The following is a 72,089-nucleotide window of genomic DNA, read 5'->3' on the forward strand; positions in this document are numbered from 1 at the left end:
AATACAAGGGGAACACCTGTTGAAGTGTTCTGTTATATCAATAAGGAGGCCAGAGGAATCGCTAGAGTGTTATATTGATGAGGTTGTCTATTGTGGTATGACATATCATTTGGGAAACCAGAGGTCACCTAACGTAATTTATTACCAAATCATATTACTAATTATCTAAAAGCCAAGAGCCGGGGGGATGCATGAACTTAACCCCCCCCTTTCCCGGTAGATCTGCGCATGCAGAGACAAAAGTTCACCTACTCTGATATATTAATAAGGAGACCAGAGGTTTGCTAGTGTGTTACTTTGATACGGTGGCGTGACGTGGTTGATCATAAAGGAGACCACGGGTCACCTTACGTAATTCATTACCATATAACTTATAAATCTTAAAATAATTATATATCAGCCGATGTTGCTTGCTTTAGCCCCTATTGTATCTTTCCTAACATCAGATGATTATTCTTTAAAGAAATGCATTTTCTGTTAGTTGTACTCGTACATTACAATTTTAAAGGCTTCCCAGGAGAACAATTTACTCTACTTTCACTTTGCGGTTGCAATGCACTATATTTTGTAGCGGAGTAAACAGGTTTCATAGTTGTGAATGAGAGGGTGACCTTAGGTCCTAGTTGAGCGTACGTTTTATCCTTCTGCAGTATTATCGATGAAACAGGTGCAAGTTTAGTCTGGATGCTCAATTTCAAATCGTTCACCATTTATTTATTTTTTAAAATGACAAAACTAAATGACAAAGTGCATATGATAAACAACACGTGAAATATTTTTGATTTCCTGAAGAACGTATTAAAGGAGCTTAACTGTTTATATGCGTTTTTATTCAAACATGTTTGTCTTGCCCTGATTGTAATTCTGATTGCAGTATGTTTTGCTCTTACGTTAACAAAATAATGGAACCCTTGCAGGGCTGCGGTGAATAAAATACAATATATGTAGCTACATAGAAGAAATAATGAAGACGGCAGATATTGTATAGTGTTGAGACTGGCGTATTTCAGGCGTATGTTATAATTTATAATTTCCTACTCTTTAATTATCGTCTAAAATGAAATATTATTGTACATTAGATAGTACAGTAGATATAGTGCTGCAAATGTTTTATCAAAGTAGGGATGGAAATTTGTAAACGGTTAACCGGTTACCCGGTCGGAATGAAGGTAATCGGTTAGAAAATCTGTAACTAGGAAGTCGGAAAAAATTGAAATATGCGTAAAATTGGTCACAAATATACCAGAAAGTTTTTTTTTAAATCGTCCTTTTACTATATTTAAAAAGTAAAACCCTCTATATTCCGTGCATCAAAGAGTTCTAATTCTTTCGTGATTTTATGCAAGGTTATTTGCAGTAAGACTTGTAATAATACAAATTGCAAAATACAGTGTATAACTCCTTTTCAAATCAATTCAAATATTCCTTTTATTTTTAGACCAAGATAACATTATCGAACACTTTAATTGTATTTATTTTCCGATTACAGTAAGCAACAGTGGTTTCTATAAGTGATCATCAATAATTTGTTTTCTTGAACATTTTCTTGTATGATTACAAATGGCTGGTACCATATGTTGAAAAAAAAAACTCAGTTTGTACACCTTTACACAAATTCAATTTTCAAGGGTTGGAAAAACATTTTCGAAAAGTATCTAGAGAGTTCATAGCAAACAATTAGAATGAAGTTACACCTTCATCCTACAACAATGTAAAAAAAGATTTATGACATGCTCCCTGAGCTAATATACATTTCAAAATCTGATTTGTTTTTATATTTTTAATAGTTGAAATGCATCCTGTTGTTTATTGTTATTTATTTCTTTTACAAGGAGTGACTATTTACGAACTTCCTGGTCCACTTCTAACTTTATCGTACTTTAAAGACAACCAGCATTCTTGTAATATCGGTCGTCCATAAATATACGAATCCAAGATGACAAATTGTTATTTATCATTAAAATCGAATTTAAAAAAAAAAAAAACTTTAAACGATAAAAAGTAGTTCGTGAATTAATGATTTTGTAAAAGATACATTGACATTTTACAATTATCATTTTTTCTTATTATATTCAACATTTGAAGCATTAAATAAATTGAGATTAAACATATTTGAGTATGTTTTTCACATATAGAGTAATTTCATAATAACACACATATACTGTATGATATTTCCTACTTTCCCGGTGCACAAAAAGTCAAAGATAACGAACAGTAATCGATCTTAAAAAAACCCAAAAACATTACAAATATGAAAAGAGGGCATAAAACATGGACCCCTGGAAATTCCAGAAATAGGATCTGGTGCCTAGGAGGAGTTAGCATCCCCTGCTGACCGGTTACACCCGTCGTGAGCCCTATGTATTGATCAGGTAGACGGAACTTTTCGTAGCCAATGATAGGTCATATTTGCTAGCAAAGTCATTATAACGACTATAAAATTTACGAAATGATGACTTTAAACCAGACTGCTGAAATTCCAGTAACATCAACTAATCAGTCTGCCTCGCTTAAAATTTGGGCTCAGAGCAAAGTCTTGCGCAGCGAATAAGTTGGTGATAGTGCAAAATCAATACATAAATAAGAAAAGGTGACGATGAAAAATCTAAAGTCATTTCTTCTGTCATACAATTAAGTTGCAAATTGGCCTTTATTGTCTATAGTCAGTAATATATTTAAATATGAAAAAGATGTGTCTGACTCTGTGGTGTCTTTTATATCAATTCACTTGGATATATCGAGTCGATATACGAATGAAAATAACTATTGTTAATTGATAAAGCATCGTCGATATATCTGAATTTCGAATTGAAGGTCACAGCTAGCGTTTTGCTCTTCTCGTGTAGAAGTTTTTAAATAAATTCTGCTTTAGAGGAATATATAAAAAGACCTGCTAATAAAGGAGCACAATTAGTGCCCATCGATATTCTAACAGTTTGTTGGAAAACTTGGTCTCCGAAGACTACATAAATGTTGTCAATGAGGAACTCCAGCATCCTTTTAATATCAACTTCAGAGTACTTGTGTATACAATCAGAATGGTTCTTAACAAAGTAATTTTGCTGATGACCAATAACAAGATGTGAAAATTTCCTAGTTTCGTTTTTATTTAAGAAGCAGTTGTCTATGATATCAAAAAAGTCTAGATTTTAATTTGTCGTGAGGAATTGTTGTATAAGGTGTAGAAAAGTCCTAAGTTGTGATGTGAAAGACTTTTGAAAAATTTGGTAATTTGTTCTTAAAGTTTTTTCGAGCTTTTGGGGATCCACATCTGATTTACACCACTTCCAGAATAAGCTGTAGCACAGTACGTCTGAAGTTTCTCCTTTACCCCAGGTAATATTTTGTTAAGAGTTAAGACAAGGGCTTGGTAGAGCATTGTCTTGACCCAGCAATGTCCCTTTATTTGTAAGGATTTTTATGAAGCTTAGGAATCCTGGAAAGGTAGGATAGATCGAACTCACATTGGTTGACTTGTATATTAAAAGTATTAAACACTGAAATATGATTTTGAAGAGTTTCTTCTTTGGAAACTGAACTGTGAGTATATGTAGGATTTACCTTTTCTTGAACTGGCAATTGAACAAGAACAAAAATGCGATGTGCACAACATGGAATTATGTTAAAAATAGCTGCTGAGTCAGCAGCATTTTATTTTTCATGTGAGGCGTGTCTCTGATATCTAGCAAAGTTTTTAATTTGTTAAAGACAGTCTTTATTATAAAACATATTTTGAAATATTCTCGTCACTACCTGTATTTCTTAATATCTTCAAAACCTTCTTTCAACATTTGACAAACTGCACTTCAAAGGGTATCCTGCTTTGGAATTTAGACACGATAACATTTTTGCAACATCAATATATTAGGATCAAGAGCAACAAGAGCATGCGCAATAAATGAAATTATATGATTTAGCAGACATAATTCATAAATTAAAATGCACATGGGAAATATGATTATCATCCACACTGACATTACAAGAACTAAGTTAAAAAAGTTTCTACGTTTCAATATCAATCCGGTATGTATTGGTTATCTTTCAACGCTGAATTTGAGTGATTGTGTATTTTTCGCACTGAAAAACATTATATGAAGTGCCATTAAAACAACAACGCCCCAAGCATGTTTTTTTAAAATCAGAAAGCACGTTTTATAGACAGCATACCATAATATTTTTCCAGAACAGAAATCCCCATCAAATTTTACAACGTTCATTTTTTTAAGGGCGAAAAACCCCCAGCGAAATCCTTTCCATTGCCAGAATGTGTTCATAGTTATGATAGTAATATTTTCTTTTGTATCACATACGAAGGGTATGTTTTATCTTTATGAAATAAATATACCAGTAAAATGACAACAACAAAAATTCTCTCACAGAGTTTTAATGTATTTAACTTAAATGTGAATAATCATGCTACAAGTAATTTGCATTTATATATTCTAAAGCATAGAAATCTTAAGCTATAGGAATGAACTTTTATCTAGAAGAACCATAATAGTACGACATGCGCGGATCTAGATGGGGATCGGGGGCGGGGGTTGGACCCCCCACCCTGGAATTTACAGAGTTATTAAAAGTATATACTGAAGCAAATAAAAAATGACTTTGGAGCCCCCCCCCCCAAAAAAAAAAACGTTAACCCCACCATCACCAGCACGAAAAAGGTGTTTTTCACGTTTGGGAAATGGATTTTCCCTTTTCTTTTGCTTGTTAAGAAATTTTTGGGTTAGAACTTTTTTCGACTGGGATGGACCCCCCCTCCCCTGGAAAAAATTCCTAGATCCGCGCCTGTATGAAGAACTATAAATCACAAAAAAGGTTTTATTTACAATATATAACATATATATGTTTGTAAATTAGCAGCTACGAATATATATAAGGAATACATGTGTTTACTTTGGACAGCTAGGGTATAAACAGTAGTTGGCTATCAAAGCTTAATCAGACAATCAAAATAAAATTTCTGATAAAAACAAAAAAAATAGTAGTTTTAAATGTACTCACAAAGGTATATCAACAGAGTCAATTGTATGTAACAGCTCTCTCCTTCTTTTTCGAAATATAATTATGTGTTATATATTAGATTGATAAATAAGTAGATTTTGGTTTTTAATGGAAAAAGTGTCTTATAGAATTTTTAATCACATTTTCAGTTATTTGATGTACATGTACAACTCCATTTTCTTGGTTTTGTATTAAGTATTTCGTTTGGGGAAGTAAATTCTTGCATTACACAATTACAAAACCTTAAATGTGTATTTCTCTTCCGTTTTACACGACTGATCTTTATTAGAGAATAGACTAGATCCTATCTGAGTCAACAAAAATGAAATTCGATTCTTCAAAGGGTATTCAATGCATGTTTTTTCCCGCCATGCTGACGGATACGAAGTTGTCATCAAATTATCTATATCTTTAAGCGTCTTCATGGTTTTGGTTTACCTGGCCCTCTATACATCTCTTTTTGTTCAGTATCAGATTATATGTCTGTCCAGATATGACACTCTCTTTTTTAATAATATAAATGATTCTTTATCTTGTGTCACCTTTTGCTCAAACTATTGTAGGAGCCCAAGTTGTTTTAGAATCAATACTACCCCTTGACATAAGGCCAAGGCTTCATTAGAAGACAAGCTGCTAATCGTTTGTCTTCCAGCCCATTAAACCAGATTCCCTTGATGCCTTAGGCCTAAATGTACTGCATAAAGTAGAAAAAGGCATTGAATAACGAAAATAAATGCTGCTTTTGGTAATGAAAACATTTGTTCATCAACTATTGACATTGTCTTGACCTTATATATTTGAGATCTTTCCCTGGTAATTATGACTAAATTTAGTTTTACCTTAGTTTAGTAGCACTCCTATTCATAATGTCACTTCCCATAAAATTTGCTAAATTGACGCAGTTTGAATGTAAACAACAATTAATCCGTTTGGATCAGTGTGAGATGACATATGTAATTGCCTGCAATAATAAGGTCTCTAATTTTGAATGAAATTATAAAACTTTAGTATTACAGCTTTTTCTGGTAATGATTGATAAGAACTTGAACTTAAATTGAGAATCAAACCACTCATTTTTATTAAATAAATTCTATACCCAATGATGTCACTTAATTAGTAAATGTATAAAAGCAAAGTAATATCACAGTATGCAGAACTGACTATCATGGTTCTTATGATACGATCTATACTATACAGAGGCAAGTACACGGAAGCAGCTAAGTTTGGCAAGCTAAAGGGAGTGGATCTACATTGTTCATTGGACTGTGACTTGTGAGGACAACTTGACCCCAAGTCTTTCTCCGCTAATCTCAGTCTCCTCTTTTTTTTATGATGGTTCAACGCATTGTTCAACGATTGTGCCAACGTTAGTCCATAATTCCATATTGTGTCTTCTCCCTTTTATAGATTGCATTTCCGATTTCAATATAGTATGAAACACAATAACGATGATCACGATATTACATGTGCGTTAAGTCTGCTACATCTTAATTCATAATATAATATCCGACTTGATTTTGAGATATAAAAAGAAGTAACCGCTTTAGAATTGTTGAAAACTGCCTATAAATAAAAAAAAATCAATTAAAAAAAAACTTTTTCAATACCTTTTCCAACTCACACCATTTGAATGAAGAGACTATGTGTCTTGAATTTAAATCATTACGAATAAAAGGGAACCTGGGACCCGTTTCATCAAAAGTCGTAAATTTAAGACCTAACTTGGGTGTACTTCCGGGGCTTACGCCAAAATTTAGTCGGGTGTAATTTGCGTTTCACGAAGCAGCGTAAGACAAGTCGTAAACAATACGATTACAGTAGTCTTAGGACTACGTCCTTGACAACGCTGCACTACACATGCGCAAAAAACATAAACATACGTATTGTGTACAATGCAACATACAGTGTTGTTCTACGTACATTGTACACAATACGGTCACATATACATTAACTTAAATGAAAAATTACATGATATTTTAGGGATTTTGTTGAAAACATGCATCTCAAATCTACTTATTATATTAACTACTTACTACATACCATCTGATTAAACTCCAAAATTAGAGGTCTAAGAAAAGAAATCAATGTTTTTGTAAATGTATTTATTTTGGAATATTTACATATTTACCCCCCGCCTCACCCGGCCCCCTCGATTTTGAGAGAGAGAGAGAGAGAGAGAATCCATTACAATTGTATTTACTTGTAAATATATGTAACTGGGCATATGATGGACTAGTCTACTAAATTATTAAGGATCGATAAGATAATACAAAATATGTATCATCATAAAAAAATAAAGACTTTTTTTCCTTTTTCTTCTATGACATTACCTTGTACGCCAATCCGTTTGTTCCTGAAAAATGTAGTATTTATTTTTTAAAATGCGGATTCTTTTTATTTTTCCCGATAAAGAAAAGCAAGTACCATCGATATTCATTTTGAGATTTTCATAAATTTATCATTCATTGTTTAAACATTAATATGTTGTCATGCATGGGCGTAATAATTGTAAAATTACAGTCATTTCCGAGTCATGTTTCTCTGACAGCTGATTCTCAGAATCTACCGAGTGACTTTGTTGCCCCTTGTCCCTAAGGTAAAATTCTCTCTATTTTTTATTCCATATCAGGAAAAATTGACGTTCAAGTATATTTACATAATCAACTGGAATCTTTTCGTCTTTTGAACGTTAACAACTTTCTTCTGGTCGCAGGTGCGGGTCCGTGATCTTTTTCAAAGGAGAAAGGAGAGAGGGACATAGTCATCAGTAAACAAAAATTCCAACTGAGAAACTTGTTGGCAAGCTAAAAATCGTAATTTTCTTTCCAGACCTGAAAGATTTGTACAAGGGCTGTTCGGAAATTATTGAGACATTGTGTATATTCTTCTTTCTAATGAACGTCTTTCGGTGAAAATTTGCTTATACGTATCACAAACACTAAGAATGAATAAAAGCAAAGCAAAAAAAAAAAACAAAAAAAAAAAAAAAAAAACAAAAAAAAAAAAAAAAAAAAAAAATTACAAATGTTTTATTTCTTCTTTTCAATGGTATATTAATGTGTCATTGGTAGGGGTACCCGGCGAAGTCACGAAATCAGATATTGAAAATATGTAACACCAATGTTCAACCTCCTGGTGGACCCTAGTAAGACCGATTATAATTCAAATTATGTATATAAATGTACTTTTGCAATAAAATTTTGACTTCAATTTTGTGCAAGTTTGTTAGAATTTCGATCAAAAATACGGAAATCATAAAATCAAAAATCATAAACACGGCATAGAAACGACGACAAAATGGATTTTGACGTCAAGGCGGCGCATCGAGCATACATTAAATTTTGTGTAGCGCTATGGAGAACTCTTTTCCAGACAAAACGACCTGCTAAAACAATAACAATGAGAAAAAAACATGTCTATGGGTTTGATTTTTTCATTGGTATATATTTTCCTTGCAAATAATTCAACCAGAGTAAAAGCAAAAGCTTCGGACCACCATCAACTATTACGGACCAAATAACGTTGACCCTTTTCCATAAATCAGTACTGCATGTTGCTAAGTCAACCTGTCTAATTATCCTATAAATTAGAAATTTTGCACTTTTGTTTTATTCGTTCTTTTTAAAAATGTTGACGGATTTTCATGAATTTATCTCTGTCCTTTACGGAATAAAAATAAATGTCTCAATGAGATGCGAACAGCCCTCGAACATAAATAACTCTGTAAATAAGATATGGAGTTTTCGAGAACGATAATTTTCTTAAAAAGCCTACCTGGTTTTACGATGAGTTAAATTTTTTTTTTTTTAAATTTAGATATTAACCATGCAAAGCTAAAGAAAATAACTGTGCTTTTGTGGAAAAATTACTTTTTCCACAAAAAAAAATATGTTGAGAAAAATAGTTTTTTTTCATAATAGACATTTTTAATAGGTTTCTTTTCAGTTAATGACACAAAATGTTCATCATGTAGAGGATTTGCAATACCTCCTCATACTCAAAATACAACAATGAAATGCGTATAAATGCAGAATTGTCAAAACTTAAGAGATGGTGTTAAAATGAATCCCTAATAAGGCAATCTTTTATGAAGAAATTTATTAAGGTAAGTTTGTATATACTGCATGTCATCTACCTACCCGAGTGGGTGTACTCCCCCCCTCCCCTCCCTTCCCCAATTTCCGCTCTCCCAAATCTCCATAGTCTCTGAATTTAAATTATGCATTATTTGTATTAAAAAGACTTCTTAGAACCGTAATTCTTCTTAAAGAATGCCTAAATCGTTTTCAAATCAGTAAAGTCACTTTATTTTATGTTTACGCCCAAACTTACGCCTGCCCATGAGTAGACGTAAAATTTTGGCCTAACTTTAGTCCGGTGTAAAGATATGCTATTTAATGAAACGCAAATCTTTCTGCTAATCCCGACTTTACGCCGCCGTAAAGACCTTTGATGAAAGGGATCCCTGGTCATTTGTTTTTTTTTTTAAAGACTTCCTCATCCATTTGCAAATTCTGTTAAAATTATTTCACTGATTTTGAAGAAAAGAAATATGGGATAACAAATAGTATTCAAGCTCATAGTCCGTTTAAACAATACAAATCGGGAGCAGAGCAAACACAGAAATCCAAAAACATCAGAGGCGGGATCAGGTGCCATGGAGGAGTAAGTATTCCCTGTCGACCGGTCACACCCGCTTGGTGCTCCTTGTCATGATAGGGTAAATGGAAGAGTCCGCAGAAATTCAAGTGTGTAAATAATGGACTAACAATTAGTATGAAAAACGTCAGTCAGCATTTGAACTAATGATAGATTGTATTTGCTGACAAGGTCATTGTATCGACCATAAAACATGCGAAATGATGACTTCAAACGAGACTGTTGATATTCTTGTTTCATCAATTTGTTGATTAATAGCTTGCCTCGTTTTAAAAATTGATCGTAAGTAGAGTATGCGCTTGCGAATCGAATCAAATGGGATACATAAACCCCATATGCAGGTGATAAGGGTATATTGCTACATAATTAAGGGAAATTGACGATAGAAAAGTTGAAGTCATCAAGTTTATCATAAAGCTTTGTTGTTAGATTACCATCAGCGTCTTTTTCTAATAAAATATCCAAATATGAAACAGATGTGTCAGACTGTGGTGTCTTTTATTTCAAGTTCACTGGGATAAACCGAGTCGACATATGAATGGGAGTAACTATTGTTAATTGATAATGCATTCTCGATATATCTAAATGTCATGTTGTTTGTTGTTTAAAGTCCCTCTCGAGAATTTTCACTCATATGGAGACGCCATCATTTGCCGGTGGAGGGCTACAAATTTATACCTATACTCGTCACTTAGGACCATTGAGCAGTGAGGGATCTTTTTTGTGCCAACACCTACTGCGACACGAGACCTCGGTTTATACGGTTTCATCCGAAGGACCGGTCTCCACGTCCCGCAGTGGATTCGAACCCGCGACGTGAGGATCAGCTCCTTTCTCCGCGAATCCAGAGCAGACGCTCTAACCACTGCGCCACGCGGGCGATAAATGTCGAGTTGAAGACCACAGAAAGTGTTTTCTTCTTCTTCTCTTGTAGAAGTTTTTGAATGAAATGCAAAGTTCTATTTTCCCCCATAAATTTTTATACTGCTCTTTTATCTATTATCTGAACTTCAAAAGGTTTTTTGATAAAGATTTTAAGCATTTAGTTGCACTTCACCTCCAGGCAATGGCAAACTTGGGACTGGCACACACAAGCTTGAAATGGGACAGCTATGATGTTATCACTGCATTCACTATATAGAGAAAAGATGAGCTGTCACCAACAAACATCCATATATAGATCATAATCATCTATGCATTGAATATGAAAAACAATTATAAATCACACGGATCTTTTAAGATATTTAACTATATTTTTTTAGCATTGATGACTGACAATTTATTTGTATAACTTAAAAAGTTGGCTTAAGATTATACTCTCCCGGACATTATTTACTAGTATCTAGATAACAGACACTTGTCCTTACCTGCCTGATGACGAAATGATAGAACTAGTGGGAGGCATATGATATATAAAGTATCATACTGACGTCTACATTTAATCAAAACTTCTTTTAACCGTTTAATTGTGCACAGATATTTGTTCAGGTAATTTACTTCAGCTCTAACTATTATCCATTTTTGTATTACTTAACATGCTTATAATTTTTTATTATGATTGTTCAGACATATTTTTTCTTGGGTTTTTAATAATTTGTTTTTAGTTCATTTTAATCAATAATTCAATCATAAGGATTATATTAAGATTCAATTAAATTTAAAAAAAATTAATAAGTGCTTGAAAAACATCGAATAAAAGAATATTCTTTTTCTATTAAACGAGATAACAACCGTAATATATAAAACTTTTTTTTTCAAAAAGTACTTTCTGAAAAGCTGATTATATATTAGGGACGTGAATAAAATGTCATCAATTTAAAAAATAAAACATGGAAATATTTTGTAATTGATTTCCTTATATATACATATATATTTTGCAGACAAAAATTTCAGTCATTTTATTCATCATGTAATGTTTTTAATTCTTGAGCCATATATTCTTCCTGACAAGTGTATTTATTTTAATTCAATGAAAGAAAAAAGGCATAGGGGAGACAGATTTGTTGAATAGGGAGGGTTGAGTAAAGCATGGACCTTTTTTTCAAAAATGATCTCATTATCTATAGGATTTTATTGTTCTTTCTTGAGATATTGTTACGTTATAAAAAGTCAAAGAATTTGATTGTGTACTGTGTTGAACTACAAAATTATATTGTTCATAAAGTATTTCATTTTCCTTCATTTACATGCAGTCCTGAAATTTTAAAATTCTATTTCAAGTTTTCATACGATGCAGAATGATAGTGTTTATAAATACTTTTTATTGCGTAGATTTATTATTTCACTCTTCTGTGGTCTGAATTGGGTTGAACCAAAAGCAAAAGCCAGATATCGCTTTAGAAATGAGCTCGGCTAAAGTAAATGATTTCTAACTATCCCTAATTTCATAACACACTAAGCGTTACACTGGATTTAAATTTATTTGCAAGATTGATTGTGCTTATTCCTCCCAGCTTCTAACACAAATAAGAAATAAGTGTATATAAAAGTGTGATTTTTTTTTTCTTCAAAAACATGATAGCGAAATCAATTTTCCATACTTTTCAGGATTTCACGATGTTCTGCCGCATTGCTCTAATGATTGTGTTGGTATCGCTTGCCTATGGTTGCCACACGGAATATCAAAGTAACAAGTGCAAATGTCTATGTGCCGATGTCTACGTCGTCTGTATGAGGATCTGCTACATAATAAGAAAGAATTCGTGGTATTCGAATTGCGTATCTGGGTGTAATAACAATTTAACGAAATGTTTGGGTTATTGTTAAAAAAATATCTAATGGAGGCAGTAAAAGCCTGACTATAAAAATAACTTTAGTTAGCAAAGATAAAATAATTGAACACTTTATTTCTATGTACATGTATTTTCCATATGATATATATAATAATAAAGAAAAAAACAAAATATTTTTAAAAAAAATTCTTGCTTTATTAGGTCATCTGAGCTGAAAGCTCAAGTGAGCTTTTCTGATCACATTTTAGCCGGCGTCCGTCTGTTTGTCTGTCTGTCCGTCCGTCTGTAAACTGTTTATATTTTCAACTTCTTCTTCAGAACCACAGGGCCAATTTCAACCAAACTTGCCACAAAGCATCCTTGGCTAAAAAATGGCCTTGTTTCCAAATACCACCCATTGTTTGATAGTATTTTGACGGACATGCTTCATACCAATTGTCTAGTCATCATTTTTACACTAATTTTGACACCGCTTACATGTACCTGATCAATGCAGAGGATAAATGTTGGGTGTGACTGGTTGACTGGGGATGAATATTCCTCCTAGGTACCTGATCCTACTTTTGTTATATTTTTTGTCTCGCTATGTTTTGATTGCAGGATTAATGAGTTTGATCACTGATCGTCATCTGAACATTTTTCATAACATGTCCTACTACATTACAATACGAAATTCGACATGTATTTTGAACACCATTCATTTTTAAGGAGATTTTAAAACATTTTCAGTATTGCCAATTGACAATTTACCTCTATAACATTTAGCATTTATATAAGATTCACCTTAATTAATAATGCTTTCTAAATACATTTTAAAACTTGATTTAAAGACCACGGTGCAATAACAAAGATGAATCAAAAAAACAAACAAACATTGGAATTATTGTCGTGGGCTACCGGTGACGTGGTAGTGCTCTCGCTTCGTGATCGGGATGCCTGGGTTCGATTATATTTCATACACTAGTATCAGATGCATCTTATGTATAAAAATCTCAGATAGGCATTATTATGTGCAATTGTTTTTAAACGCATTAAATAGCAGATAATATTTCATAATGGAAATCTTAACTGTTTTTGCATTGAATACGAAAAGGAGATGGGTGAACAAGGCGTGCAGAATGCCTAAGCTTCAGATATATAAAAATCATATTCAATTTGTGAATTTAGTATTTAGAATAAATTTCTCTGTATTGAAATTTATGAGTTTTTGAAAAAACTTTTCTGAGAAAAATTTTCTCAACAAAACTTATCCTGTTATTAAAAAAAAACAAGCTAATTCAGAGAATTTGTGTCCCCCGCTTAGGGAAAAAAGAAGAACATGGGCAGTTCGGGGGGGGGGGGGGGTCGGCTCCCCCCTGGATTTGTAGAATTATTAAATATATACATGTATATTGAAGCAAATAAGAAAATGCCAATATAGATATAAAGATTTGATTGCTTATTCTTTAAAATATGTATAAAAGATTCTTTTTATATAGAATATTAATCACGCTGTAATAATGATTTTATGAGTTTGTACAAGCCAGACATCATAACTTTTTCATTTCACTTGCTGAATTCTGTCATTTAGTAAATCAAAAAAAAAAAAACAAAAACAAAAAAACAAAAAAAAAAACAAAAAAAAAAAAAAAAAAAAAAACAAAAAACAAAAAAAAAAAAAACAAACAAAAAAACAAAAAAAAAAAAAAAAAACAAAACAAAAAAAAAAAGAAAAAAAAGGGATCGTCCGGGATTTGAACCCGGCACCTCTCACATGCTAAGCGAGAGGTTTTTTTTTTCTCTTTTTAAGCGAGAGTTATTACCCCTAGACCACGGAGGCACTTGATTATGAAGCAAATTAAATGCAAACAGTAGGTCACTTATAATGTTTATATTCACGTTCGATATTGTCAAAATTTTACACAATACATGGTGTCTAATCTAGCCTTTACTAAACAGTTCTAATAGATGTAACAAGAATATAAAGTCCGCCGACAAACTGTATTATACGTTATAACTCTCCACATGCCCCTGTGCTAAAAATAGTGCCAAGCGACTTTTAATACAATAAATAATAATAATAAAAAAAAGGGGGCAGGACACTTTGAGAGGGGCCAGAGAGGCCCTAGGGAGTTATGGTATAAAATTTCATTGCAAAAGCTCAAAAGCTTCTTGAGATATCGCCTGGAAACGAAAGTGTTTCACACAGACGGAATGTATGAATTTACGACCTTGAACTTTGACCTTTTGACCTCAAAATCAAATGGATCTTCCTTAGGCCACAGGGAGTGGTTACGTAAAATTTCATTGCAAAAGCTCAAAGGATTCTCGAGATATCGTTCGGAAACGAAAGTGATAAATCAGACAGAATTTATGAATTTATGACCTTGACCTTTGACCTTTTGACGTCAAAATCAATAGGGGTTCTTTCTTTAGGCCATACGGATTTGCTGTGCAAAATGTCATTGCGAAAGCTCAACGGGTTCTTGAGATATCGCGCAGAAACGAAAGTGTTACAGACAGACAGAAATACAGACGGACGGACGGACGGACAGACAGACCCAAATTAATATCCCCCACTTTCAGTGAAAGCGGGGGACAATAATGTGGTATTCGTGGGATTCAAACCCTAGCAATAAAAAATCCTGAGCATCACTTTCCCTTGAGATTCACACGCTAACCACTACGCTACATAGATCCTGATAAGTAGCGGTATTTAAATCATGTTTGTGAAATGACCCTTGAAGAAATGGACTATTTCTCGGAAAGATGCGAATGTTGTGTCATAAAAGTGTATTTTTAAGGTATAGTGGGTCTTTTTTTTTTCCATGTTTTTGTTAATAAAAAAAATTGTATATTTTTACACACACTTTGAATATAATTTTTTTAAAAAAGTAGAGAGAAGACCCTCTCATATTTTAACGAAAACTTTGGGGATAAACTTTCAAAAATATGGAGCGAAGTCACACTCATATCGAAAATTTGTGTTATAATGTTAATAAATGATCCTTTTTGCTTTCTTTAGTGTGTGTATGCTATATTTCAATCTTTGTGAGGTTTTTACAAATTATGGAGATTTTACACGAAGTTTACTTTAATTTTAGATGAAATATCAAAGAAAGTTTTGTTATAATTGACATTCATTTTTTTACCTTCATGTTTGTCGCACGTGTTCGCCCATCTCCTTTGAATTCATATTTCATATGGGTCTTTGAAGGTGTTATCTGGTTGACAAATGCTCGCCGTAATTTTTAGAATTTATGACTAACAAATTTGTACGTGCATGTGATTTGTATTAAATACAATAGTTTGGCCCAACATCGTTCTCTTGGACGGTTGTTCTTAGATGTAAATCATATATACGGTACCAATTTTGGATGCACCAGATGCGCATTACGACAAATTATGTCTCTTCTGTGATGCTCATGCCGAAACGTTGGAAATCCGAAATATTTGATTAAAAATGACTTTGAAGAGCTGAAAAAAGGTGCCAAAGACTGGGGCCAAATACGTAGGAGGATCAGAGCTATACATGAGGGAAGCAATCCTTAATTTTGAAATAAATTTCTAAATTTTACCACAGCATTTAAATATACATGTATATCCTTATTTTCAAGCTTGTACCGAAGTACTTAGCTACTGGGCTGTAGAGATATAAATAACAGGCACGTGTTTTTACATGTACCTATCCATGCAATGACAATATGTCAAAAAATAAGTAGAAAACAAATGATATCTAAAAAATCCTCCAGATTTTTCGATTTAATCAAATCTAACTGTTACTCAGGTTTTGTATTATTTTATACATGTATACTTGAACCGTTTAAAAATGTGGAATATGGTTATTCAAAATAATGATCTCTTATTTCATGAATTTATTTTATTATTTGTTAATACGTGTTCTGACAGTCAATGATTAAATCTTAAATATTATCTTATTTATTGCTATTGAAAGATTACTTGTGTATAATAATGTGTGGTTCTACATCGATGGTTTACAAAATTATTTTCATACATGTATTTTGTTCTGGTTGCCTCTCCTTTAATTAAATTGTGGCATCGATTTTTTTTTCTAAACATGAACTTTTCTGAATTCCACATATCTGTACTTTCGCTGCAAAGTGATACACTCGATACTATAATTAATTTTCAGTTTCAAATAAGTAAATGGATTTTTGAATTTAGAACTTTAACATGAAAATGTCTTTGAATACTACATGTCTATAGTAAAAATGAATGCCAGATCATGAAAGTATTCTTTTTTTTTTCCTATTTAGCTATTTTTCCTTGTTAACAGCCCTTGAACATGCATGTGAAACTTTTTTTTTCTAGTAAATAGTTTTTCTGTTTAGTTCGATCATTATATTTGCTTTGTATAGATATCTAGACTAATGATGAATTACAAATTATAGTGTATTTGTCAAATGTAATGCCATGATCAGTTCAGAAAAATCATGACCTCTACCAAACAAAAATGATAGTCTCGCGCATTCTCCTCATTGCCGCATTTTTATTGTTATTTTTTTTATTTGTTATGAGATTTTTTGTGAACATATTTACAATCTTTATTGAACTACCCCCCAAACGGGGGATAGGGGGGCATAAGAAAAAAACCCATATTCCTGAAAATTTAGTATCCTTAACTTATGACAGATTGAGTGTATTCAGAAGTATGTAGATGTTGTTCATTTACGCAATTGTTATCAAACTTTTTCAGGATTTTATAATGTTCCTCCGCATTGCTCTTCTGATTGCCTTGATATCGTTTGCCGATGGTTGCAGACCGCAATATCAGTTGAACAATGTCTACGACATCTGTATGAGGATTTGTTACTTTATGACAGAATCCGTCGTATCCGAATTGTGTATCCTGGTGTTGTAACTCTCTTGAGACGTGGTTGAGACCCTGTTCTAATCAAAGTACTGTAAGTACTGAAAGACGGTGGTATGAATGATTTTGTTTGTGTAACGTCCCTCTCGAGAATTTTTCACTCATATTGAGACATCACTATTGCCGTTGGTGGGCTGCAAATTTAGATCTATATTCAGCACTCCAGGCCATTTAGTAGTGAGGGATCTTTTTCTGACCAGCACTTACTGCGACCTCGGTTTAACTGTCTCCACGTCCCGCAGTGGGATTCGAACCCGCTACGTAAGGATCGACTCTTTCATGTTCGTGACTCTAGAGCAAACGCTAACCACTGCGCCACACGGCGACTGGCATTGAATGAGATAAAATATCATAAGAATCTGTTAACTGATATGATGGAAATTATGAAAGTTTATTGCAATTTTTCACATGTTTTTTTATAAGTAAATTTAGTAAATAAATATATATATCCGAAGTATAATGAGGACAGGTATTAATTGGAGTTATTAATTTATTGCATGAAATTTTCAACATAAGGTTTATTATAAAATAAGGACTGAATAAGAAAAAATACTATCCCGAAATGCCAGAAACAAAACTTAGATCACTTCAGGGTTTTTTTTCTATATATACTAATGTGGTGTACAGTCATAATTGCAAATTTAAAAGTGAAAACATGTTTAGGGATGATGGACAGATTTAAATTATATATTCAAATAATGGATTTTGGGATGTTTTAGTATCCCCCCGCCCCATAAATTAATGCTTAAAACGTGTCAAAACCAGTTTACCCTAAATGTTAAATCATAGGGGAATCAATGTTCCTAATATACTCATCTAGTGACCGAACTTTTTTTATTCTAAGATGCATGATTAACAAAAATGTGTAATGAAATCGTGGTGTTTTAAAGTTAGAAATTTTGACTTTATAATTTCAGATCTTTACTCAGTAATCAATAATCAAATTTTGCATCCCCCCCAACAAAAAGAAAATATGAGCAATTTTTCGTAACTTATTGGAAAAGTTTTTTGAAATTTTGAGTAGAATTGAACCCACAAAATTTTTTAACAAAGACTTACTTTTCATAAGGTATATGGTAAAAAGGGAAATGATGAATCACTTTTGGCCATGTAATGTAGATTGTGCAACATAAATCATATGCTGAAAGATAATAAAATAGACTTTATCCTTGGATTCCCATCTTTGCCAAATTCCTTGGCTGTACATGTAATTTAACTTATTGCTAAAAGCTTGAAAGACTCCAGGAATTGTACAGAAGTCTTACTTTGTTTGATATATACTGTTCGAAAAGAAAAAAAAGAACAGAAAAACAAAATATTTGTCAACCTCTATTTCTCCATCATCTCAAGCCACGGTTCGGAGTCCGCATATAGCTATCTTCAGAATGGGAGAAGATCGTGTATTTTGGCCGTGGTTTGTGATGATGCTATTTCTCATACGTAATCTAAATATGCACTGACCCTGCTTATTGCTGCTAGTCATTGCGAAATACGAAATTTAATTTGTGAACACACGCGAAGACTGACATAAATTAAGTCCACTGAATTCGCAAGAAAATTCTAATATTTCATGCACGTGTATTTTAGTACCTTTTTTCTTACACTTTTTAAAGGGTAAATTTTATTCGAGGCACGATAGAATTTTCAAATACAAATGAAATATATTGTTAACTTTTGTCCGTCACAGTCTTTTTTAAATAAAACTTTGATAAATTAGCATTGGTTCAATAGTTTTTGTGTCCGAGATAATTAGGCAATGGCTTATTATTATTATTTTTACGAGTTGATGGTATCAACTCATGTTATGTGACTTGTAAGGGATTCACCAATGTATCGAAACTAATCACATTTTCATTTGAGTATTTTGCGTACGGGTTCTTGTATAATAGTGGTTAATTTACAGTTTTCATAATCTACAGAACAAGAATATGTTTCCTGATATGCTTTGAAGTGTTTATAAACATAAATATTTATTATTAATTTTATTGGAATTTGCGTCCATCCGAAAAAGAAATAGTGTTAGGGGCATGCGGTCAACAAAAGTGATACGTCGTGCAAACAAAATTTGATTTATAAATTAATAAATGTTTTATATAATTAGAAGTATTTTGAAAACAAATTTTTAAAGAAAATTCACAAAATTGAACATTGTACAAACCAGGATATTTTGAAAAGATTGACGTGCTGGTGATATATAAATAAACTAATTCTTGCGCTGTTATGCTAATGAACAGAGCAGTTTTCCCGCGTTAGTGGTGAATCGTTCAACACAGAGAACACTGTCTATGTTTGTAAACAAAGCGAGAAGTTTGCAGTAAAGAAGATCGAAGTAAATCAACTACTAATCTCTAACGGAAGAAATGAGCTGTACCAGTAAAACAATTTTTGAATTAAAGTTCTTATTTCTTGAATGTGCAAGCAATAAAAGATTTCAATTGCTTCAAGGGTTAGATTTTTTCAGCAGCGGACAACTTTGTGCTCCATTTTCTTTTTCCCTGTTAATAACACTGTCTTCTACAATCTAAATCTGTTTCACAGCAAGCTTTAAATACATCAATGGCCACTTAACACGCCTGTGATTCTTATTCCATTTCAATAATAGTATCCTTTAATATTTTGTAAAAAAAACAAATTACTTTAAATGCACGCTACATTGTCATTTTACGAAAAATCCCAAAACTAACTTAATATTATTTGTTTTCTATGTTTAAAGGTTCGATTCGTGATAAATTATTATACATTCCAGTAGATATTAAAAAAACATATAGGGTGAATTCACCATGCATCGGACACATACCTTGCTTCGGACAACTTCAAGCAATAAACTTTCATTGAACCTGAGTCTCCCCGTGTTTTTACTTGTTTCTGTCTGAAAGATGAAGAATTAAACTTTTTAATGATGTCGATTTTTATTTTATTGTTCTGATAAAAATACCACAAGAATGGCCTTGAAATTACGTTATATTTTGCGTCATCAAAGGGGAGTAACCAGAATTTTACGATTGTTCTTTTAAATAGACGTCAACGGAACGGGTCAGACCTTGGTAAAATTTGCCAATGATTGATAATATTACAGAATTTTTTCAAAAAATTTTACTTCAATGTTTGTATAATATATTTTAGTGCTGTGTTTAACTAGTATGCTTATTTCACCGTACATCGGACACAAATTAACCATGCATCGGACACTTTCCGATGCATGGGTAATCACTTCCATTTTCATGTAAAACCCAAATGACAGCTGTTTTTTACGGAAATAGAAAATAGAAACTCTAAATTTTCAATGAAATACAAATTATCGATATATGACGACAAGAAGTGGACTCAATTTATTTCTTTAAACTAGATGATTATAACTCACGAGACAAAGGCGCGAATTGCCATATTACTATATAGCATTGTAAAAGCCTTTCTAAGGCGATGTGATGCAACTAAAATCTCTTCATATTTGTGGATCGAAATAGTCATTCAAATTTAATTAGAAGTTTATTTTTAAATAAAAGATAAAATGTTTCGATATCACTAATTTAAAGCACCGAGATCAATGTATGATATTTTTCTGGTTTAAATATCGTATGTCCGATGCATGGTGAATATTGTCCGATCCATGGTGAATTCTGACTTATTTCGGAAAAATCGGTTTTTAATGATATTTTCTCAATAAATAGGGCACGATTGTGTCAAAAAATTATGTTTTAACCACATACTACATGTTAACTTCCATTTTGATAATATTCGGTCGGTAGCGATATCGCTAGAACTTGTTGAAGTACAAGGGTGTCCGATGCATGGTGAATTCACCCTACATGTTAAAAATACACGATAGAGACAGTCTTTATTAAAAACATATTTTAAGATATTCTTGTCACTACCTGTATTTTTTTTTATATCTTCAAGACCTCCTTTCAATATTTGATGACAATCTGCACCTCAAAAGTTTTGGAATTTAGACACGATAATATTTTTGCAATATCAAGATATAAGGATCAAGAGCAAGGAGAACACGCGAATTGAAGTAAATGAAATTATATGATTTAGCAGACATTATTCATAAATTAAAATGCGCATGGGGAATATAATTATTATCAACGCTTGCATTACAAGAATTAAGCTAAAAAACAATTTCTACGTTTCAATATTAATCCGGTATGTATTACTGAATTTGAGCGATGTGTATTTTTCGCACCGAAAAAAAAATTATTAAGTGCTATTAAAACAACAGCACTCCAAGCATGTGTTTAACAGAAAGCACGTTTCATAGACAGCATACCATAATATTTTTTCCAGAGCAGAAATTTCATTAAATTTTAAGGGCAACCCCCCCCCCCCCCCAGCATTTTTATTTTTTCAGAAGTATTTTTGTTCAACTGGCACATATTTTATATCTACAAGGATATTATTTGAAAAACCTTGTATCATTGATTATATTTTGAATTTATTTTAATACGAAACAATAAGTAGATATCGGTGATGGTATATCGCACCTTCATCTTTATTGAAATTTTGCTTCAAGTCTTCGGCTTTCATAAAGTGTGCGATTCGTTTTATAAGATTCATTACTCGATGAACAAAATTATTTATATACTCGTTCCTATATTGAAACCAATGATAGGGTATTCGTACTCGGTATTCTTAATCAACTATAATCAATTATAGTTTGCCGTGTATTCCTGAAAAATCAGAAATCAAATAATCCTTTTACTGAATTTAATCATTGCCAAAATGTGTTTATAAATATGATAGTAATATTTTCTTTTGTATCACATACGAAGGGTATGTTTTATCTATATGCAATAAATGAACCAGTAAAATGACAAAAAATTCTTTATCTCATAGAGTTTTAATGTATTTTAACTTAAATGTAAATAATTATGCTACAAATAATTTGCATTTATATATATTAAATTTTAGAAATCTTTAGCTATAGGAATTATTTTTATCGAGAAGAACCATAATGGTATGAAGAACTATAAATCACAAAAAGGTTTTATTTACAATATAATACATGTAATGTATGTGTTTGTAAAGTAGCAGCTACGAATACATATTAGTCATGTGTTTACTTTGGACAGCTAGGGTATAAACAGTAGTGAGCTTTCAAAGCTTAAACAGACAATCTAAATAAAGCTTCTGGTGAAAAACAAAACAAAAGAAGTAGTTTTAAATGTTCTCACAAAGGTATATCAAGAGAGTCAATTGCATATATATCAGTTCTCTGAATCCTTCTATTTCGAAATATAATTATGTCTTTTTAGATTGATAAATAGGTAGATTTCAGTTTTGAAATGGAAACAGTGTCTTACTAGAATTTTTAATCACATTTTCAGATATTTGATGTACATGTACAACTCCATTTTCTTGGTTTTGTATTAAGTATTTCTTTTGGGGAAGTGAACTCTTGCATTACACAATTACAAAACCTTAAATTTGTGATTCTTATCCATTTTACTCGACTGATCTTTATTAGAGACTAGACTAGATCCCACCTGAGTCAACAAAAAGGAAATTCGATTCTTCATTCTTCTTTTTTCCCCGCCATGCTGACGGATACGAAGTTGTCATCAAATTATCTATATCTTTAAGCGTCCTCATGGTTTTGGTTTACCTGGCCCTCTGTACATCTCTTTTTGTTCAGTATCAGATTATATGTCTGTCCAGATATGACAATCTCTTTTTTAATAATATAAATGATTCTTTATCTTGTGTCACCTTTTGCTCAAACTATTGTAGGAGCCCAAGTTGTTTTAGAATCAATACTACCCCTTGACATAAGGCCAAGGCTTCCGTAGAAGACAAACTGCTAATCGTTTGTCTTCCAGCCCATTAAACCAGATTCCCTTGATGCCTTAGGCCTAAATGTACTGCATAGTAGTAGAAAAAGGCATTGAATAACGAAAATAAATGCTGCTTTTGGTAATGAAAACATTTGTTCATCAACTATTGACATTGTCTTGATCTTATATATATTTGAGATCTTTCAGTGATAATTATGACTAAATTTAGTTTTACTTTAGTTTGGTACATGTAGCACTCCTATTCATAATGTCACTTCCCATAAAATTTGTAAAATTGAGGCAGTTTAAATGTAAACAACAGTTGACCCGTTTGGATCAGTGTGAGATGACATATGTAATTGCCTGCAATAACAAGGTCTCTAATTTTGAATGAAATTATAAAACTTTAGTATTACAGCATTTTCTGGTAATGATTGATTAGAACTTGAACTTAAATTGAGAATCAAACCACTCATTTTTATTAAATAAATTCTATACCCAATGGTGTCACTTAATTATTAAACGTAAAAAAGGCAAAGTAATATCAGAGTATGCAGAACTGACTATTTTGGTTCTTATGATACGACCTATACTATACAGAGGCAAGTACACGGAAGCAGCTAAGTTTGGCAAGCTAAAGGGAGTGGATCTACATTGTTCATTAGACTGTGACTTATGGGGACAACAATAACGATGATCACCATATTACATGTGCGTTAAGTCTGCTAAATCTTAATTCATAATATAATATCCGACTTGATTATGAAATATAAAAAAGTAACCGCTTTAGAATTGTTGAAAACTCTCTATAAATAAAAAAAATATGGATTAAAAAATCTTTTTCGATAACGCTTCCAACTCACACCATTGAACAGAGAGACCACGTGTCTTGAATTTAAATCACTACGAATAAAAGGGAACCTGATCATTTGTTGTATTTGTTAAAAGTCTTCTTCGCCCATTTGCAAATTTTGTTAAAATTATTTCAACGATTTTGAAGAAATGAAATATGGAGATAACAAATAGTATTGAAGATCATAGTCCGTTTAAACAATACAAATCGGAAGCAGAGCAAACACAGAAATCCAAAAACACCAGAGGCCTGATCAGGTGCCATGAAGGAGTAAGCATTCCCTGTCGACAGGTGCACTTTGTCATGATCGGGTAAACGAAAAATCCGTAGAAATTCAACTGTGTAAGTAGTGGACTAATAATTAGTATGAAAAACGTCAGTCAGCATTTGAACTAATGATAGATTGTATTTGCTGACAAGGTCATTGTATTGACCACAAAACTTGCGAAATGATGACTTCAAACGAGACTGTTGATATCCTTGTTTCATCAATTTGATGGTTAATAGCCTGCTTCATTTTAAAAATTCATCCTACGTAGAGTATGCTCTTACGTATCGAATCAACTGGGAGACATAAACCCCATTTGCAGGTGATAAGGGTATATTGCTACATAAGTAAGGGAAGTTGACGATAGAAGCGTTGAAGTCATCACGTTTATCATAAAGCTTGGTTGTTAGGTTACTACTAACGTCTTTTTCTAGTAAAATATTCAAATATGAAACAGATGTGTCAGACTCTGTGGTGTCTTTTATTTCATGTTCACTAGGATATACCGAGAATGTATGTATATGAATGGAAGTAACTATTGTTAATTGATAATGCATTCTCGATATATCTAAATGTCGAGCTGTATGTTTGTTTGTTGTTTAACGTCTCTCTCGAGAATTTTTCACTCATATGGAGACGCCACTTGCCGATGAAGGGCTATACATTTTACCTATACTCGGTACTCAGGGCCATTGAGCAGTGAGGATCTTTGTCGTGTCAAAACCTACTGCGACACGGGACCTCGTTTTATACGGTCTCATCCGAAGGACCGGCCTGTACGTCCCGCAGTGGATTCGAACCCGCGACGTAAGGATCAGCTCCTTACTCCGTGACTCTAGAGCAGACGCTCTAACCACTCTGCCACGCGGGCGACAAATGTCGAGTTGAAGGCCACAGCAAACGTTTTCTTCTTCTGCTCATGTAGAAGTTTTTGAATAAATTCTGCTTCCTAGGAATACAAAAATAATTCTGTTAATAACGGGGCGCAATTGGTATCCATCAAAACTTCCAACAAAAAATACATAGATATTGTCAATCAGAATCTGAAGCATCTGTTTAATATCAACTTCAGAGTATTTGTGTGTACAATCAGAATGTTTTTTAACAAAATAAAAATCTGAAAAATTTTGAGACAATTACCTAGTATACAAACCCTCAGTGCTGAACTATAAGAGTTATTTTTAACCTTTGATTCATAGATTTTTAAAAATAAGTTCTATTTTCCCCCATGAATTCTCATACGGCTCTTTCATTGTTTTTCTCTTAAAATTTATTATGTGAACTTCAAAAGATTTTTGATACAGATTTTAAGCATTTAGTTGCACTTCACCTCCAGGCAATGGACTGGGGACTGGCACACACAAGCTTGAAATGGGACAGCTATGATGTTATTACTGCATTCACTACATAGAGAAAAGATAAGCTGTCACCAACAAACATCCGTATAAAGATCATAATCAACTATGCATTGAATATGAATAACAATTATATCTCACACGGATCTTTTAAGATATTTGTCTGTATTTTTGAGCATTGATGACTGACAATTTATTTGTATAACGTAAAAAGTTGGCTTAAGATTATACTCTCCCGGACATTATTTACTAGTATCTAGATAACAGACACTTGTCCTTACCTGCCCGATGACGAAATAATAGAATTAGTGGGAGGCATATGATATATAAAGTATCAAACTGACGTCTACATTTAATAAAACTTCTTTTTACCGTTTGATTGTGCACAGATATTTGTTCAGGTAATTTACTTCAGCTCTAACTATCATCCATTTTTGTATTACTTAACAATTATTAATTTGTTTATGTGTTGAGTGGTTGTCCAAACATATTTTTTCTTGGGTTTTTAATAATTTGTTTTTAGTTCATTTTAATCAATAATTCAATCATAAAGATTATATTTAGATTAAATCAAATTAAAAAAAAATAATGAGTGCTTGAATAACATCGAATAAAAGAATATTCTTTTTCTATTTAACGAGATTACAACCATAATAATACATGTATATGAAACTTTTTTTTTTTAAAAAGTACTTTCTAAAAAGCTAATTATATATTAAGGGCGTGCATAAAATGTCATCAATTTTTTGTTTGTTTGTATGTTGTTTAACGTTCCTCTGGAGAATTTTTCACTCATATGGAGACGCCGCCACTTGCTGCATATTTTGTCCTATACTCGGCACTTACGGCCATTGAGCAGTGAGGGATCTTTTTCGTGCCAGCACCTACTGCGACACGGGACCTTGGTTTATACGGTCTCATCCGAAGGACCGGTGTCCACGTCCCACAGTGGGATTCGAACCCGCGACGTAAGGATCAACCCCTTACTTCGCGACTCTAGAGCAGACTCTCTAACCACTGCGCCACGCGGGCGACCAAATTTTAAAAATAAAACATGGAAATATTTTTAATTGATTTCCTTAAGTATACATATCTTTTGTAGACAAAAATTTCAATCATTTTATCCATCATGTAATGTTTTTATTTCTTGAGACATATATTCTTCCTGACAAGTGTATTTATTTTAATTCAATGGAAGAAAAAAGTCATAGGGAGACAGATTTGTTGAATAGGGAGGGTTGAGTAAAGCTTGAACTTTTTTTTCAAAAATGATCTCATTTTCTAGGATTTATATGCTACACTTTTGCCACACTTTAATTGTTCTTTCTTGAGATATTGTTGCGTGATAAAAAGTCAAAGAATATGATTGTTTTACTGTGTTGAACTACAAAATTATATTGTTCATAAAGTATTTCATTTTCCTTCATTTACATGCAGTCCTGAAATTTCAAAAATCTATTTTAAGTTTTCATACAGAATAATAGTGTTTATAAATACTTTTTATTGCTTAGATTTATTATTTCACTCTTCTGTGGTCTGAGTTGGATTTAACCAAAAGCAAAAGCCAGATATCGCTTTAGAAATGAGCTCGGCTAAAGTAAATGATTTCTAACTATCCCTAATTTCATAACACGCTAAGCGTTACACTGGATTTAAATTTATTTGCAAGATTGATTGTGCTTATTCCTCCCAGCTTCTAACACAAATAAGAAATAAGTGTATATAAAAGTGTGATTTTTTTTTTTAAACATGATAGCGAAATCAATTTTTCATACTTTTCAGGATTTCACGATGTTCTGTCGCATTGCTCTGATGATTTTCTTGGTATCGCTTGCCTATGGTTGCCACACGGAATATCAAAGTAACATGTGCCGATGTCTACGTCGTCTGTATGAGGATCTGCTACATTATAAGGCAGAATCCGAATTGTGTATCCGGGTGTAATAACAATTTAGCGAAATGTTGGAGAAAATGTTAAAATAATTAATTAACGGAAGCAGTAAAAGCTTGACGATAGAAATAACTTAGCAAAGATAAAAACATTGAACACTTTATTTGTATGCATTTTCCAAACTAGAAAAAAAAAAAAACCACAAATGTTTTGTTCATCAACACTTTTTTTTTTAATTTTTGAATATTTTTATATGTAATTACAAATTGCTGGCACCATGTGGTGAAAATAAAGTAGATAAATTCCCAGTATTTACAACTTAATACGATATTATTTCTAAATGTCCATAAAACATTTTATAAAAGTTCATCTTCATCCTACAGTGTTTTGCACAGGAATTTAGTATGTAGTACTTACTAACTTCGATTTCGTAACTGCACCGGCTAGCCCTACTTTAAAACATTAATATACCAATTAAGGAATGAATTTAATAGCTATACAAGTTATACTGTATAACCTGGGTTGGGGCTTTATAAACCGCGATACAGTATGTTGTCAGACAAGATATTTATTTATACAGGCGTGAAAAGTATTGATTTGTCTGAAAATAAGGTTTCACCTTACTTTTTGACTTATCAGTGAACTTTGTAATCGTTTATATCAATATACATGTATATTTATCATGTATGAAAAAATATATTTTTTTTTTAACATTGCGATAAACAACTTTTAAAAATCATAGTTTAACATTGTTTTCTCAAATGATATAATAGTTAAAAATTTCAAGTATCATATCTGTAGAAAATTATAGTTTTACTAATACATGATACACTTCTTGTGTTTTCAGAGGAAATTCATCAAGTGTATGACTTTGAGATTGACAGTGAAGGCCATGCAATGGAGGGGTACTTATTTCCAGATCTTCACTCGGGGGACAGAGTGCAAGTGAACTTACCAGAGGGCGATTCAATCACGGAAAATGCCAAGGATGTGAAATACATCCGCCTCAAAATTCAAAAGTGTAAAAATAGTACGGTATGTTATGAATTTCATGGACATGAAAAAAAATAATCTGGAAATTATTTTTATGTTGCAATGAATGATATATCAGTCAAAATGAAATCACTGTTTGAATTCCTATCATTAATGAGAACAATTGTCTATTTGAATGATACATAGTATAAGTTCTATTTTTTTACAGAGTCCTCCTCTTTTCCGTGTGTTCGACTCGGAATACTTCTCAGTCGACAAAGACAACTATATTGTGGTAGACACCAATAACACTGCCGAGTTACAAGAGAAAAAGGAACTTAGGTTTTATGTAAGTTTTATATACGAACACGAATTAGTCTGATTTAATTGTATTGTGAAGATGGGTTCATTTGCATAAATAAAATCATAGTTATTAATTAGTTGGAATGTACACATATTTTGAAATAAATTTGTAATAACTCAGCTGACCTTTGGATTCCCAAAAGCACGAGGATTGTTCCAATGAGCTAATACGTTTAATAAATACTTTTAGCCTGTGATATTGATAATTGGAACACTTCACTTTTTACTTTTTTTTCGTTCCAGGTTGTACTTATTAACGAACATGGTCAGGCTGTCTCAAATCCTCTTCCATTTATTGTCCGTATTGAAAATAAAACTGAAGGTTCATCAGACAACCCCCTGCATCCTGCCATTTTTGCAGGGGTTTTAGTTTTAATTATAGTTCTGCTAGCGCTAGGAATTCCATTCGTAGTGAGAGCAAAGAGGAGATTTAAGCAGGGAAAACCCGTTATGAAACTAGGTAGTTATCCAGGTTCTAGTGCGGATCTGAAGGCTATAATGGTGTCCGAATCGGTGGAGGATATTCCTGGAATGAAGCGACGACAGAGTGAACCAAACTGTTTCGGGGAAAATAGAATCCTCTCCTATGAGGATGAGGTGAAAACAGAGAAAGCTACCTTCACCAAAGAAATTAAACAGCTTGAGAGGAAAATTTCACAAGGACAAAGCAATAGTGCTGCACTAGATGATGACGACGGATTGGTGAAATACACAAAGACCCCTCAAAAAGGGATTCTGAAGAATAGCGACCCCAGTCATAATGACAATGAAAAAGTATCTGTCTCGGTTGATGTTCATGGAAAGCCCTATAGTGAAGAACAATCAAAATTATAATACTGAATTTCATCAAAGATTATTTACTAGTATTCAAATATTTTTTTTTTATATTGAGTTATTTTTTATATATATCTATGAGCAAAGGTTGATTAATTTACTGTGCATTATAGTAATTGAAGCAGCATTTTACTATGTATATTTTTGATTGTATTTTGTTATAATATAATTTAAGATTGTTTATATAGATGATATTTATCTCAGTATAGTTTTCACAAATTGATCTGAGAATCGTTTTATTTTTTCCCCTAGATGTAATATACATTGATTTTAAACATGAATTAAGATAAGTCCACTCCAAATTTTATTGTTGCCCATCCTTCATTCAACTAACTGCACAAACGATGATGACTTCCTAAACCTCCCAAATACGTGTCATAAAAGCTCCACCTCGAATTAAACTATGAACATAAATAAATTGGATACGTCATAAGATTAAAAATTTAGGGATTTACCTGATTTTCATTACCTTACATTTTTCAAGATCCACAACTATATGTAAGGAACATTGCACTCTTTGGATTCCCATAGCTTTTGACCATTTCTCCTGTTACATATTACCAAACGTTTTCCTTTACATTATCCACTTTTCCTTTTGCTCCCTGTCTCTTTTTAAAAAAAGTCCTGGATCCGAGCTTGGGATGATTGTGAAAGAAGTCAAAAAACATCCTATGAAAGTAAAGGTCACCCCAACATCTCATCAGAGCGTTGTTTCTAACGCCGATTTTAAAGTCGAAGGTCATTGCATGTCAAATTCTTACGCTGCATTGAAAAAAAACATCATCATGATTTACACCAATAATTCTGATATTATAAAATAATATCAATGGACATCTCTAGTTGCAAATCAGTAGCCCTCTGAACGTTTATCCCTTTTTTCAGATCAGTGAACTAAGGCCTGCAGCTATCCCAGGGGCAGGTTAGTCACCAAGCTCTTTTCAATGCTTGAAATAGAATTGGAATTCCATTGGAATTGGAAATCAGTCATTGAGATGGACAGTCCTTCTTTAATTTTTTTTCTCCAATTTCTAATTCACTCGACTTAGTGTTCTTTATTTTGTTGTTGTTGTTGACATTTTCCATTGTATGCAGATTCCGAAAAAATGAAATATGCTGTGGTCGAAAGATATATACCCGGTATTTGAATATACTATTATTTCATGTAAAATTTTTCAAATAATTCTACCAAAGATAATGGTTCTCCGAGATCAAACAAAAATATTGCAGGGTCCAGCAAATGTTCAACCAAATCCCAATCCTTATTCCTCACCAAAATATTAACTCCTGTAAAAGAGAAACTTCAGATTTATTGTGCTACGACATATTCTAGAAGTGCTGTGCATCAAAAACTTTTGGAAAATTTGCAATCTAAAACTTTTCAAATCAGCAAAGATAAGATTTTTACACACTTTACATAACCATTCCTCACGATAAACCAAAGAGCAGGCATTTTGACGTCATAGACAACTGCTTCCTTAATAAATATGGAACTCGTAAATTTTTATAACTTGTGATTTGGGATGATGCTGTAGTTCCCCATTGACTATATATATATATATATATATATATATATATATATATATATATATATATATATATATATATATATATATATATATATATATATATATATATATATATATATTAGGGATGTCAAATCGGTCAATTTTTGATAATCCGTTACTCGGACGTTTTTCCGATCGAGTACCCGGGTACTCGGTAAAAATGTAAATACAAGTTTGTTAATTTTTAATTATTAATTTGGTAAACCCCAAAGCTGTTTTTATCACGTTTTATGAATGTATATAAACATGGGGTCCAAGGGAAATGATTTTTGGTACTAAATTTATTTATTAGATAAACACAAATGACCTAATTAATACATCAAAAATTACAATAGTTTACAGTTCTTGTTTAGGATGCAAAAGGAGGACAATCTGTTACGCAGGTTTGTGATGATTACGAAAGAGAATTCGAAGGAACTGACGTTGTTTGGATCGCTAGTCTAATATTTTTCATATGTTGGTTGTTTCCCCCGTATACACTAAACTTACTATGGAAACTGACTTTAAACATTTTTTTTTAATCTTTACTTATTTTGAAGTGGGTAGCGGCATTTCTATGCAGGTCCGATTTTGCTGCCGTATATAAACTAAATAATGTAAAAATGATTTGAAGATAATAGACCATATTAAAAGATGTTCACTGAAAAACAATCATTGAAGCCATCAAAAAATTAAGGACCACAATAGGTGAGAATAGCTGTGTACCAGGTGATTGGTCACTAATTACTGTATATACACAGCCATAGGCGATAACGGGTGTTTATATAGAAGACGACACGCTAATTACCCGTATGCATATTTAAGTTATTTTTTTGATAAAAATATGTACTTTGAAATAAGAAAAAATTACACATCCGAGTAACCGAGTACCATTTTTAGTATTCGATATTCGGACGTTCGATCGAGTACCCGGTTAACCGGTTACTCTTTGACATCCCTAATATATATATATATATATATATATATATATATATATATATATATATATATATATATATGTAGTCTTTGGAGACCAAATCTTCCAACAATCGGTTGGAATTACGCTGGGGGCTAATTGTGTTTCTCAGCCGATCTATTTTTATATTCCTAAGAGGCAGAATTTATTCAAAAACTCTTACATGAGAAGAAAACTCATCAACAAATGCACTGCTTAAGGAGGCCTAGTTAATTCCATATGAGCTACAATCGATTCTCCCATGGTGTCCCGATAGGGCCATTTGCAAAAGTGTAACAGCAGGCCCGTAACAACGGTTTCAAAAGTGGGGGAGGGGGGCAACTTCCCCCAAAAAATCTGACAAGCAAAAAAAGCTAATTTACTGTCCAAATCCTGGAATTTGTCAGTGCTCGACCTTTCAACATCAAAAAGTGGGGGGCCAACTAGCATCTAAAGAAAATTTACTATAGCAAAACACTATACTCAGAAAAAAGTGCCCCCCCTCTACGGGGCCTGAAAAGTGCGTTAGTAGCAACGCTAGCGCGAAGTGACAACACACAAGCGCGCTGTTCACAACACGCCGGCGCGTTGTCACATTGCGCTAGCGCGTTATCACTTGCACAAAGGTGCAACAAAAGTGACCCCCGTAGAATACTGACCGAGGACCATTTTTCTACATAGAAGTTTGACTCCCTGGTCAATATTCTACGTAGAAAAATGACCCAGTTTTTCGTAGAAATTATGGCCTTGGGGTAATTTTTCTCCGTGTGGATTGTAGAAAACACCCAATAGAATAATGATCCTGTGTCATTTATTATACAAAAAAACTGAATGGTTTTGGTAGGAAAATTCTTGATAGGCAAATACATAGGGATTAAATCACGCAGCCTTATGATATGAAGTGTTCATTTCTAAAAGATTTAAATAACATAAATAAAAGGTTGTACTATACTTTACATTAATAATACAAGATGTTTTATCCCCATTAAAGGGAAACATTACATGGCTATAAAGATGTTCTTTGACACTTTTTTTGATTTGCTTTATCACATTTAATAATATAAGTTTCCACAGTTGTAATTATTTAAAAAATCAAGATCATTTTCTAATCTGGTGTAAGAAAGAAAAACAAATAAATAAACAAGAGGCCCATGGGCCACATCGCTCACCTGAGCACATTGGCTATCAGTTCACTATTGAAAAGTTTACAGTGTGTGTGTGTGTGGGGGGGGGGGGGGGACTTGAATTTTACACTACCTGAAGATGCTTCCATATCAGTATAAGTAAAGGCTTTGCTGGTCTTGAACAGAAGATTTCTAAAAAAAAATTAAAAAGATTTTTTCCTATATATTCCTTTGTAAAAACTTGATCCCCTATTATTGTCACTCCCTTTATCCCTGGAGGTCATTATTTAAACAGACTTGAAACTACACTACCTAAGGATGTTTCCATATCAATATGACTAATCATGGTTTTGCTGTTCTTAGGAAAAATATTTTATAAGTTTTTTACTATATATTATGTAAAACTTTGATCTCCCATTGTGGTCCCATCGTACCCCAGGGGTCATCATTTGAACAAATTTGAATCTATTCTACCTGAGGATGTTTCCATATCAATATGACTCATCCTGGCTTTGCTGTTCTTAAGGAGAAGATTTTAAAAGTTTTTATTCCTATATATTTCTACGTAAAATTTTGATCCCCCATTGTGGCCCCACCCTTCCCCCGGTGGTCATCATTTGAACAAAGTCGAATTTACACCACCTGAGGATGCTTCCATATGAATATGATTACTCATGGCTTTGCTGTTCTTGAGAAAAAGATTTTTAAAGATGTTTTCCTATAAATTCCTATGTAAAACTTTGATCCCCTACTGTGGCCCTACCCTACCCCCGGAGGTCATTATTTGAAAAAAAATTAAATCTTCACAACCTGAGGATGTTTCCATATCAATATTACTACTGAAGGCTTTGTTGTTCTTGAACAGAAGATTTTCAAAGATTTTTTCCTATTTATTCCTATGTAAAAATTGATCCCCAGTTGTGGCCCACCCTACCCAGGGAGGTCTTCCTTTGAACAAACTTGAATCTATAACATGTAAAGAACGTTCCAATAACTGGTTCTTGAAAAGAAGATTTTAAAAAGATGCCACCAAATTTTCACTATTTCTGAATTACCTTCCCTTGTAAGAGAGCGTGGCCCTTCATTTGAATAAACTTGAAACCCTTCATCTAAGAATGCTTTTTGGCAAGTTTGGTTGAAATTGGTCCAGTGGTTCTTGAGAAGAAGATAAAAATTTGAAAAGTTTACGACGACAACGTCAATCACAGACAACGGACAAATTTCGATCAGAATTTTATGCCCCCCCCCTCCCCATGGACATGGGGGAGAGTCTTAAACCATCAAAATTAGTGCTATTTCAAAAAATCCTCTTTACTCCTGGACACCAAGCATTAAACATTGAGCCCTCTACCAAAATTGTGAAATTGTGATAGTAAGAGTTGGACTCTAATGGTCATGGTAGTTAAAAAGTCCTCTCTCCCCTACATGTTCAGCACATGTTCAGCAGATAAATTCAGGTGCCCCTTTCAAAGTTGTGAAATTTGTGCTCTCTCTCCCACTCCCTATTTCCACCCTCCCTCCTCTTTCCCCATATTCTTTCTCTCCTTCCTCTCTCCCCACACTCTTCCTGCCCCCTCTCTGTCTCTCCAGTCTTTCCCTACTCTCTTCCCACACTCCCATTTCCAACTTTCCCCACTCCCACTCTATACACGTTCTCTCCCCATACTCTTTCTCCCCCTCTCCACCCTTCCCCTACTCTCTCCCTCCCCACTCTCTCTCTCTGCCTCTCTCTTTATCTATTTACTGTCCGTCTAACTCATTATTCCCGTGAAATATAATACATATATGCATAATACATAGATGTTTCATAGTTTATTTACAATGAAAAATAATGGGGGAAAATATTTATTCTACAACAAAGAGAAAATTCTTATTTTTATTCTTGATCTTTTTACTTTAAATTGGATTTAGCTGAATTGTTTATTTTTGCAAAAATTAATGTAATATTTAATTATAAGGGTGATAATTTCGCACAACAGAAAATTTTGCTTCCCAGTTCACAGTTTGATAGTTGCGTTATTTGTTTGCGCATTTAATTTTATATGCTTAAGAACAATATTCGTATGCTTTCTAACATGCAAGGAACATGATCTGTCAGCTTGAAATCACATTTGGATATTATTTGTTGTAGCGGTATGAAAAGTAGATTGCGGCTGATGCCCTAAATTATCCACATGCAGAGAGGAGGTCCATAAAATATTTTTTATTTGACCAAGTATGTAAATAGGGTTTGGCATTTACTATCCCTTTCCCTTGTATGCATTCAGTTTACGTAAATTCTGTATTATTATCCTGTTCAGACATCGTGTCGTTGCGTTGAATGTTAGCCAAAATGCACTTGCATCACGACTCCCTCGTTGTTCTACGCATTGTCCGCTATGTCATATTTTCTCATTGCGTATTAAGGATATCCGATCCTCAGCCAGGAAGGAGAACTCTTTAATTTATTATTTAATTCAAAAAGTCTCAAAATGAAGCTTAAATCTGAAATCTTTTCATGCAACAATTTTCATTTTATGCATTTCAATGTGATTCAAAGTTCTTTGAAGTTTTAGAAACAGTCTTTTAAAACGTTGATATTTTAACCCTCTAAAGAAAGGTATGTTAAAAATACAGATATTAAGAAATCGACTTTTCCTTTAATTTAGCCTTAGATACCAACCAATGCTAATTAGCATGATATGAAATTAGAAATGATTTATGGTGTTTTGCAATGAAAGGAAACACTTTATAAATTATGCATTATAAAATAATTGAAGTACACATAAGAAACTAAAGTACTGTATAAGTATAAAAATCATGCAATTTTCTTCAAATGCCTGGATAACTATAGCTTTTTATCCTAAAATGTTTAGTAGGTGATTTATTCGCATTTCCTGAAAAATTATTTGAGATTTACTAATTTTCCTAGATAATTTGATTAACTTTAATGATGAAGTTTGAACAATTACCGTGGGTAAATTCACATTACTTTGAGAATTCAGAGACATTTTGGAAGAAAATTTCAATTATTCAATGCCTGATTTTCAGAACCTGAAGATCGGACTAACTTAATGTTCATTTGGTGTTTTATTCAAATGCGTACTGTTAATTACAGAAGCCCATTTAGGACCTATCAAAAATATTTTTGAATTCGATATAACGAATTGTCGAATTTGTACTGTTATAACGAATTTAATTCATTACAACGATTTCTTTGAATTCGTTACAACGAATTTAATCTATTATAAGAAATTTGTGGATTATTCGTTATAACAAATTCTACAATTCGTTATATCGAATTCAAAAATTGTATGACAAACGAGATGACTTCAGCTTTTCCTTCGTCAGCATTCTTTATTTATGTAGTAATATTCACCTGCATATGGCGTTTACATCTCACAGCTTATTCGATACTTAAGACCATGCTCTAAGTACGATGACTATTGTATTGTTTGTAGATTTTTATGAGATTAATCACTGTTCCTAATCTTCTTATCTTCACCCACTCATCATTTCAAAAATGGAAACCGTAGTAGGCCAATAAATCGGGAAAATATTGGTACCAGAAAATTCTATATTGTACAGAAAAATAAAAGTGTAAAAAGTTCGCTAATATATTTGAAAAGAATGATGATTTTTTTTTTGTAGCAATTTTAAAGTTTTGAATGAAGTTCCCAAGTTTTATTTATATAATCATAACAAATTCCAAAATAATGCTTTTTGTTTCCCCTGGAAAATACAATAAATACATATATCTATATATTAATTATCGATTTATTTATATGGTATGAAAATTGCATTTAATTGTTTGTATTTTTTTTTTCAAGCAAATTGTTGCTATGCTTAAGCCAACATGTTGCTATGCACCGCAAAGTATTATTGGGAGTTTTGAATTTTTTATGTGGACTCATAACAATTTCTTTGAACAATGTGCAGATTTCAACCCCAATTTCCTCTGCTCGGACAGGTTGACTACGGAGCTTCTTGTTTTATCATACTCATCTTCTCTTCTTGAACTCTACTACCTGAAGATATTGTGTGAGTTACATGTAAATACAGATGTCTACATTGTAATGGAATACTTTTTATATACTTTTATTGATGTTTTTTTATAACTATCAATTGAAGTTGACTCCATACCAGAAGTTTGAAAAGAAGAGTAAGAATTGTGTATCTTTGCAGAATGTTGTAATTGATGCAGAAATGATATTTTTATACTAAGTGTAGATTATTATGTTCATTTTACAAAATATATAACAAATATTTAGATTTTTAACATACAAGAACTAGATCCAATATGGGCAGAAATTGGCCTTGTTGATTTAAAAAATGGTGTAAGTTTGTTTTCATCATAACTTGATTATATTTTATTATCTTACAAATTCCAATTTCTGATAAAATCACTATATAATGACCTTTCAAGGAACAAATTTTTCCCCCCTCTTTTAACTGTGTATCAAGTGTTATGGCTCTTAGAACTAAGGCAAGAAAATTCTATTTTTAGAACCTCATGAGATTGTAAGAGTTGTCTCTCTTTGAAAGTTTAACGATTTTAAAATTCTTATAATGGAAATGATTAACACTCCTCATATATATATATATTATATATATATTATATATATTATATATATATATATATATATATATATATATATATATATATATATATATATATATATATATATATATATATATATATATATATATATATATATATATATATATATATATATATATATATATATATATATATATATATAGATAGATATATATGTTTTAATAACATTATGGTAATTTGCCAATGACAAACATAGATGGCGATGTACAGTGGGCTAAATATCAGATTTTGATCAAATTTGCAGAAAGTCTTACAATACATTGAAATGAATAATTAAGATAATGGGAAGTGAAATGGGGAACCTAACATGAATAGCTTTCTGCATGGTTTTTCTCCTAGACTACAGTTTAAGAATTTGTAATGATGCAATATACCTATTCTTCTCTTTTCTCAGATTAAAATTCATAAACAAAACTTCATTTTCCTAAAGATACATGAATATCAAAGCTAAAGTTCAAGTGCGTTTGTTTTATTATTGCTAATATTAAATCTGTTGCATCTGTTCAGTAAACGTCATTAAAGTTCCGTCAGTAAGGAACAAAATATATCAAATAAACTAGTTTTGAATTAGTTTACAGTTACAATTCCGGTATCGTTGTTCAGTAATGGTTATTTAAGTTCCGCCAGAAAAAAACAGAGTCGTCAAATTAAACTTATTTCTGTAAAATCAAAGATCAAATTCCGGTTTAGTTAATAATAAAAAAAACTCCTCACAGATGAACAGTTAAGGGCATTTGCTCTGTCTGAAAAAAAAAATAATAAATAGAAAGGCATAAAATTTTTCTAGAACTTTAAAACTGAAGTCTCGATTTTATGCATACAAAAATTCGGACATTTGAAAAATGGTTGAAGTGGTTTTGCAAGAAAAACCCAATCCTATTAGAACACAATGAAAATGTTTCAATTACAAAAGGGCGATCGATGTAAATTGTGTAGAAATTCGTCAGACACAAGCAATTGGGACTATAACTTTTCCTACACTCCTCGGCATCCTCTAAATTTACTTTCCCCCGGTTTTACAACTTCCAGGTGTACATTCTGCACGTCGATTAAATGTAAAATGTCTGAATAAAAATTACAGAATTTATAGAAAATAGATATAGAAATATAGAACACGGTCTACTTCATCACAACACTTTTTAAAGAGGGTTCGTCTTTAAAGATGTGTCTTAATGTGTTCAGTATAGTTACAATGCAAATGTCTTACATAACCTTTCAGAATGTTTCAGTCTGTACCTTAATAATCAATGATAATTTCTAAACTCCAAATAGAAAGACATGGCACAATAACAACGGTTCATTAAAAATAAGCGTTTAAATTATCATGGAAGTACATATTTCTTTCAAATTGATTCATTGATTATAAAGAAGAAAATATCTTTTCAATATCATTATTTCAAATTATTACCCTTCGACATCATTAAAAGGAAACCCATTGCATTTGAATATTGAATATAAGGATTGAAAGAATGACCTCTTAAGAGTTGCACACGTCTCCCATTTGCAAGAAATTGAGAATGCAGCCCTTAATTAAAAATGATGAAGAGAAAAAATCATCTCTAAAAACATTTGTATATCAAAATCAACATATTATCAGGTGGTTATCTTTTGCATATTTTTCTGTATATATGCTCGTATTGGAGGATTTCTATGAAACGACTCTAACAAAATAGCAGAGCTTTGAAAATGTGACCATAAATGGAGCTCACTGCAGAGACTTACAAGGTGACGGGACATGTTGGATGCTGAAAGTCAACAGCTTCATATTAAAAAAAAAACCTTTAAATTCAGATTTTGAAAAAGAATTAGATAAATTCAACAAAATTTACTTCCTGTTTTTAGTTGATATTTTTAAAACAGCATAAGTATGGTGCAAGGTGAATTTGAACCTGGCTCTTAAAAGCGGGCTAACCATACATACTATCTATTTTATCAGCTATGTGTATTATGAAAAAATAGTGAAAATATAGTAAAAATATGATAAGTAATATCAAAAACATTTCTTTTCCTAAAGATAGTAACCTCGTACAAGTAAATTATTATGACGTAACAGGAGAGTACGTAAATAAGGGCCAATTAACAACAAAATTGTATGACCAACGAGATGACTTCAGCATTTCCATCGTCAGCATCTTTATTTATGTAGTAATATTCACCTGGATATGAACCTGCACCTTTACATCTAACAGCTTATTCGATACTTAAGACCATGCTCCGAATACGATGAATTTTTAAATCGGGGCAGGCTACTGACATATAAATTGATGTTACATGAATTTCAATAAGCTCGTTTTAAATCAGCATTTCGTAAATTCTATTGTTTTTTTAATAATGGCCTTATTAGCAAATATATACTATCACCGGGTTATTTTTTTTTTCACAAACTACAAAGAGTGTTGAAAATAATTATGAATTAAACTTAGATTTTTAACGTGGTTATGCCCTTGCAATATTGAAATTTATAGATGACCTCAATACTACAGGTATATTTGCTAAAATCACGTGACTGCCACATTACGTCACAAGTCTAGATAAGAAATCTAATCCTCCCCAACATGTAGTTTTCAACCACATTACATTTGTCCGATAATAGTAAAGTCCTAAAAAGAATTGCCCATCCTTGTAAAGAATGTATTTTCTATATAAATATTCGCCGATATTTCCATTTGTCACCTTAACTGTACTGCGTGTGTTTCTTCTGCTCAAAATTTGTATTGTTTCAAAAGGCCTTTGAAATTAACAAACATACCTGTTTCAATAATATCCTTGCATATATAATACAGATAAAAAAAATAAAATTATATCATTACTTGGACTTTTTTCTACAAGGAAATAATATGGAAATTAATAAGTTGATAATGTAAAACAAGAAACATGTAACTTAACCTTTTCATAAAAAGCAAAAATGTTTTCGATTGGGGGGTGGGGGGTGAGGTGGGGGGTTAGTAACCTCGTACAAGTAAATTATTATGACGTAACAGGAGAGTACGTAAATAGGGCCCAATTAACAACAAAATTGTATGACCAACGAGATGACTTCAGCATTTCCATCGTCAACATCTTTATTTATGTAGTAATATTCACCTGGATATGAACCTGCACTTTTACATGTAACAGCTTATTCGATACTTAAGACCATGCTCCGAATACGATGAATTTTTTAATCGGGGCAGGCTACTGACATATAAATTGATGTTACATGAATTTCAATAAGCTCGTTTTAAATCAGCATTTCGTAAATTCTATTGTTTTTATAATGGCCTTATTAGCAAATATATACTATCACCGGGTCTTTTTTTTTTTTTTTTTGCTTACGTGTTTTCGTACTAATTTTAAGGCATTTATTTTTACTAAATTATTTCGTCTACCTGATCAAAACATACACGTAGGGCTTACGGCGTGTGTGACTGTTCAACAGGGGATGCACCTGATCCCTCCTCTTTTACTTCCAGGGATCCGTGCTTTATGCCCTGTCCAAAAATTTGTATTGTTTGTAGATTTTTCTGAGATTGATCACTGTTTGTTATCTTCACCTTGTCATCATTTCAAAAAATGGAAACCGTAGTAGAAAAATAAATCGGGAAAATATGGGTTCTATAAAATTCTAAATTGTACAGAAAAATAAAAGTGTTAAGTATAAATAGTTTGCTAATATATCTAAAAAGAATGATGATTTTATTTTCGTCACAATCTTACAGTTTTGAATAAAGTTCTCAAGTTTTATTTCGTTCATCAGAATAAATTCCAAATAATTCTTTCAATTTTTTTTGTTTCCCCAGTACAATACAGCAAATACATATATTCAGAATGCAATGATGCAATGTACCTATTTTTCTTTTTTTCAGATTAAAGTTCATAAAAATACATGAATATCAAAGCTAAAGTTCAAGTGGGTTTGTGTCATTGTTGCTGATATTAAATATGTTGCATCTGCAACGTCATTAAAGTTCCGTTAGGAAGGAACAAAATCTGTCAATAAAACTAGTTTTGAATTAGTTTAAAGTTACAATAACGGTATTGTTGATCAGTAAAGGTCACTTAGGTTCCTCCAGAATGGAGCAGGGTCGTCAAATTAAACTTATTTCTGTAAAATCAAAGATCAAATTCCGGTATAGTTAATTAAAAACTGTCACAGATGAACAGTTAAGGGCAGTTGATCTGTTTAAAAAAATAATAATGAAAAGACAAAAACTTTTCTAGGACTTAAAAACTGAAGTCTCTATTTTAATATATTCAAAATTAGGACGTTTGAAAAAAGGCTGAAGTTGTTTTGCAAGAAAAACGCAATCCTCCTAAAACACAATTGAAATGTTGCCAATTACTTTTAAAGGCGATGAACATTGTGTACACATTTGTCAGACATAAGTAATTGGGGCTATAACGTTTTCCACCCTCTTCATCATCCTCTAAATTTACTCTTCAAATGTTTTTTAACTTCCAGGAGTACATTATGTACGTTGATTAAATGTAAAATGTCTGAATAAAAATTACAGAATTTATAGAAAATAGATATAGAAATATAGAACACGGTCTACTTCTTCACAACACTTTTTAAACAAGGTTAAGTTCATATTGAAAGATGTGCCTTATATATATTCAGCTGAAAGGCAACAGCTTTATATAAAAAAAAACCCTTTAAATTCAGATTTAAAAAAAGGATTAGATAAATTCAACAAAATTTACTTCCTGTTTTTTAGTTGATATTTTTAAAACAGCATAAGTATGGTGCAAGGTGGATTTGAACCTGGCTCTTAAAAGCGGGTTAACCATACATACTATTTATTTTATCAGCTATGTGTACTATGAAAAAGTAGTAAAAATATGGTCCACATAGATGGCGATGTACACTATGCTACTTACCAGATTCTTATCAAATTTGCAGAAAAGTCTTACAATACATTGAAATACGCACTGCAGTTAAAGTGCCAAATGGAAATATCGGCGAATTTTTATATAGAAAATACATTCTTTACAAGGATGGGCAATTCTTTTTAGGACTTCACTATTATCGGACAAATGCAATGTGGTTGAAAACTACGTGTTGAGGACGATTAGATTTCTTATTTAGACTTGTCACATGATGTGGCAGTCACGTGATTTTAGCAAATATACCTGAAGTATTGAGGTCATCTATAAATTCCAATATTGCAAGGGCATAACCAAGTTAAAAATCTAAGTTTAATTCATAATTATTTTCAACACTCATTGTTGTTTGTGAAAAGTTCTGCGAACCTATATAGATTCTACTATCTAATTGCTAAAATTACATTTGTTAGACCGTATATTGAAAATATCGCTGGTCAAGTACATGAAATATAGATATAATTAATTCCTTTGCAAGAATTTAAGAGGTTCGCAGCACTTTTCAAATATCATCATACTTTTTGAGTTTATGTGTAAAAGCTTGTCATAATTCATAGAGGGTATGCCCTTGCAATGTATCGATTTATTACGACCCTTCTATTACATTTCAATGAATCTGCATACAAATATACGGCAGTATTGCTTGTATAGGGAATGTACTGGAAGTATATGAATAAAATCATAAAATAAACATCGGACCCAAGTTAATGGCCTCTTAAGCTTATATATCTGCAAATAATATTTTATTTAATTACAAAATACATTTTTCATTGTATAAAATATAACTTGATCCGCCTCTCACTGCATACAACCTGCGTCAAATTTTACGATATGACGTCACATTGACAAGTGCATTACGATCAGTGAATTGTTTATATATTGCTTTGTGTGATTTAACCAACGACAAAAATGCATGCAATAGTTAGTATTATTGTAGTTTAAAACTTTCCTACAGTTTAAAATAGCTAATCATTTCATTTTGTGGTATTTTGAAGAATTTATATTTTTGTATGATGTCATAGTTAGCATTTCCCGTATAAATTAGGCCCCGCCTCCTTATTGCAGCATAAGTATGGTGCAAGGTGGATTTGAACCTGGCTCTTAAAAGCGGGTTAACCATACATACTATTTATTTTATTAGCTATGTGTGCTATGAAAAAGTAGTAAAAATATGATCCACATAGATGGCGATGTTCACTATGCTACTTACCAGATTTTTATCAAATTTGCAGAAAAGTCTTACAATACATTGAAATAAATAATTAAGATAATGGGAAGTGAAATGGGGAACCTAACATGAATAGCTTTCTGCATGGTTTTCTCCTAGACTACAGTTTAAGAATTTGTAATGATGCAATATACCTATTCTTCTCTTTTCTCAGATTAAAGTTCATAAACAAAATTTCATTTTCCTAAAAATACATGAATATCTAAGCTAAAGTTCAAGTAGGTTTGTTATATTATTGCTAATATTAAATCTGTTGCATCTGTTCATTAAACGTCATTAAAGTTCCGTCAGTAAGGAACAAAATATGTCAAATAAACTAGTTTTGAATTAGTTTAAAGTTACAATTCCGGTATCGTTGTTCAGTAATGGTTATTTAAGTTCCGCCAGAAAAAAAAAAAAAAACAGAGTCGTCAAATTAAACTTATTTCTGTAAAATCAAAGATCAAGTTCCGGTTTAGTTAATTAAAAAAAAACCCTCACAGATGAACAGTTAAGGGCATTTGCTCTGTCTGAAAAAATAAGAATAAATAAAAAGGCAAAAAACTTTTCTAGGACTTTAAAACTGAAGTCTCGATTTTATGCATACAAAAATTCGGACATTTAAAAAATGGTGTAAGTGGTTTTGCAAGAAAAACCCAATCCTATTAGAACACAATGAAAATGTTTTAATTACTTCAAAAGGGCGATGTAAATTGTGTAGAAATTCGTCAGACACAAGCAATTGGGACTATAACTTTTCCTACACTCCTCGGCATCCTCTAAATTTACTTTCCCCCCGGTTTTACAACTTCCAGGTGTACATTCTGCACGTTGATTAAATGTAAAATGTCTGAATAAAAATTACAGAATTTATAGAAAATAGATATAGAAATATAGAACACGGTCTACTTCATCACAACACTTTTCAAACAAGGTTAAGTTCGTATTGAAAGATGTGCCTTATATATATTCAGTATAGTTACAATGCAAATGTCTTACATAACCTTTCAGAATGTTGCAGTCTGTACGTTAATAATCAGTGATACTTTGTACACTCCAAATAGAAAGACATGGCACAATAACAACGGTTCATTAAATACAAGAGTTTGAATTATCATAGAAGTCCATATTTCTTACAAATTGATTCATTGATTAAAAACAAGAAATAATCTTTTTCAATATCATTATTTCAAATTATTTTCCTTGGACATCATTAAAAGGATACTCATTGCATTTGAATATTGAAAATAGGAATTGAAAGAATGACCTCTAAAGAGATATGCACGAAATAAAGAATGCAGCTCTTAATTAAAAATGATGATGAGCAAAAATCATCTTTAAAAACAGTTGTATATCAAAATCAACATAATATGTTGACGGTGCGACTATTAGGGCGAGCGCAGATACCTTACAGTTTTAATTTAGATCGGGCTCATCAAACCGCACGTGATATTTGCTACTCTAGACTCTGACGTCATATGACGTCGTATGTATGTTGCATTACCAAAACAGAGTCTGATCAGTGCTAATTTTAATCAAGAACGTTTCATCTACTATTTATCTGCTATATATTCATTAAATCGAGGTGATTTTATTTTTTGTTGAATTTTTGTTGCTACCGCGAGGACGTAATTTGCGGCGAGATACAATTCGCTAAGCATTATGGGACCACAGGTAACTGCGGAAAAAAATTCATTTGAATCAATGTGCAAAGTCCGAATTTTCTCTTCGCCCAGGCGTTGCTTTAAGAGCTCACAGTGACGAGCGGCGCTTCGCAGCGCTCGCTGCGCTTGCTTTTATCAGGTGGTTACTTTTTTGCATATTTTACTGTATATAATGCGCGTATTGGAGGATTTCTATGAAAGAACTCTAACAAAATAGCAGAGCTTTGAAAATGTGACCATAAATAAAGCTCACTGCAAAGACTTACAAGGTGAAGGAACATGTTGGATGCTGAAAGGCAACAGCTTTATATAAAATAAACCCTTTAAATTCAGATTTAAAAAAAGGATTAGATAAATTCAAAAAAATTTACTTCCTGTTTTTTAGTTGATATATTTTTAAAACAGCATAAGTATGGTGCAAGGTGGATTTGAACCTGGCTCTTAAAAGCGGGCTAACCATACATACTATTTATTTTATCAGCTATGTGTACTATGAAAAAGTAGTAAGAATATGATCAGGAATGTCAAAAACAGGTTTCTTTTCCCCGAAAAGGTTGCCCTTCCAATTTATTTCATAGTTATTCCTTTGATCACACTCAATCAAAATATAATTTTATTCAGGAACAGACCCACTCTGGAGAACTTCTAGTCAACATTTATGCAAAAAACCTATGTTTGATTTGGGAAAATGTTGTTTTAGCTAAATTTTATCAGGTTCAAAAAGCAAAGCTGAAAAATTCATACATATACATGTACTAGTATGCGGTAGAAAATAAAAAAAGATTAACACTGATATTGAAAGGTGACTTAATGTGGAAAAATGTTCACTTTTATAGATCAATTCTTTTCCAAAAGATAGGAGAGCATCAGTAAAGCCATAAAATGATGACTGACGTTTTTTATACAAACTGTTTGGCCATTATTTTCACACCAAATTGTCCACAGATTTTTCTATTTGCCCGATCACGACAAAGAGCACACGACAGGTGTGAGCGGTCGAGAGAGGATGCTTACTCCTCGATGGCAGCTGATCCCACTGATGTTAGAGGTCTGTGTTTCCTCTGCTCAAAATTTGTATTGTTTCAATGGGCCTTTGAAATTAACAAACACACCTGTTTCAATAATATCCGTGCATATATAATACAGATATAAAAAAGATGAAATTATATCATTAGTTAGATTTTTTTTTACAGGAACTAATATGGAAATTAATAAGCTGATAATGTAAAACAACAAACATGTAACTTAACCTTTTCATAAAAAGCAAAGATGTTTTCGATTTGGGGTGGGGGTTGGGGGGTTGGAGTGTAGTAACCTCGTACAAGTAAATTATTATGACGTAACAGGAGAGAACGTAAATAAGGGCCATTTAACAACAAAATTGTGTATTATCAACGAGATGACTTCAGCTTTTCCATCGTCAGCATCCTTATTTATGTAGTAATATTCACCTGGATATGTATCTGCATCTTTACATCTAACAGCTTATTCGATACTTAAGACCATGCTCCGAATACGATGAATTTTTGAATCGGGGCAGGCTACTGACATATAAATTGATGTTAATGGATTTCAATAAGCTCGTTTTAAATCAGCATTTCGTAAATTCTATTGTTTTTATAATGGCCTTATTAGCAAATATATACTATCACTGGGTCATTTTTTTGGCTTACGTGTTTTCATACTAATTTTAAGGCCTTTATTTTTACTAAATTATTAAATTATTTCATCTACCTGATCAATACATATACGTAGGGCTCATGGCGTGTTTGACCGGTCAACAGAGGATGATCCCACCTCTTGAATTTCCAGGGATCCGTGCTTTGTCCAAAAATTTGTATTGTTTGTAGGTTTTTCTGAGATTGATCACTGTTTGTTATCTTCACCTTGTCATCATTTCAAAAAATGGAAACCGTAGTAGACCAATAAATCGGAAAAATATTGGTTCTAGAAAATTCTAAATTGTACAGAAAAATAAAAGTGTTAAGTGTAAATAGCTAATATATCTAAAAAGAATGATGATTTTATTCTCGTAACAATCTTACAGATTTGAATAAAGTTCCCAAGTTTTATTTCGTTCATCAGAATAAATTCCAAATAATTATTTCAATATTTTGTTTCCCCCGTACAATACAACAAATACATATATTCAGAATGCAATGATGCAATGTACCTATTCTTCTTTTTTTCAGATTAAAGTTCATAAACAAAACGTTATTTTCTTTAAAAAACATGAACATCAGAGCTAAAGTTCAAGTGGGTTTGTGTCATTGTTGCTGATATTAAATTTGTTGCATCTGCAACGTCATTAAAGTTCCGTTAGAAAGGAACAAATTCTGTCAATTAAACAAGTTTTGAATTAGTTTAAAGTTACAATTCCGGTATTGTTGATCAGTGAAGGTCATTCAAGTTCCGCCAGAATGGAGCATGGTAGTCGAATTAAACTTATTTCTGTAAAATCAAAGATCAAATTCCGGTATAGTTAATTAAAAACTGTCACAGATGAACAGTTAAGGGCAGTTGATCTGTTTTAAAAAAAATAATAATGAAAAAGGCAAAAACTTTTCTAGGACTTAAAAACTGAAGTCTCAATTTTAATATGTATACAAAATTAGGACGTTTTTAAAAGGGCTGAAGATGTTTTGCCAGAAAAACGCAATCCTCCTAAAACATAATTGAAATGTTGCCAATTACTTTTAAAGGGCGATGAACATTGTGTACACATTTGTCAGACATAAGCAATTGGGACTATAACGTTTTCCACCCTCTTCATCATCCTCTAAATCTACTCTTCAAATGTTTTTTAACTTCCGGGAGTACATTCTGTACGTTGATTAAATGTAAAATGTCTGAATAAAAATTACAGAATTTATAGAAAATAGATATAGAAATATAGAACACGGTCTAATTCATCACAACACTTTTCAAACAAGGTTAAGTTCGTATTGAAAGATGTGTCTTAATATGTTCAGTATAGCTACAATGCCAATTTCTTACATAACCTTTCAGAATGTTGCAATTTGTACCTTAATAATCAGTGATACTTTGTACACTCCAAATAGAAAGACATGGCACAAAAACAACGGTTCATTAAAAATAAGCGTTTGAATTATCATAGAAGTCCATATTTCTTCTTGATTAATTGTTAAAATAAAGAAATAATCTTTTCAATATCATTATTTCAAATTATTTCCCTTCGACGCCATTAAAAGGAAACCACATTGCATTTGAATATTTAATATAGGGATTGAAAGAATGACCTCTGAAGAGTTATGCACGAAATTGAGAATGCAGCTCTTAATTTAAAATGGTGATGAGAAAAATCATTTTTAAAACAGTTGTGTATGAAAACCAAAATATCAACAGGTGTTTTTCTTTTGCATATTTTACAAAAAAAACAAAAAACAAAAAAAAATGCAGAAAATGCGATTATTGGAGGATTGCTATGAAACAACTCTAACAAAATAGCATAATTTTCAAAAAGTGAACATAAGTGGAGCTCGTTGCAAAGACCTTTCAAGGTGACGAGACATGCTGGATGCTGCAAGGCAACAGCTTTATAGAAAACATATTCAACAAAATTTACTTCCTGTTTTTTTTTTTTTTTTTTTTTTTTTTTTTTTTTTTAGAGATTTCGAAAGATATCTCTGAAACACTGAATCTACATATATTGTGATGCTGCGTTGATTCCTGACTTTGAGTTGATAAATACAAATGTACTCTGTAAGAATGAGATTTTGAATGTCTTATTTTCCTATCTCATATGCATGAAGCTCTTTGAGAGGAGTAGATTTTTGAGAAATGATTAATTTTTTTTTTAACCTTTTCTTTGTTATATTTACATTAAGTATGACTATTCTTTTATATAAGAAGACACAAGTACCTCTTTATCTAGTTTTCAATTAAACTTTTCTTAAATTTGTTTGAGGGGTTTCGAATTGTTCAGATGATGAAAAATGTCATAAACATTTGAAGTGGAAAGGAAAAGTTCAGGTAAATTCCGGTAATTTAGCTTGAGTGTAATTCCATTCCATCATTTACAGAAGTTGCTTCATAGAATCCATTTATATATCCTTTGTTTTATTTTGTTAATACTTTTAGTCCGTATATTGTAACATTGCCAACTCAAGTTACTGCTATGGACAAGTAAAAAATGTGTTAGCTATGTAAGGAATATGAAAAGGCGTAAAAATATTTTTAAAGTATAAAATATGACATTTGCAAATCATTTTTGGCTGTTTTTTTTTTCACACGTTATATATTTTATCAAATTAAGTTGTCTTAAATGATGTTGTACACTGATTCATTTCCGTCGTATAGATTTGTTGAAAAAAGAAATGACATGCACGGACAGGGCACGGACATTTTGTAAGTGAAAGAAATATTTTGGTGAAGCAGCTGGGGTATTTTGTTTATCATCCGCATATATAAGCAGGCACGTGATAATTTCTATCCAATGAGCAATCAAGGGAAAGATAATAAAGATTGTATAAATAATCACTGACGTCTCGATTTAATTACAGATCCCTTGTCCGCAGGTTGTGTGCAGACATTTGTTCAGGTAACTAATTTAATTACTAATTTGTAGCTTCCCTTGTTAATACTTTTCAGACTCGCATATCTTTTTAAAGTAGGTGATAATTCAAATAAAATCACTAATTTTATTTTTAAATTTTTACCTGTAGTCTTATTCTTCCATTTTATTGAAAAAATATTTGCGGACATATGAGAAGTAATCAAAATTTCTTTAAATATTCCGCCACAGTGATTTTTGGGAGTTGAACTATGTTCAATCTCCCTTGGTCATCACGGGCTTTCTAAGCGCAGTAATTTGTATTGATTATATAGTGGCCGTCTGTGGGGCTTCTGTGTCGACCAATTTACTCCTGTGATATTCAATGTAAACTTGCATAAACGTCCGCCATAAAATAGTCCATTTCAATTTTCTGAATTTATCTAATTTTGATAAATGATATGAAACTAAATCAATTGAATTTCATTTAACTTAATTTGAATACTATATTTTGATTAAATTAAAATTGATTTATACAGAACTAAAAAAATGTTGAAAATTGTCGTCACGAACCTCCTTTGCAGCACATACAGCGGCACCTATAAACAATGAGAGGGAAATTAACGACAACTATGTACAAGTGACTATATGACTGCGCGAAACCTCTTTGCATTGACTGACACGTGGTAAAAATTATTTCACAATCAATGTAATACCTTTTTTAGCCATAAATATTCGAAGTTTTCAACAATATTTATTTGGTAATACAATAAACATCAAAAGAATAAAAAAAAAATTACATTGATTCGGATATAAATGAACAATTGTTTGTTTAATATTGAATCCTAACACGTTTAACGTCGAAGAGGAAGAAAATCGGAGAGAAGGTGATTAACGTACACAGAAAGATGAAACTTTAAGATAAATTACTAGATTAAGCTTTTTGAGTTTTCAAGTTGATTTCATGTGGCATAAAATTTATAAGCATTTCACATATGAAATTCTTGATAAAATAAGTCGGAACAGCCAGGTCTGACATTCGAACTACATGTACGTATGTAAATTTTAAGTGAGAAAAACAACAAATTATAACCGTTTACGTTAGATCATATAACAAGCTGAAAATTTTTTTATTGTTATTTTTCAAACTTCCAAACAATTAATAGTCATGTGATGAAGGAAATAAACCATGGCAAAATCTTGCAAATATTTCACCTATGCTTCTAAGTATATTAGGACAGATACAAATGTAAAGTCTATACAACTGTAAATGAATTTACTGTGCAGTGATTTTCGGAGCAGAGATGTCAAAATTTTTGAATCACTGTCAGACATTAGGTCTGACAAAGTTAAATGATCTGTTAGACTGGACAAAGTTTTGTCAGACCAGATACATGCGCTGAATCGCTGATAAAGGGAAAAAAATAGTAGCACTAAAATAAGATGCCTTTTAAGTTTTATGATATTCGATCTCACAAAAAGTCCTATCTTATGATACAGAGTCTCTAATCAGAGACATGCTTTAACAATTTTGATCGACAATCGTCACCATATACGGACGATTTCGGTGTTTTGTGGTCCTTACCTAGGCACAGCGTTTTAGAAATTTGCATCACGTTCAATGTTTTAAACGGTCGTTTGTACCACTGTTTTCTTGTACGTTATCGGTCCAGAAAATTCCTTACCGACCTTGCCGACAAGACTGAGTGTTTTTGATAACTCTGCAGATAAGAATTACTTATAAAGAAAGAAGTAAATGTGTGACAATTTCAGATGTCATTAATTTTTAATCCTTAATTTCATGAATTTATCAGCATTCAGTGGGTCACGTGTACAACACTAGTACTGAACTTGAAAAATGTGTGTTACATTAATTAATGCATTTCAAATGTCTGCATATAAAAGTGTATTGCAGTAGTACGTTATTATTAAAAAATGTTTCATTTGTTTTTATTAATAAAAACAATTAAAATGAATGAATGCATGCGTGTGCGGACACAATGGCTTATTAAGACCAGTGATCGATATGCGAGAAAGATCGATCCTCATAATTACAGCAGTTTTATTTCTTGCAGTAGCTCGTTAAACTACATCTGATTTTTAAAAAAAAAATCAAAACAGATTCAAGTCGATCGTTTTAATTCATTGAAAGTTTGAAAAACTTGTCCAGCTCAGCTACATGTATATAGTATACCTGAAATTCAATTACACTGAAATTTGTATCAAATCAAAATCACAAATAGTAAATTTCACTCGCGTCGCACAGTTGTTCAAAATCGTTTGCTCTAGAGATTCAAAGTAAGGTGTTAAACATTACGTCGTGGGTTCGAATCCCACTGCGGTATGCGTTTAGAAACGGACCCTTCGGATGAGATCGTATAAACCGAGATCCCATTTCGCATTAGGTGCTGGCACCCCCCCCCCCCCCCAAAAAAAAAAAAAAAAAATCCCTCACTGCTCAATGGTTCTGAGTGTCCTGTATAGGTAAAAATTTGCAGCCCTAGCCTCCATTGGCAAGTGGTAGTGTCTCTTTATGAGAAAAATTCTCGAAGAGATGTAAAACAAATAAACAAAAGGCAAAGTATTCAGAGATACTTACTTCTATATAGAAATTTCTTGACATGAAATTAAAAATTATGGGATTTAAAAAAATACATAATGATTGAGTTATAAAGATAAAAACATTTTGATAGAAAAATTAAATATAAAATTTCTATAAAAAGTAATTAATGTGTCCGAAAAGAACCAGTTATACCCAAAAGATAATATCAACTACTTGTTCCAATCAGAGGAAGAAAAAAATGACAATTTAGTGTCTGGTGATGGTAACATTGAAAATAAAAAGTGTCAGTTGGTTGTTGGCACCAGGGATCAGGCTCGTAGGAAGCAATTTCAGTTTGGGGGGGGGGGGCACAGCCATACATTTTCAGTCGAGGGGGCACTATCTACTACCAAAAATTTCTTGACAAGCAAAAAAAAAAAAAAAAAAAAAAAAAAAAAAAAAAAATGGCATCAGACGTTTTTATTGAGGGGGCACAGACATATAGTATCTATGTTTTCTATTGTATTATATATCGGCAAAATTATTGGGGAGGCACGGCCCCCCCTGCCCCCCCCCCCCCCGGTTCCTACGGCCATGGCCCGGATCTTGTACATATTCAGAAGAGAGTAGGGAGGGCGTTGTGCTTCAAATGCTTTCATATGTATTTTAAATAAATTATCAATGTTCGAAATATTAAAGAAAGGAGCCCAGAAGATAAAGATTTTATTTTCAGAAATTTGGATGAGCTGTATCAGCATGTCCATTAATATTTTACTGATTTATATATTACATCCAAATGACTTAAAAGGTTTCGTTTGTTTTGAGGAAACTTTGCTGCAATAGAACCATTAGAATGCAAACCATTCAAAGTTGTGTTGATTCAGTTTGCTTAACAAATTAAGACCGCGGAATATTAACTTACGTCATCTCCATCTGTTACCGTCAAAATGTTAAACGATAAACAATGAAATGTGTGGTACAATTTGACACGGACGTCCGAGAAAACATTGGATTGAATTTCCAGTTTGAAATTCATTTTCAATCCACCTCAGCTACGCAAGAACGCACGGTGTTACTGATTGACCAAGAAGACAAATAATTTCAATTTTGGAATAGTTTGGAATTTATATAAATCAGAATTTTCTGTCCAGTGTATTTAAAGAAATATAAACGGACAAATATTTGATTTCTGTTTGGTATGTAAATGTGTGTGCTGGGAGGGAGGGGGCTGAACGATCTTGGAATAAATATGAAAATTTTCTTTTAAATTGACAACCCCTCCCTGGTTTTGTTTGTCAAACAGTTTTCAGTGAAGACAAAACTAAAAAAAAACCTTTTGTCATCCTAGAAATAGATATATTCTATCATGTGGATGCATGATCTGACTCGACAATTTTTGACCCCCCCCCCTTCTAGAATCAAATGGCCGTCCCCTGAAAAAGTAATCTCTATCTTCTTTTACTTTTACATATCCTTAAAATTATATGCTAAAGTACTCACATAAATATGAATGTCAAACAACATGTATTTGGGAATTGAAATTATTTGTCTTTCGGATCATACATTCACACTTTAGGTTTAGAAACAGCTCAGTTGGATTGAAAATGAATTTCAAACTAGAATTTCAATCCAATGTTTTCTCGGACGTCCGTGTTGAATTGTACCCGCCCATTTCATTGTCTCTCATTAAACATTCTGATTGTAACAGATGGAAATTTAAATGACGTAAGCTGCATATTTCTAATCTGCCAGTTAAAGTTCTGCACTCTTATATTATATGGATACTATGTGAGATTTGGCTAAAAATTAATTTGGTATATTTAATGAATTAAGTAAATTGGGATTTAAGTTGAATGTATTTGTACAGGGAAAAAATCCTCATAATTGCAAGACATTGTTATTAATATTGTGTAGATTTAGAGACCCCTCAGGGTTTGATATCGCCATATTAATTTATGCTGACACATTTTTTTTTCATGACAGGCACGTAGCATTGGAGAGGGGGAGGGGTCTGCCCCCCCCCCTTTTTTCCAAACATGAAATTTATAGAAACTTAATATTGTTAATGTTCATTGAAGTCCGTCCCCCTACTGTTTGTTGCAGAATATTCAAATAGGGGTGATGTAGTAGTGTATGAGTAAAATTTGATACTGAAAGAAGTTTGAAACCTATCCCCACACCCAAAAAATAGAATTTTCGAGCCCCCCCCCCCCTTTCAAAAACGATGCTACGTCCCTGCATGGGAATATTAAGTGGTAAAAGTTTTGAAAATCTGAATAAGAACAACACGGTTAAAGTCATTAAAGTTACTCAGGTGAGTATTGTGGCCCATGATCTTCGTTATTCAAATGTTTTTGAAATTATTTCTTATGTTTGATGTTGTATCTCTAGCAAATCTGCAATAGTTGTGTGAACGAGTTGGTTCAGTTTTCATTGTTTATTAACATAAAAAAAAGGTGGCAGTGTACAAGGAAACCTAACATGTGGCTAAGCAGGCAGTAAACAAGATCTAGCGACAGCTGCCATGTGAGGGGAACTCTTTCACAACGCATAAAATTAAAACCCGTGCAGACGGAAAAATATGTTCCGGTGCACTCTACTACATTCTCCCCTGCTTAACCATGTAACGGCCCTTGTTACAGCAAAAAAATGGCCTTATATACACAAGTATTTTTAAAAAAATACACCACATATTAAAACGAGCATAGAAACATTGGCAATTACTTTATATGTGATATGTTGTAACAGAAAAACATATTATGAAAAATACAATTTTAAAAATGACAACCTAACAATACATTGCAATTGTCTTACTAATAAAAATAATAAACAAATTCTAGATAACTAAAACCTACATTCACTATACATCTCCAAAATGACTTAGACACAAAATTAGGTTCTAACAACTGAACGTGGAAGCCTGTTGATATTTGTGTGTTGTCCAGCTGTAGAACGACCAGATCTGCGAAGTGGCATTGACCTTTTTGTTACAATCTCGTAATCCTCGTCTGATGAGTCTTCATCTACCGATCTTTCGTCTGATTCTTTGCCGACTGTTGTTTCATTCTCTGGGTGCGTCTTTGGCTTCTCATCAATGTTGGATGGCCCTGCTTTAGGATTGATGTTTACACGGTTTACTATACGCGTGTCTGTAGTCCCATCTCTTGGCTCCACTTGGTAAACATAACGGTCAGGATCTATTCGTTTTACAACCTTGTATTCCTTTGATCCCCAAGCTTCCTGTATCTTGTTACGTCCCAGAATACGATTTCTTAAGAGGACAATAGTACCAACAGGAAGATCATGTGTTGCCACCTCCTTCCTGTCACCTTCGCGGTCTTTTGCCTTTGCCCGAAGTTTCTCCCCTGCTTTTTCGTATGCGGCCTTCAAACGCTGGGCATGCTGTTCCACATATTCATGAAGGTTAACTTCATCCTCTCCCCCTTCCTCTTCAAAACGAAGCATGGAGTCAACAGGTAACCGTGGATTTCTTCCCAGAAACGTAAAATGGTGTGAAACCTGTTGAAGAGTGTACTGTGGAATTGTATACAAACAGTAATTCTGGTAAGTGGTCTGGCCAATGTCGTTTTTCCCGTGGAGACAGTGAGCGCAAAAGATCATGCAGCGTTCGGTTGAACCTTTCGCATTGTCCATTACCCTGGGGGTAATAAGGTGTTGTGCGGGTCTTCTTCACCTTGTACATCTTACAGAGCTCAGTTATCAGGGATCCCTCAAAGTTTCTGCCCTGATCAGAATGTATGCGTTCTGGCACACCATACTTCATGAACCATTCTTTCATGAGAACCTTGGCTGTTGTTACTGCTGTCTGGTCCCTAGTGGGGATTGCAATGGAAAATTTGGAGAAAACATCAGTTAGAACTAGAACATTTTCCCTGCCATCTGATGACTTTTCTAAAAGTGTGAAATCCATGGCTACAATCTCATTTGGTTTTGTGGCTAGAAGGTGGTTCATAGGTAACCGCATTCGCAAGTGTGGTAGTTTCGCTGAATTGCACCTTTCACATGACTTGCAGTACTCGCTGATGTCAGCATACATTCCAGTCCAGTAAAATCTAGATCTCACTAGACTGACTGTCCTGTCTACGCCCTGATGTCCTGACTGCTTATGGAGTTGTGCCATAATTTGGTCTTGTAAACACTTAGGTAACACGAGCTGTCGCAACTGGCCTTGTTGGGGGTCGTTTACTCTGCGGTATAGGTGACCTTGGTTTAACTCCATTCTCTCCCATTGTCGAAGCATGTCAATAACAACTCGTGTCTCTCCCTCCCTTTCTTTCTTAGACGGCTTTCGTCCAATAAGGAAATACTTCAAAAATCTTGAAATAATAGGGTCCTGGCTCTGCATTTTGATGATATCTTCTGGGTCATAACTGGGGAAGGAAAACACACTAGAACATACTGCTGTTGGATGTAGTGTCTTAGCACGGTCTTCACATCCCTCGATTGCTGATGCAAGGGCCTTAACTCTAATGTCACATGGAAGTGTACTGCATGTATTTGGCACAATGGATGAAACAGAATCACATCTGGAAATTCTTGACAAGGCATCAGCCGCAGTGTTCTCCTTTCCCGGTCGGTACTTGATGGTAAAGTTATATTGTGCTAGTTGCATGGCCCAACGTTGCTCCGTAGCTCCCAGTTTTGCGCTTGTTTGGAGATAACTTATGGGGTTATTGTCTGTCAGGATTTCAAATGTTGATCCCCATAGGTAATCCTTGAACTTCTCGGTCACAGCCCATTTAACCGCAAGCAGTTCAAGTTTAGCAGAGCTATAGTTAGAGTCATTGCGCTCTGTAGGACGGAGAGTGCGACTAGCATAGGCAAAGACACGACGTTTTCCTTCCTGCTCCTGCATCAGAACCGCACCCAACCCATTCAAACTCGCATCTTTCTCCAGGACGAATGATTTGGAGTAATCTGCAAACCCCAACACATCTGTGGATGTCAGCTTATCTTTCAGCGTGTTGAATGCAGTGGAACACTCTGGTGTCCATAACTGTTTCAGTTGTCCATTCGTCTTTTGAGGATTCTTCTTGTTGAAAGTGGCTATCAGTCCATACAATGGCTTTGCAGTATGAGCATATTTCGATACAAATCTACGATAGTAGCTTGAGAACCCTAGAAATCCTCTCAGTTCCTTAAGCGTCATAGGGAGTGGCCAATCTTTTACAACTTTTACTTTATCCTCAGATGCAGAAATCCCCTCCTTGGAGACTGTGTAACCAAGATACTGCACCTCCTGTTGAAAAAAGTGGCATTTACGTGGATTGAGTTTAAGGCCATGTTCCCGCAGCTTAGCGAACACCAGGTCCAATCTCTGTAGATGTTCATCTAAGGTCCTAGAGTATACCACTATATCATCGAGGTAAACCAGTAAATTCTGGAAAACTGTGTCACTGAAGATCTGCTGCATAAGTCTTTGAAAACTTGCTGGTGAATTGCAGAGGCCAAATGGCATACGGCGATATTCATATAATCCGAAAGGAGTCGAGAAGGCAGTTTTGTGTCGGTCGTCTGGATGCATGGCTATCTGATGGAAGCCGCTTGCCAGATCCATGGTGCTAAACAGTGTAGATCCATGAAGGGCATCAAGGGACTCCTCAATCCGTGGGAGAGGAAAAGCATCTCGAATTGTGCGATGGTTTAACTTCCTGTAGTCAACACATAGTCTAATGGTATTGTCCTTCTTGCGTGCAACGACTATTGGCGCAGCATAAGGACTCTTGCTCGGCTGGATTATGTCCTTCTCTAGAAGTTTTTGTATGTGGTTTTTAACTTCTTGATATTGGTTTGGTGGTATTCTCCTGTACGGCATGCTTATAGGCTCATCGTCTGTTAAATTAATACGGTGCCTCACAGTCTCAGTGCATCCCAAGTCCAGGTCATTCTTCACAAAGACATCAGAATTCCTTGAGAATAAGTCTAAAATTTTCTGTCTTTCTTCTGAAGTGCATTCCATGTCCTCTGGGACGAGTGAGGATGCATCAAAAGCTGGAGGATCTCCGGTTATGTCATCATGCAATACAACCGTTTCCTCCCTTACTCCTGTAGACAGAAACTCCGCTTTAGCTCGAGGTGCTGTGTCAACATCACATTCAGACACTAGAGCCACACGACTATTCTTCTTTAACCAGACGTCATTGTCCCTTGGATTCATGACTTGGATGGGAAAAGTTTGTCGGTCACTGACACACACAGAGTTTAATGCTATAACCCCAATGTTGTTTACTATTGGCTCGATGCACACAGTTTGTTTACGTCCAGGTTTACAATGAGGTCCAACAACGTTGATGAAGGATACCGAATTCGATGGAATACACACATCCTCGTTTGCAGAAATCCTAGCAAAGCCCTTCACTTCCCCAACTCTTGCTTTGGCCTCGATTGTGTTAATATATGGGACATCAGACAGGAATAGGTCGCGACACTGTGAGATAATGTTCATACCTAAAAGCCCAGGTACCTCCCTGCCACTCACATCCTTGACTATCAGAATTCCACGGTCTTTCACTGTGTGTCCATGCACCACTATATCAGTTTCAATATATCCTATATAAGGGATATCCAGTCCATTAGCTGCTCTTAGAGTTATAAATTGTTCTTGAATCATAGGGATAGTTGACAAATATTTATCATAAAATGACTCTGTGATAGTGCTTACCATAGAACCAGTGTCTAATAAACATTTAATGTCGATATTGCTAATAGTGATGACTACTGTTGGACAAGGTGCAATTACGTTATAACTGTTCGAGGCAATTGTTGAACCCACTGCACGGCTCTCTGCAGTGGGCACCACTAGTTTCCCTTCTTGGGGCAATTTCTCTTTATGTGCCCCTTCTCTTTGCAGTGGTAACACTGCACTGTCTTTGAGCGTGCTCCTTTTATGTCTGATAGCTCTTTCCTCAAGTCACTCATTTCATTTCTAAGAGTCTTGATGAGTTCTTTCACATCATCATCATGATTATTTGCTTTTTCTGCATACAGTGTGGCTTCTGTTTTCTTTTTCGGCTCCTCTTGATCTTGGGCCAGGACGATGGTTTCTTCTCTCAAATCATGAAAAGTCATCATTTCGTTTGTGCGGACAATTCTTTTCAGCTCTCTACGGAGCCATGGCTCATGTACATTTTCTGCTAACTGGTCCCGTAACATAGAGTCTCTTTCTTTCTCACGCGATTTGTCTACCCTAAGGATCCGCTCCAGTTTTCCCATCAATTCTACCGAGAAGTCTTGTAGAGACTGACTGCGTGCTATAGAACTCAGACAACAATTCAGACACAGTTGCTCGTTCGCCAAAAACTTCCTTCAGAATCTCCAGGACAGCTTCTGGACTCTTCTTCTCTTCTGTCGGGCGGAATCGCATCTCTTCTCTCGCAGGTCCCTCAAGATGGCTAAGGACAAAGTCTACTTGTTCTTCCTGTGGTGTAGGCCGTGCCTTGAGGATTCTGGTCATCTCCTCTGTGAATTCATATACAGATACACCTTGACCTTTCTTTCCTGAGAACTTTTCCACTTTCCGCAACTTTGGGGCAAACACAAGCTGTTGTCCTCCCTCAGTTGTTGCATTCTTCTCCAGCTTGACCCTTTCAAGTTCAGCCCTCAGGGCCTCCAACTGGGCCTTGACATCCCTTTTGCTCATCTTGATGCTGCTTTCTATCCACCACCACCTTTAGAACAGTACCGGCGACGCCATTTGTGAACGAGTTGGTTCAGTTTTCATTGTTTATTAACATAAAAAAAGGTGGCAGTGTACAAGGAAACCTAACATGTGGCTAAGCAGGCAGTAAACAAGATCTAGCGACAGCTGCCATGTGAGGGGAACTCTTTCACAACGCATAAAATTAAAACCCGTGCAGACGGAAAAATATGTTCCGGTGCACTCTACTACAGTTGGTTTGTATCTAAAGCATAAAAAAATGTTCCGACATTATAGCTCCTTTACTTCCTGTTAAATCTTTTACATTACAATGTTCAACTCCCATGAGTACTTTCAGTACTTTGATTGTTATCTATCTGCTATGTGTATGTGAACACCACTGCGCTTGTTACTGTAAAAAGTTATCGCACTTTATCAACGGAATTACACTTGTCTTTATTCCGTTTGCAGATTTTGAAATAACTTTCTTGCTGACAGAGATTTTATGTTGTAGAGACAAATGATGTTATAATTTATACAATAGCTTGAACGAATAATTTTCATTAGCTTACAAAATAGTATTATTACATGCTAATTATTTTTAAAAGATAGGTAAGCTAGCGCTGTATCCATTAATTCAATACACAGAAGTAGATTTTGAACCATTGGTTTATTTTGCTGAATCGTTTAATTTTTGATAAGTTAGACAGCAGTTAGACAGAGGTTCCCTTCCCCTTTTATGAGAATGGACTTTTGCTGTAAAATTAGTATGGAAATTTTTCACTCGAGGGCCATTTGCCCAAACCCCACCCTCTTTTTGCAGTGTATGCTCATACACGACCACATTTTCGTAGTAGGTTTTTTTCTTCTGAAAACGAGACTTAGACCCTCGCCCCTGGAACAAAATAACATTTTTGAATTTGTTAAGGTTTTGTTTTCTATTTTGACCTTTGATTGTCAACACAACACAGCCCCCCCCCCCCCCGCCCCCTCTGATATAGATTTTTGGATTTGGGGAGGGTTGTTTTGTGTGAAATATTTCTCCTCCTTTCAAAATCTATACTACATGTACATTGTTGGGGAGTTGTTTCTCAAAAATAATATATTTCTGAAAACTTACAGAAATTAAGTTTCCTTTTTTGTTGTAAGTTTCCAAACTGACAGTGTGTGTGTTTTCAAATTTCGGTGATTTACTCGAAATTGACATTATGTATGTTTTCCCAGAATATCCTACCGTGAAATCGAGCATGCGCTTTCCTGCCAAAAAAGACTAAGGTAGTTGCTAGCGCAATAGAGCACTAGTAATTATAAATTTTAAACTTGCAATGAACAGGAAATTATAATGATTGCTATTATATTTCAGGAGTTTACAATGATCTTTCGCATTTTATTGGTATTGGCCGTGGTGTCTCTTGCCGATGGTTGCAGCGTATGGTATCAAAAGAACACATGCACTTGCCGGTGTGAAGATTTCTTCGACATCTGTGAAAATGGCTGCAAAAATATAGGAGGTATCTGGGGTATAACTTGTTCGTACAACTGTGCTAAACTTCTTTCGAGCTGTTTGAGGAATTGTCCTTAAAATTTTGTTGAATTATTACCTCAGAAAAAGAAAAAATAATAAATGATTTGAAGATGCACATCAACCAGCGACAGACTGTGAATTCTGAAATATCCTCAATACACTGACTTAAATTAAAAATGTTTTTTTTTTTAAATTGAAACCTTTCCAGGCTATAACTTTCCCTCTATGATACTAAATATGATTTGTGATGTTCATCTAAAATACTATTACCATCTTTTTCTGTAATTGGAATAAACTACTGTGCAAATCATTTGTGCATACTTATTTTGTATCATTTAAAATGACTTTCTTTTTCTTAAAACCTTAATTTATGTAAAATAGTTTGAAAAATTTTTATTATTGAAAAAAAGCCCTACAGATTAATGCGCGCAAACGTTTGTGTGACCTTTTCGCACTTAGCAATACAGATTTAGAGTATTAAAAATTTAGATAGGCAACAAGAAATTTTCAAGCAAAAAAAAAATTAATTTAAAATATTAATAAAAATCTATATTTAATATCCGTAGCATATAATAATGAAAACAATTCTTTGAGTAATAATATGTAAGATCCAAGAAATTAAGTTTGACAAATGTATAAATTTGAAGAATTTTCTTCTAAATATCCTTCCAGCACAAAAAGTAGTCCACCATAAATCTTGTATCTTAGTGATTCTGAGAGGTGTTTTTTAATTGAATATTGTATAATTTGCATTGTTTAAGGATCTTCTATACACTGAAGGAAATTATTTTTTGGACATTGAGAAAATTATAGTGAGTAAAGGTGTAAATATTGACCTTATCTATTGCATTTTCAACATGGGGTACCTTGAATTTACCCCTAGGAAAAATGTTCAGAGAAATTGAATACTAATAAACATAAATCACTGTTACTTACTTAAGTGGGCAAAATACCTACGAATGAAGTGTTCATTCAATTCATCTTGGCCTATTAAAACGTTATGAATGCTTGATTTGACCAAGTTCAGTATATAATAAACTGTACATTTCAATTTATTTTATTTAAGTTCAAAGGGCAGATTACTCTAGCTGCATAAAAATAAAACGAAATCAGAACTCTTTAGTGTGCAATATATAGAGGGTTCTTAATTCAAATATTTTATAAAAATTGAATTTTAATAGATAGTTTTGAAGTTAGAGGTTCAGATCAAACTTTTCTCAAAAGCTGACGAGTGCCATACCTTAATACAATCTTTAAAAAAGAAAAGAATTGGTGTTTAAATGGTCATTGCATGGGATATTAAACGACAGATAGTTTTTTCTTTGCAATCTACGTTTTTTCTTGAACCTTTTTCTATAGACATGTTTTAATTGATTGTTATTTAAGTAAAATTGTCTATAAACCTGCGAAGTATGTTTTCAGTAACACAGTTATTTGAATATTATGAAGGAAAAATGATCATCTAAGTTTTCGAAACCGAAGTGTGACAGAGTCACTACTGCCCTGAATTTTTTTTCTCAATAACGTTCTTTAAGCAACTAAGGGTATCTTGTTTCATAATCTGAATATTTTTACGAAGAACTTCAATTCAAGGACATATCTTCTTTTCGTTCAAATGACATACATTTATCTTCTCTTCGTTCCCATCATATATATATATAAATATATATATATATATATATATATATATATATATATATATATATATATATATATATATATATATATATATATATATATATATATATATATCGAACTCCGAAGAAAAGATATGTTCCGGCTTAAATATGTTGTTTATTTTTCATTTTAAGGGTGTTTCGTTTATTTAGAGTGGAGTAACTAATCAATACATATAAAAATATGTGTGCAATTAAGCGTCATCAACTATTTCGAATATAATAAAGTGAATAATATATATAATTATATAAATAAGAAATTCAAAATATGATTAATTGAAAACGGATGAGATCAAAATTTCTTTTTCAGTTTTCACTTAAATAACTGATGGTAAAAGTTCATCAATATTTTTGGGTTTAGACACATAAAAGTAAAGTGCATTGACGTTATAAAGACTAATTTAAAAGCAATTCATTCGAAGTAAATAAGAGTAGGCCAATAAATGGAGGAAAGCTTTTTTTTAATTGTTTATTTGAAATGATTGACAAAGGTTGTCTTTAGAAAACAATCGATCGTGATGTAATAACAACTGTTGTTATACCTTTAAAAATTGTTTCCTATACAATCCTTTACTAAGAAAAAGTCTAACATTTCCAATGTTTTACTAAGCGGTCATAAAAAAATCGATGTTTGACCGCAGAGCGAGATATTGGACCTGTGGATGAGATGTTGGACCGCTTACGTCACAGTGTGGACGGGGTCAGCTGTATCTTATTTGCATTCGTTGGAGTTCGACATAACTTAATTGACCAAGTTTATACCGCAGTGTGGGTAAACAAAATTTACATCAAGTTATGTCAAAATAAATGTATATTATTTATAAATTGTAATGCAGCTTGAATATAAGGGGAAAAAATGCATAACTTTAGATTTCTGTTAAGACGAAAGACAAATTGAATATTTCCAACTTGGTCAGTTATTTCTTCCATATTTATATTTTCACTCCAAAATATTGAAACACATGCCCAAACATTGTAAGGGAATGTATCCAGTTTTCCTGAAAAATATATACATGTAGTTAACGACAGATGTTATGTTAAAAATTACAGTATAGGTAAAATCAACGCATGACTGTAAATCATACATGTATGTGTTGATAAAATTCAATTATGTCTATGCACAATTTTAACAACAAGAATTTAAGCGGAAGGCCGGATTACCAAAATAAAATAAAATAAAATAAAATAAAATAAAAAATAATAAACAAAAACTCTCCTGATCTAAATCTGTTTAACTTATCTAATCTAATCGAGCCTTTTTATCTCAATGCAATAGAGGGAGAGAGAGAATGTAAATATTCGTTAAATAACTCAACATATGTCAACAAAACACAGAGGAACACTCTGTTGGAGCATTAGACATTTTCTCAGCATTTCAAGTATAATCCAATTTGAATATTATAATACATATTTTGATATTGACAATAACCGTTTCAATAAAAAATAACACAGGGACACACTACATTCTCCCATATTAACTGAATTTCCCTCTACTTCAAGTTCAGTGAAGAATTAAAAGTTCTTTATATGTTAACGGTATATTTAATATTCTAAATTATTCAAATATTTATTTAGTTGTATCAATCATTCTCAGCTGCATTTTACAGATTTACAGCTGTGGCCCACACACAAAAAAACATAGCTTATCTGTCTTTATCATTCAACCTTATTTTAATGATCATCATGCTGAATTTGAATTTTAATGATTTAGATATATCATCCGTCAACCGAAAAAAAAATTCAATGGAATGAAATTTTCAGTTTAAAGAAAAGTAAATTTTGTAACATTTCTGGAATTGCAAAAGCTACAAGTGCTGATTAGAACGGGAACCGTTACAGATGTTCCCAAAAAGTGCTTCTCAATCTCTTTTAATGCACATTCCCTAAAAGTTAAATCTAATTAGCAAATACTTTTGTACATGTATCATCGATGTACACTGTATTTTCAAGAGTATTTTATCGGAAAACTACTCCGATATACCAATCAAATTTCGGCATTTTATAGATTTTTCGCACATATTTTCTTATATTGTCTCACAAAATATATCTTTCAAAGATTTTCATTGACAAATAAGAGAAATGTAACCCTTTAAGTATTAGCCAATCAGGATTTAGCACACGCGTCTACATAGCCTTGCATTCAGTTTTGATGGTACTATAATGTAGTACCCCATTAGGCATATTTACATCTTAAATTTCATCCTTTTTTTGAAAACCAGGGAAGTTATGGCCATTTGAAGTTTAATTCAGCCAATCAAATTGCAGCACACGTGCATGCAAGTGTTTTCAAAAAAACTTCGTATATGTTATATTGTAGATCCTCATAATATGTACTTACATTTTAAATTTGATAGCATTTCCAAGAAGCAAGAAAGCCAATCAAACGAAGCACAAGTGCATGTATTCCTGCTAATTCAACCATGACATCTTGTTTGAACTATGTTTGATTACGTATGAACTGAGTTTCAAAGCATTTCATAAAAAGATGACAGTTAAAGCTGTTTTAATTAAGACAGTCATTTCAGTCATCGCACGCGCACATGCATGTGCGAGCAAAATGAGTTTTGTTCCGTACAACTACACAACATGTCTAAATGGTTCATCTCAATCGGGTGAGTACATTGTAGTTTCTGAGAACACTCGCGGACAAAAGAGTGGAAAAAGTAGAAAAGATAGAAAAGATGAATTACCAGTAAGAAACAAAGTAAAAACAATCTCTTCCAAACTTCGTTTTGGGAACATAATTGACGAAAAGACTGAGAGATTCGATAAGAATATCTAATACCTTTCATGAGATTAAAAGAATTTGCTTCCTACAAAGGAAAATTGCTAAGTAACACTAAGTTTGACAATAAGTAAGCATTGGCAGCAAATATCGCAATAACCGTTATAACAACAAACGTTATATCCAAACGGTGTCCAATAGCTATCCAATCTTTCTTCTGTGCCCAGATCAACAGATCCCGACAACATGCTTTTGAAATTTCTTGGTTTTTCAGTTGACTTAAATTGTAGATATGCAGGCTGATAATTACAAATATTTGAACAACACACCCAATGCAAAGATCTGTGAAAAGTTTCTTGGCTACGACAGAAATGTTGGGTTCGGATGATTTTGGAATTTGATCGGTAATAATTGTCAAGTATACAGCTATTGATAGAAGAACAGTGATAGAATAACTCGCTCTTTCACCACAATCCCATGGCAACATAAAAACAAAAACTTGGAGAATTTCCATAAGAATTATTGGCATGATCAAAAATAGTACATAATATGTTGAACGGCGGCTGATTTCAAACTCAATTTTAAGTATTGGAATTTTAGACGAATCCTTTTTTGTGTTAAGGGTATTAAGACTTATTCTGGTGTCTTCCATATTCCAAAGGTTGTTTTTCTCATAACAATCCAGGTTAACTTTGTTGTGGTATGGATATAGGATAACTTCTTCCATATAGTACCCCCAAACAACAAGATCAATCGAGCAATTTTGTGTGTCGTATGGAAAATAGGTGAAATCTGCTTTGCATTCCGATGTGAATATATCCCCTTTCAACATTAATGCCGATCCACTCGGTAAAAACATGACTGATTCATCGTGCAGTTTTTCGGAATCGGATCTGCTGTATGGATTAATCTGGAGAATATGTGGTGTCCAGACTTCCGAATCTTTGAAGTACATCAGGGGAATATCTTGCGAGAGATGTGATGAGAGATTCCAATTTACAGCGATTCGTGAATCTATCCAATACACCTCGAGATATCCACTTATCGTAAACTTTCCATTCTTATCGTCGAATTCTATTAAACGAAAGGCATTAAAGTTAAGTGTCACAACTGTAGCAGTATCATTTGGAAGTAAGCCTTTTTCATAATTTTTTAGGAGATCTTTACGAAGTTCGAACCTCGATGAAAACGTTACATCGTATAATGATATAACGGCTATAGATAGAAAGAGAGCAGAACACATTATCTGAAAAAAAAGAAGATGCTGCAAGTAAAAATTTCATGCAAAGTTGTTACCAGAAAAAAAAATTATTCAGAACACTCAGTTGTGAAATTCAAACAATTGAATTCTTATTATTGTCCTAAACATTTTATATTAATTAATAAATAGCTATTTAAACGTGATAAAAATCAAACTGAATTTTGAAGACTTTTTTGCAAAGTTAAACTGAATGAAGAAGCAGTGAAAATAACTTTTAGAAGTCAATAACATGCACTATTTTCCGTTAATTTTCATAAACAGACAGAGGAGGGATATCTTCGGCCAATCACAAAGTCCCTTAAATTCAGATGTTTCTTTTCATCGCTATGTGCATGGATATAAAATTCTTACCTTTTCTATATCCTTCACCCACCTTTCTCTGATTGAAATAAATCGCCCAAATGTTCTAGGTAACATTATCACAAAATTCTATCAGGCTGGACACACATCGTTGCACAATATTTAGAACTAGAGTTTGCCATTCATTTTAAAAAGTTATAGAAGGGTAAAAAATCCAGGTTTTTTATCATCTAACACAATAATTTTCAATTTTTAACACATCGCTGCACACTGTTTTTTTTTTCTCTCTCTCTTTTTTTCTGCTAAATAATTTGATAAATTGTATAAATTTAATGTACATTTTGATCAAAATTTGTCATCTTAAAATATTCCTGAATTTTAAAAAAAAATTTAATAGCTGCTACAATGGAGGGACGGGTACATAAAATGCAATGATATCCTTTTTAATATATTCGATCAGTGCGTATCTATTCAAGATATATTAATAAGTCAGGTAATCTTCACACAGTTGCTCTGAAAAAATATGGTTCCATTCATGATCAGCAGATACATTACAACAAATGTTTAGAATATCAATGTTTATGTAATACATGGAAGAAAACAAAATTAACGTAAAATGATTTTAAGACAATCACTTTTCCCCCAGAGATGTACATAAGAATTTCAAATACATGTATTCATATTGCTACGTTAACTGCCTCCTCAGGCTTTATCAAGAAAACATATAGGTCATTCTTCCACTGACAATTTTTTTCACCGATGAATATTGGTTATACTTTTACAGAAATTATATTACTTTCATGATTATTGTTCGTAAATTATCATACAATTTCTTCTGAGAGAAAGTTAATCATTGATTTTTTGTGTGCGTTTTTCTTCTTTCTTTTAAAGACGGAATGGATATATAACACCTGCACAGATTTCTGATCGCACGTGCGTAGATCTAGGGCATTTGTTGCGGATGCAAGTGTAAAGGTGCAACAAAATATACATCATTCTGGCAAAAGAGCATTATTAAATATATTGTACTGCATTTGTGCCATCCATCTAGAATTTCATATGTCTTGCAAGTACGGGTGTGCGCGCTGTTTGCTAGTTACGCAAGTTTTCATAACGAGTGCAGTTTTTTTCATAGATGAGCAGAGTGAAAATTCAATTAAAAGTCAAATATCTTGGATATGGGGTAACCAATATCTGTTCTTGTTATATGTGTTTTTTGTCTGTGTTTACTAAGGAATAAATTTAAATTTTGAACAAGTAATGAAATAAATGCAACTCGACCCATCCAAAGACTATATACTGACTTTAGGAGCAAGTATCAAATCCTTATCACATTGAAGTTTCTTTTCGCTTTTTTTCCCAAACAATACATTCGATCATTGAAAGTCAATAAGCTTATTACTAGTATATGTTTCTATTGCTCTCAACTTGTTTCTGACCACGTGTGTTAGGATAAATATTAAACAGCTGCTTTACCACGGAGCAACACTGGTTTATGATGAAATACACTTTTGATTTCTCAATTATTTTGATTGCACTTATAAATAGAAATGTCACATATTATATTAGCCAAATAAAAAAAAGAATCCATGTTTGAAATACAGATAATATACAGGTAAGTAGAATTGATACCTTTTAAAGTACAGCAAAGCAAAGCAGATTTTAAAAGTTCATTTAGATCAACTATCAACTTTTTTTTATTGAGACAGTACCCCAATACGAAAGGGAGATTGTGCCAGGGGTGTGTCTTCCCGATTGGACTTGCTTTCAAAATTGCTGTTACCTGTGTTTTATTATTTATTATAATTCAACGTTTTTTCGGATTTTTTTTTATCTGTGCTTAAATTTAATGAATCAGATATAATTTTTGCTATGTCTCTTAAAATTGATCAAGCTGCATTATGATTGATTTTTTTTTACGAAAGTTATGGTCCTTAGACTTTAAAAAATTTCTAATAATTCATTGTTTTCCGCAACTTATATTGCCGTGCTTGTATATAGGTATGTCTCATGATATCGATGACGTAAAGATCTAGTTCGAGTTTATTGATCTATTTGTACGAAAATTATTATCCTTAGACTTTGAACATTTCGAATTCGCATTTCAGGACTTTTTTCTACTGTGCTTATAGATAACGATCCCTGGTTTTTCTCTTTGTTTTGGTAGCTAACATAACATATATGAGATTTGTACTGATTGACCCATTTTTTTTTTTTATAAAAAAGTTATAGTCCTTAGACTTTCAAAATTTCGAATTATTCACTGTTTTGGGACCTTTTTTTTTTTAAAAAAAATTTCTTTATTCGTTCAGTATCATCGTCAGTCATTTAAGAAACTGGACTTAGATAAACTAAAAGACTTTTCAAAAACAAACTAAAGGCAACAAGTATAATAAGCATCCGAACGTTTAGTCATGTGAAGAAAAAAAAAATACAAGAACAGTAATCAATTTCAAAGTCCATTGAAACAATACTTTGGAAAAACATCAGTCAACATTTGACTTAATGAAAGATTGTATTTGCTTACAAAGTCATTATATCGAGCAAAGAATTTGTGAATTGTCGACTTTAAACGCATCTGTTCATTCTGTTGATATTCTTGTCTCATCAACTTATTTGTCAATTACTAGCCTCGTTTTAGACATTGTTCGTACGTATAGCATGCTCTTGCGTATCGAATCAACTGCGAGACATAACACTCCATATGCAGAAGTTAAAATAAAAATATGAATAGTGTTCAGTTCTATCATAAAAAGTTAATGAAGTTTTTTTTAATCTGCATTTAGGGATTAAAAAAAATACATGTACTTCCAAACAAATTTGGAATTGATTTGAAGTAATTCTCCAAAAATGTAAATGTTGAGGATAACTAACAGTGATCAATATCCTAAATATAGTAGACAAAACGAATCTTGAACAGGGCAAAAACACGGACCCCTGGAAACACCAGAGATGGGGTAAGGTGTCTGGAAAGAGTAAGTATCCCCTGTCGACCGGTCACACCTGCCGTGAGCCTATGTATTGGTCAGATAAACTGAATTCTCTGTATCTCTGTATCAAAATTAGTATAAAAGCAATGACCTAACCAATGGTATGAAACATGTTAGACTATGGAACTCCTCAGCTGCCTTATATGTAGAACATTCACTATATGCTGATACTTTGACATTATATGCTGATACTTTGTCCTTCTTTGCTAATAGTTTGTCATTATATGCTGATACTTCAACATTATATGCCGATGGCGTTCCATATCAGACAATAATGCGATATTTTGCAGGGTTAAACCTCCTGGTTATTATGATTAGAAATTCATTTCAGTAAATTAAACACACTACATATGAATTATAGAACATCTATCTCCTGATGCATTCATTTTCAATTTTTGTTCTATTTTTGATATGCACCTGTATTGTTTTATGAGAAATTTGATTTTTTTCTAATATGTACAGTCTTACATGCATTTAGTTTTTGCAACATTTAGCACCCTTAAATTGTGAGAGCACTACTTTTTAATCCACGTTATATCAGTTGAAAATGTATTTATAATAGATCGGAAATCTTTGTTGGAGGCGTGTAGAGTGCCATCATGTGACTTACTGATAGGATGATTGTTTGTTGGACAGATGGACACTTTGAAGTCTGTCACTTAAGTATTAAGTTAAGAAACCACTGAAAAAGTTATTTTATCAAAATTAAAACATTTTTTTTAAAAAGAGTATAATGAATCAAAAGTCAATTGTTTACTGAGTTAAAAAACGGTATTTATTACAGGCACACTAATAAATAATTCAGGTACAGTACTTTTAGTAAGCTATTTCTAACATGATACATGTAGTCCTAAAGTAAAAGAGCTGAATAAAAAAGGAAATCATTAGAAATGTTTATCACATAAAAAAAGTTACAATCTATTTAAATACTTTTCATCAATATTTAGCATATTCTGCAAATAAACTTTATCTATTTAATCTTTAATGTACATTTTTTTTCTAAAAAAAAAAGAAGATATTTAAATGAATTTACATAGGTTTAAGGAGATCTAAAGAAACCATTTTGAGTAAATAATGACATTACAACAGCTTTATCAGCACCCATGAATTACACTCTGTAACACATAACTGAGCCATGCTATATCTAATAAATGGGATTTTTTTTAGTTTTGTGAGTAAATCACACAGACTTGTCACATAGGCCGTATGTTCAGACTATTCGTCTTGGAGTCAGTCGTTACCCAATGGGTACCTAACTCGACGACGACAAACAATTAAGAATAAAAATGTCAAAAAAACTCGTCTATATGACGCGGAACTATGGTTACTATAGATGTCAAATCAGTCTCTATCTCGGCAAACACG

General features: G+C 32.9%; 1 protein-coding gene and 1 long non-coding RNA gene across 3 annotated transcripts; both read left to right on the forward strand.

Moving 5' to 3' along the window:
* Positions 1–17,178: 17,178 nt before the first annotated feature.
* LOC133206355 (uncharacterized) lies at positions 17,179–29,698 on the forward strand. Of its 2 annotated transcripts, none has more exons than XM_061342307.1 (4): positions 17,179–17,302; positions 28,257–28,444; positions 28,611–28,730; positions 28,988–29,698. In XM_061342307.1, the coding sequence occupies exons 2-4, from the start codon at positions 28,307–28,309 to the stop codon at positions 29,576–29,578; spliced, it is 849 nt and encodes a 282-aa protein (XP_061198291.1). In that variant the 5' UTR covers positions 17,179–17,302; positions 28,257–28,306; the 3' UTR covers positions 29,579–29,698. The 2 variants fall into 2 exon arrangements, with proteins under 2 accessions (XP_061198291.1, XP_061198290.1); XM_061342306.1 differs by lacking the exon at positions 17,179–17,302 and adding an exon at positions 27,328–27,379.
* A 20,336-nt stretch (positions 29,699–50,034) lies between these two features.
* LOC133171712 (uncharacterized) lies at positions 50,035–62,082 on the forward strand. Its single transcript, XR_009718854.1, has 2 exons — positions 50,035–50,096; positions 61,611–62,082. It is a non-coding gene; the product is annotated as an uncharacterized LOC133171712 (long non-coding RNA).
* The last annotated feature ends 10,007 nt before the right edge of the window (positions 62,083–72,089 follow it).

The sequence above is a fragment of the Saccostrea echinata genome, unplaced genomic scaffold (genome assembly GCF_033153115.1).
Source record: "Saccostrea echinata isolate AGI-Se365-2 ecotype Australia unplaced genomic scaffold, CSIRO_AGI_Sech_v1 ptg000054l, whole genome shotgun sequence".
Classification (NCBI taxonomy): domain Eukaryota; kingdom Metazoa; phylum Mollusca; class Bivalvia; order Ostreida; family Ostreidae; genus Saccostrea; species Saccostrea echinata.

Bases quoted from the DNA above. Each gene is read 5' to 3' on its own strand.
- LOC133206355 (XM_061342306.1), top strand. From the start codon at position 27,331: ATGATTTTCTTGGTATCGCTTGCCTATGGTTGCCACACGGAATATCAA. The intron at 27,380-28,256 runs GTAACATGTGCC...TTGTGTTTTCAG, and splicing joins TTGCCACACGGAATATCAAA to AGGAAATTCATCAAGTGTAT. The intron at 28,731-28,987 runs GTAAGTTTTATA...TTTTCGTTCCAG, and splicing joins AAAAGGAACTTAGGTTTTAT to GTTGTACTTATTAACGAACA.